Source organism: Stegodyphus dumicola, chromosome 3, assembly GCF_044657685.1.
Source record: "Stegodyphus dumicola isolate Sdum_Otavi_A_Nest chromosome 3, ASM4465768v1".
Lineage (NCBI taxonomy): Eukaryota > Metazoa > Arthropoda > Arachnida > Araneae > Eresidae > Stegodyphus > Stegodyphus dumicola.
The window spans coordinates 229932644-230004732 of record NC_140770.1 but is presented as its reverse complement, the minus strand read 5'-3'; the positions used below and the strand labels follow the sequence as shown (position 1 = coordinate 230004732).

At 31.5% G+C, this 72089-nt stretch overlaps 1 protein-coding gene across 1 annotated transcript; it reads right to left on the bottom strand.

Moving 5' to 3' along the window:
* Positions 1-25257: 25257 nt before the first annotated feature.
* On the bottom strand, positions 25258-31110 carry LOC118193003 (uncharacterized). Its single transcript, XM_035364035.2, has 4 exons — positions 30954-31110; positions 28521-28664; positions 27440-27818; positions 25258-25523 (listed from the first exon to the last, which is right to left on the bottom strand). The coding sequence occupies exons 1-3, from the start codon at positions 31038-31040 to the stop codon at positions 27480-27482; spliced, it is 570 nt and encodes a 189-aa protein (XP_035219926.1). The 5' UTR covers positions 31041-31110; the 3' UTR covers positions 25258-25523; positions 27440-27479.
* Positions 31111-72089: the final 40979 nt, after the last annotated feature.

The window sequence follows — 72089 nt, the reverse complement described above, 5'->3', positions numbered from 1 at the left end:
CAACGGTATCACCACAGCAGAAAAGATGTGAGTGAGGAAATAAATACATAAGTAGATAGAAAATGGGGGTTCACCCACACGCGGTGTGGGGTGTGGGCGTGGCCAATGACGTCACACAGAGGGCGGGGCCAAAGGCAACGTCATCACACTAGGAGGCGTGGTTTCGAGTGGAGTTGAGGTGTTGGTAGATTGCTGATTGAGTTGTAGACCTCCTGCTTTTCATTTAAAGTTAGTTTTTTTTTAAATTGGCAACGGGGTCATGGCGTCCTCTAGGGATGAAAAATGAAAATAATCTGTTTAGGAATTGCTCATGGCGTCCTCTACGGACGAAAAAAGAAAATAATTTATTTTAGAAATCTCTATTTTTTTTTAATACTCTATTATTCAAAATATAGAACTGAACTCTCAAACAAAATATCTCACCAGCTCAGTAGTTTGAAGATTTTAACCACTAAGCTGATGTGATACATTCAGATTCAGGTAAAAAAGCCTATTTAAGAAAATGGAATTTGAATCGACTCATCAATTTATTCTGATACTTTTATCCTTTCTAGTTTTTCATGAAACTTTAACTTATTTCTCAGGTTTTCTGTTTCATAATAACATATTCATTTACTGTCATATTTTTTTAATACTTAACGTTTCTAATTTATTTGTAATATTTTATTTAATTTCCACATACTATTTTTTTCATACCTTTCATAAATTTCAGAATACCTGATTTTTAACTTATACGTTATATTTCACAAACGTTCCCGCACGTGCTGTTTATTTGCTACATTACTTAATTTTAGATGCAATTTCACACTTTTTTTAACGTTATAATGTTCAATATATTCTGAATTTTAACTTCATATACTTTTTTTAAACCATTCTAGTATTCTATACACACTTTAACTTAGTGGTATGAAATTGTATTTAAAAAGAAACGTTTATTTTTCATGATCTTAGTTCTTTTACTAAATTTTCTACAGAATTTCTAATTTCTTTCACGTGTTTAACAATATCTTCCTTACATTACCGAATATTTTTTAAAAAAAAACTTAAGTCTATAACTGTTAATTGCTTTTCTTACGTTCATGATTTCCCTTCTGTGTTTATATTTCTTAATTCTAGCTTAACTTATTTATTATAATGTTTTTATTTCTGTCTCATCACTCGTAATTCCAACATTTTATCCCTTTTTATTCATTTTAACGATATGGATTGTTTTCATTTACTCCATATTCAAATATTTCCTTACAGTTTTTATAATACTTGTTTTATTCCTAGATCATAATAGATCATCTACAGGTTTTACTCAGAAATTTCCATTCACAACTTTACAGTTTAATACCATTTATATCTAAATGCATTTCTTTCTCATATAGTTTTATGGTCTTCAAAGTTTCTAACATCATATTTAGTTTTAAATCCCGATTACCTTTAAGTGTGTTGATAATTTTCATTTCTAATTTTACAACCACGTTCAGTGTTTCATCCACACATACCAAAATATTTCTTACATTTTCTGATATTTATTCTATGTCATATTTCAATACATCAAATGAATTTACACTGCTCACAATATTATTTTTTCATGTTTTAGAGACACTAACTATATTAATTTTACTATTTTTCCTGCACTAATTGCATCTATGTCAGCACTCATGATAAACTAGCAATTGTTTTGCATCACATGCATAAAGAAATTCTTAAAACCAACTTTTTCAATATCGTACTCAAATTACTGTTTTCCAGATAGGAATTACCAGTATTTTTTGGTTTTACTCTGTTACATCTTTTTAAATTTTAACATCTTACATTTAATTCTAACATACATCTTTTAAACAGTTTTTTCTTTTAATGATAGCCTTACCTTATTTGTTCAAATTAATTCTTTCATTCACCTTCTTTACTACCTTTCAGTACCTTCATAATTCACTATGCAAACGCAATGTCTTTCACTGACATTCTGTTTAATAATACCACAAGTTTCCTTAATTGACAAAAAGCGAATTATTTCTCATTTCAAAATAGAACTACTATATTTTTGCACAAACATTTCCTTTATCCATTCAAGCCACCCCTTAACCTGTAACTGATGTAGCGATAGGAAAGGAGATTCTTATCATATGCTCTTTCGACATTTGAGGTTTCTAGAACTTCTTTGACAAGTATATCAATACCATCAGAAAATATACTTAACACTTTTACCCAGTTTAAAGGCAACATACTGTTATAAGAATGGTTTCAGTTAAATTTATAACACAAATAAACGCATTTTGTGCTAAATAGGCATAAACATTTAGATTCAGAGTATTTCTTTTTAATCCGATGTAAGACTTGAATTTCATCCATGATACGGATTTTCTCTTGATTTTCTTTTTGTTTACCTTACACTAATAGAAAATTTTTATTTTACAAGTTCAGCTTTTAATGAAATAGAAATAAAAACTACGATACACCTGCTGATTTTAAGAAAAGGAACTTTGATATATTTCTGGAAATGTAAATGCTTTTAGAGTTTTCTTTCAATAACGTTGATTTTCATTACTTTACTAATTTCAATAATTCTCTTATTAGCTAATATGAATGAAAGAAGATTGTCAAAAATGTGACACAGTATATTTCTTACGAACCTATGTACCTTTACCAGCATACAGATATTACCGATTGAAATGAAGAAAGATACAGATATTTTACTCCAATCTACATTAAATTAAAAAAAATATTTAAACTTTCATACATTCCAAAGAATAAACGAAAACTCAATAGATATTGTCATGTTTGTATATATGAGATAAAAGTTTTATGAATGGTATTTAAAGTAATGCTTAGAACTTCATAAAAGCGAACATTCACTATGTTAATACACATATCATCAGTTATTTACATTAATCAATGTAATATTAATCATTACATGTACTATATGCATATATATTTAAAGTTTAATTGTCTTACAATTGAATAATTAACTATTGAGAGAAAGAGGTTCATATCTTAACTATTTAGTTCACATGGAACTATTTAATTCACATGGAACAAATTTTTCCATCAACCACATTGAACCAAGTTTATTAAATTCGCCAAAGCTCTTTTATTTCTGCATTTTCACACTCACGACACATTTTAAATGTAACTATTGATTACCATTTCAAACACCGATATCATAACTCAGTGTAAAACTACATCATAACTCATTTTTTCCCTACTAACTACAATTTTATATATTCAAGAAGTACATCTAAGACATGATCATTTTCTATGTTCTAGCAAATCGATTCAATTGCGAACATACTATTAAGACTTGCGATTTTAGAAGACTTGCATGTATTAACGATGTCAACGTTTCTTCGTTTTTATAAGATTCACATCAAATCATGTCGCATTCGAATGTGGTGTAAGAGATCACTTTTTCTTTTAAACACTTGTAAACAATGGATGCAATTTATAAGAAGAGAAGTATCATGCTGTTTCAAAACATCATCATCAGCATATTTCTGTTTCTTTTGACACCGGCAAAATTAAAAAAAAAAAAAAAAATAAGGTTCGTGAGATTTTCTTGAAATTCTGTTTTACTTGAAAAATGTCCGAACATTCAATACGATGTAAAGATTCATATTGTTTTAAATTCTTATGCTCACTAAATATTTTTTATCACGATTTACTCTTAAAAGTAACTTTATAAGTTTTCATATCCTTTTTACATGAAAAGAACTTGTGATTACTCACTACAAAATTCTAAGACGAGAAGCTTCGCGAGTTTTCAAACTACAAACTTAAATTTCTTAGGAAATACACTACATCTGATGTTTCTTTCATGAGATTTCAAATATCTCTTCAGATTACTCGTATTCAAGAAACCTTACAAATATATCACATAAGTTCAGCGAATAATCGCTTCATAAACTCTTAAATTTTCAACACGAGTGAATCACTTGAAGCATATACTGCACTGTAAACATACAATACTTAAAAAAATTGTTATAAAAAATAAAAATACATTCATTTCACCAAGAAGCTTTTCTATTTAGGTACATTTATTTATTTCCAAAGAACAAGTTTCTGTATTATACATAAAATATACTTAGAATTTTCTTTCATTAGTTAATATCAAATTAACAACAATATCCATTTACTGATATTTGATATACATGTTTGCTTTAAAATTAAAACTAAAATTTCAATATATTTCTATTAAAAAAACATAAGGAAAAAAAATACTCATAACATCAACCAAAGACAGAAATTTAAATAGAATAGCTGTACTTATATTAGTGCATTTTTATAATCTTCATAACATTTCGATTCAAAAAGCCTATTACAAAATAAATGAAACATTTTTTTCTGCCTTAAAGAATCTCTTATATTTTTAAAATTAATACATAAAAATATATCTTCCCCAATATATTTAATTCTATCCTCAACACTTATTATAATGCAATCATGTCTTGTTTGTGAAGGATGATTTACAATACAACCTTCGCATTTAAATAGTTTTTTAATCACTGAATTTAATTCAGTTTTGATAGAGTTTATGAGTTCTTTAAAAAGTTCATCATCATCACTTACCATATCCGAACAATTGTTTTTACATTTGATTTGCAACGGTAAAAAAATTTCAAAAATACTTTTATATAAAGTATTAGATACATCAGGAATAATTTCTTTCAATTTTTTTGAAATATCACAGTTTACTTTTAGGTATGTAGGTTTTAGTTTAAAAGAATTTTCATCTTGTTTAAAAACTTGTTGAAAAATACACTCACCTTCTTTGTTGAAAACTACCAACTCATTATTGCAAATGATGCTGGCAGTCGTATATACAAGATTAAATTCATATATTTTTGAGGAAAATTCTTGCCATGTTGCAGGAGTTATAACAACACCGCGTGTAGTAGGGTATAATATTTTATTTTGTTCCACACATTCACGTAGATGAATGTTCATTCTGTTTTCAAACTGATTTATGGACACAAAATATCCCCAACCAAGAGTCCACTGTGCAATCAACTTCGAACTTTCTTTTTTCTGTTCTCGATTATTCGGCATGAAGATATTTTCAGGAACAGACTTCATATAGTGGGCAAACCAGTCATCCTCTGGAAGTTCATCCTCATTATCTTCCAAGCGTCGTTTTTTAATTTTCGAAATTTTTATGTTTCGGAATGTGATACTAATTCTAGGATCTTTAACGTCAGGTTGAGAGGGTATTCCGTGCATCCAAAATTGATTCGTTGGGGGTTTCATTACAAGGAGAGTTCCATGAGTTAAGTCCACGCTTCGAGATGTGAAATTTCGCCTGGTAAATACCATTTCACGTTTTGCACCTAAACTGATGATAGGTATATCATTTTCAGGTTCGAGACAAGTTTCATTGTCTTTATGCGTTGAAATTTTCGCCACTCCGTCAGGATAATAGTTCAATAAAGCAAAATTATATTTTTTGCCAGTTATCGTTTCAACATAATCTTTTACATTTAGAAGAGTTTGAGTCCATGGTTCTGCACAAATGCTCGTTCCAGAGAATTCGTAACTAAGTCCTTCATCACCAAAACCGAGTAATTTTCTTCGTGCAACATACTGAGTCCCATTAATTTCAAAACTAATATTTTGAAAATCATAATTTGATAGTTCATCTAGCAAAATATCAGCTTCATTTCGTGAATAAAATTCTTCGTATAATTCCACATTTAACTCTGTATCACATATATTCCTCATATTCGCTTCTGAATCTAACGACAATTCTGAATGATATAGAAATACGTAGCATTCTTAAATAGCAAAAATTATCTAAAACATACATTAACGAAATGATTTCATCAACACTTATCGTAATACATTCTTGTCATGTCTTGTTTGTGAAGCCAGTCTTTCCGGCGTCATATGTGTAAAAATAATCATGATAGGATAGTGGGAAAGAGTTATAGTGTCCTAATGTTGTTATTCTGAACCTCGATATTACATATATGCATAAGGTGAATCTTAAAAGCATCATCCGCTTATCATGATAGAGTAATGGAAAATTTCTAAAACTCTGATAATCATACGCGAAAGAATGTATTATCTTAAGGTTATTGTTGCTATTCCAAATTTGACAACACATACAGAAGTGAAGGAAGACCCTTGATGAGTGCTGCACGTTATCATGATAACGTGAAGTCTACAGCGCTTATCAAGGATCTTCCTTCACTTCTGTATGTACTGTCAAATTTGGAATAGCAACAACAACCTTAAGATAATACATTCTTTCGCGTATGATTATCAGAGTTTTAGAAATTTTCCATTACTCTATCATGATAAGTGGACGATGCTTTTAAGATTCACCTTATGCATATATGTAATATCGAGGTTCAGAATAACAACATTAGGACACTATAACTCTTTCCCACTATCCTATCATGATTATTTTTACACATATGACGCCGGAAAGACTGGCTTCACAAACAAGAGATGACAAGAATGTATTACGATAAGTGTTGATGAAATCATTTCGTTAATGTATGTTTTAGATAATTTTTGCTATTTAAGAATGCTACGTATTTCTATATCATTCAGAATTGTCGTTAGATTCAGAAGCGAATATGAGGAATATATGTGATACAGAGTTAAATGCGGAATTATACGAAGAATTTTATTCACGAAATGAAGCTGATATTTTGCTAGATGAACTATCAAATTATGATTTTAAAAATATTAGTTTTGAAATTAATGGGACTCAGTATGTTCCACGAAGAAAAGTACTCGGTTTTGGTGATGAAGGACTTAGTTACGAATTCTCTGGAACGAGCATTTGTGCAGAACCATGGACTCAAACTCTTCTAAATGTAAAAGATTATGTTGAAACGATAACTGGCAAAAAATATAATTTTGCTTTATTGAACTATTATCCTGACGGAGTGGCGAAATTTTCAACGCATAAAGACAATGAAACTTGTCTCGAACCTGAAAGTGATATACCTATCATCAGTTTAGGTGCAAAACGTGAAATGGTATTTACCAGGCGAAATTTCACATCTCGAAGCGTGGACTTAACTCATGGAACTCTCCTTGTAATGAAACCCCCAACGAATCAATTTTGGATGCACGGAATACCCTCTCAACCTGACGTTAAAGATCCTAGAATTAGTATCACATTCCGAAACATAAAAATTTCGAAAATTAAAAAACGACGCTTGGAAGATAATGAGGATGAACTTCCAGAGGATGACTGGTTTGCCCACTATATGAAGTCTGTTCCTGAAAATATCTTCATGCCGAATAATCGAGAACAGAAAAAAGAAAGTTCGAAGTTGATTGCACAGTGGACTCTTGGTTGGGGATATTTTGTGTCCATAAATCAGTTTGAAAACAGAATGAACATTCATCTACGTGAATGTGTGGAACAAAATAAAATATTATACCCTACTACACGCGGTGTTGTTATAACTCCTGCAACATGGCAAGAATTTTCCTCAAAAATATATGAATTTAATCTTGTATATACGACTGCCAGCATCATTTGCAATAATGAGTTGGTAGTTTTCAACAAAGAAGGTGAGTGTATTTTTCAACAAGTTTTTAAACAAGATGAAAATTCTTTTAAACTAAAACCTACATACCTAAAAGTAAACTGTGATATTTCAAAAAAATTGAAAGAAATTATTCCTGATGTATCTAATACTTTATATAAAAGTATTTTTGAAATTTTTTTACCGTTGCAAATCAAATGTAAAAACAATTGTTCGGATATGGTAAGTGATGATGATGAACTTTTTAAAGAACTCATAAACTCTATCAAAACTGAATTAAATTCAGTGATTAAAAAACTATTTAAATGCGAAGGTTGTATTGTAAATCATCCTTCACAAACAAGACATGATTGCATTATAATAAGTGTTGAGGATAGAATTAAATATATTGGGGAAGATATATTTTTATGTATTAATTTTAAAAATATAAGAGATTCTTTAAGGCAGAAAAAAATGTTTCATTTATTTTGTAATAGGCTTTTTGAATCGAAATGTTATGAAGATTATAAAAATGCACTAATATAAGTACAGCTATTCTATTTAAATTTCTGTCTTTGGTTGATGTTATGAGTATTTTTTTTCCTTATGTTTTTTTAATAGAAATATATTGAAATTTTAGTTTTAATTTTAAAGCAAACATGTATATCAAATATCAGTAAATGGATATTGTTGTTAATTTGATATTAACTAATGAAAGAAAATTCTAAGTATATTTTATGTATAATACAGAAACTTGTTCTTTGGAAATAAATAAATGTACCTAAATAGAAAAGCTTCTTGGTGAAATGAATGTATTTTTATTTTTTATAACAATTTTTTTAAGTATTGTATGTTTACAGTGCAGTATATGCTTCAAGTGATTCACTCGTGTTGAAAATTTAAGAGTTTATGAAGCGATTATTCGCTGAACTTATGTGATATATTTGTAAGGTTTCTTGAATACGAGTAATCTGAAGAGATATTTGAAATCTCATGAAAGAAACATCAGATGTAGTGTATGTCCTAAGAAATTTAAGTTTGTAGTTTGAAAACTCGCGAAGCTTCTCGTCTTAGAATTTTGTAGTGAGTAATCACAAGTTCTTTTCATGTAAAAAGGATATGAAAACTTATAAAGTTACTTTTAAGAGTAAATCGTGATAAAAAATATTTAGTGAGCATAAGAATTTAAAACAATATGAATCTTTACATCGTATTGAATGTTCGGACATTTTTCAAGTAAAACAGAATTTCAAGAAAATCTCACGAACCTTATTTTTTTTTTTTTTTTTAATTTTGCCGGTGTCAAAAGAAACAGAAATATGCTGATGATGATGTTTTGAAACAGCATGATACTTCTCTTCTTATAAATTGCATCCATTGTTTACAAGTGTTTAAAAGAAAAAGTGATCTCTTACACCACATTCGAATGCGACATGATTTGATGTGAATCTTATAAAAACGAAGAAACGTTGACATCGTTAATACATGCAAGTCTTCTAAAATCGCAAGTCTTAATAGTATGTTCGCAATTGAATCGATTTGCTAGAACATAGAAAATGATCATGTCTTAGATGTACTTCTTGAATATATAAAATTGTAGTTAGTAGGGAAAAAATGAGTTATGATGTAGTTTTACACTGAGTTATGATATCGGTGTTTGAAATGGTAATCAATAGTTACATTTAAAATGTGTCGTGAGTGTGAAAATGCAGAAATAAAAGAGCTTTGGCGAATTTAATAAACTTGGTTCAATGTGGTTGATGGAAAAATTTGTTCCATGTGAATTAAATAGTTCCATGTGAATTAAATAGTTAAGATATGAACCTCTTTCTCTCAATAGTTAATTATTCAATTGTAAGACAATTAAACTTTAAATATATATGCATATAGTACATGTAATGATTAATATTACATTGATTAATGTAAATAACTGATGATATGTGTATTAACATAGTGAATGTTCGCTTTTATGAAGTTCTAAGCATTACTTTAAATACCATTCATAAAACTTTTATCTCATATATACAAACATGACAATATCTATTGAGTTTTCGTTTATTCTTTGGAATGTATGAAAGTTTAAATATTTTTTTTAATTTAATGTAGATTGGAGTAAAATATCTGTATCTTTCTTCATTTCAATCGGTAATATCTGTATGCTGGTAAAGGTACATAGGTTCGTAAGAAATATACTGTGTCACATTTTTGACAATCTTCTTTCATTCATATTAGCTAATAAGAGAATTATTGAAATTAGTAAAGTAATGAAAATCAACGTTATTGAAAGAAAACTCTAAAAGCATTTACATTTCCAGAAATATATCAAAGTTCCTTTTCTTAAAATCAGCAGGTGTATCGTAGTTTTTATTTCTATTTCATTAAAAGCTGAACTTGTAAAATAAAAATTTTCTATTAGTGTAAGGTAAACAAAAAGAAAATCAAGAGAAAATCCGTATCATGGATGAAATTCAAGTCTTACATCGGATTAAAAAGAAATACTCTGAATCTAAATGTTTATGCCTATTTAGCACAAAATGCGTTTATTTGTGTTATAAATTTAACTGAAACCATTCTTATAACAGTATGTTGCCTTTAAACTGGGTAAAAGTGTTAAGTATATTTTCTGATGGTATTGATATACTTGTCAAAGAAGTTCTAGAAACCTCAAATGTCGAAAGAGCATATGATAAGAATCTCCTTTCCTATCGCTACATCAGTTACAGGTTAAGGGGTGGCTTGAATGGATAAAGGAAATGTTTGTGCAAAAATATAGTAGTTCTATTTTGAAATGAGAAATAATTCGCTTTTTGTCAATTAAGGAAACTTGTGGTATTATTAAACAGAATGTCAGTGAAAGACATTGCGTTTGCATAGTGAATTATGAAGGTACTGAAAGGTAGTAAAGAAGGTGAATGAAAGAATTAATTTGAACAAATAAGGTAAGGCTATCATTAAAAGAAAAAACTGTTTAAAAGATGTATGTTAGAATTAAATGTAAGATGTTAAAATTTAAAAAGATGTAACAGAGTAAAACCAAAAAATACTGGTAATTCCTATCTGGAAAACAGTAATTTGAGTACGATATTGAAAAAGTTGGTTTTAAGAATTTCTTTATGCATGTGATGCAAAACAATTGCTAGTTTATCATGAGTGCTGACATAGATGCAATTAGTGCAGGAAAAATAGTAAAATTAATATAGTTAGTGTCTCTAAAACATGAAAAAATAATATTGTGAGCAGTGTAAATTCATTTGATGTATTGAAATATGACATAGAATAAATATCAGAAAATGTAAGAAATATTTTGGTATGTGTGGATGAAACACTGAACGTGGTTGTAAAATTAGAAATGAAAATTATCAACACACTTAAAGGTAATCGGGATTTAAAACTAAATATGATGTTAGAAACTTTGAAGACCATAAAACTATATGAGAAAGAAATGCATTTAGATATAAATGGTATTAAACTGTAAAGTTGTGAATGGAAATTTCTGAGTAAAACCTGTAGATGATCTATTATGATCTAGGAATAAAACAAGTATTATAAAAACTGTAAGGAAATATTTGAATATGGAGTAAATGAAAACAATCCATATCGTTAAAATGAATAAAAAGGGATAAAATGTTGGAATTACGAGTGATGAGACAGAAATAAAAACATTATAATAAATAAGTTAAGCTAGAATTAAGAAATATAAACACAGAAGGGAAATCATGAACGTAAGAAAAGCAATTAACAGTTATAGACTTAAGTTTTTTTTTAAAAAATATTCGGTAATGTAAGGAAGATATTGTTAAACACGTGAAAGAAATTAGAAATTCTGTAGAAAATTTAGTAAAAGAACTAAGATCATGAAAAATAAACGTTTCTTTTTAAATACAATTTCATACCACTAAGTTAAAGTGTGTATAGAATACTAGAATGGTTTAAAAAAAGTATATGAAGTTAAAATTCAGAATATATTGAACATTATAACGTTAAAAAAAGTGTGAAATTGCATCTAAAATTAAGTAATGTAGCAAATAAACAGCACGTGCGGGAACGTTTGTGAAATATAACGTATAAGTTAAAAATCAGGTATTCTGAAATTTATGAAAGGTATGAAAAAAATAGTATGTGGAAATTAAATAAAATATTACAAATAAATTAGAAACGTTAAGTATTAAAAAAATATGACAGTAAATGAATATGTTATTATGAAACAGAAAACCTGAGAAATAAGTTAAAGTTTCATGAAAAACTAGAAAGGATAAAAGTATCAGAATAAATTGATGAGTCGATTCAAATTCCATTTTCTTAAATAGGCTTTTTTACCTGAATCTGAATGTATCACATCAGCTTAGTGGTTAAAATCTTCAAACTACTGAGCTGGTGAGATATTTTGTTTGAGAGTTCAGTTCTATATTTTGAATAATAGAGTATTAAAAAAAAATAGAGATTTCTAAAATAAATTATTTTCTTTTTTCGTCCGTAGAGGACGCCATGAGCAATTCCTAAATAGATTATTTTCATTTTTCATCCCTAGAGGACGCCATGACCCCGTTGCCAATTTAAAAAAAACTAACGTTAAATGAAAAGCAGGAGGTCTACAACTCAATCAGCAATCTACCAACACCTCAACTCCACTCGAAACCACGCCTCCTAGTGTGATGACGTTGCCTTTGGCCCCGCCCTCTGTGTGACGTCATTGGCCACGCCCACACCCCATACCGCGTGTGGGTGAACCCCCATTTTCTATCTACTTACATAGCTTAAACGCTTCTGAGAAAATGGATGAAAATTAAAATCTTGAATTATAAGTAACAGTTTTCTTTCTATAGAATAAAATTTATATTTTTATACAATTATGAACTCTAATAAAGGTAATTTTTTTCATCAAAATGGAAGAAAATCTGTGTCAATGCATACATAATGATTAATTTCTATTTATGCAAAGAAAATTGTACTTGAAGAAGTAATCTTATGTGATTAGAATTAATTGCTATTACTATTTCGTCATTACGTAGATAATGATGAATTCTCTCCATTCATGTAACATACACAAAGTTAAACTGGTATACTAGTTACAGAATGATATCACTGATGTTAAGTATAGTAGCAATAAAATTTACTGTATTCTTGCATATTTTCTTTGTCTCTCAAGGTAAGGGATTTTGATGCACAGGCCAGTCATTAAGGATTTAACAATTCGCCGAAAATCCCTTGCCAATATATATATATATAGAGAGAGAGAGAGAGAGAGCTTTGGTAGTATTATTTTTGTTCATTTTTGTGTCTAGTTTTAGTTATAATTATTATTCGTAATACTTAGGCATTTGACCCTGATTATTCGTACGAGTGAATATTTGTTTTCTGAGAGTATGAAGGCATGTAGGGGAAGCTCTAAATTCATTTGGGGCTCGTTTTAATATTAAGTATTATTATGGCTATTTGTGCAAAACGAGTTTATCTCACAAATTTTCCAGAAGAACGAAACATGTATTCGAAACTCATTAATCGCCTAGGTTTAAAGTTTCAAACTCTCTGTTTTGGCACTTTCTGTTTGAAACGGTAAATAAGGGAGACTAACATTATGTTTTTCTTCTGTCTACTTTTCAAAAAAATTTTTCATGTATACCCTTCACGGTTGCTTTGATGAATTTTCCTTTTAATTTTAGTACACCTTTGTTTCGGTTAAAATAGCCTTATTAATAATTACTTCACCACATTTTTACTCTCCCTTTTACCCTTGATCTCGAAACTTATTACATTTACCTTCGCGCCCTTGACATCAAAATTAAAAACATGCATACATATTTGTATATTATTATATAATACTAAAACGTGTGGGATTTCATTTTAGATTCACAACAATTTTTTCCATCGCTCATTAATTAACGAACCAAGAGGTACGAAAGTTTCAAATGGTATTATTTCGACTTTCTAATAAAGGAGTTTCCCTCCTAAGTGTCTACTACGCCACCTATAACCTAAAGATAAGGGGGAAAAAAAGAATCCTTTTAGGAAAAGACTGTCTACAGTATAGATGACCTGATACAATGTAGTTGGGAAAACTGCACCTTAGATATTGTGCACTTTAGGGGGAGCTAATGGATGGGAGTTCTGACAGTGATGACGAGTCGTATACTGAATCAACATTGATTTCAATAATTTTAAGTAATACTGTCTTCTTATTAAATTGTAATCCAGTAGTCTAATAAAACCCAGTCCGTCAACCAAATGATTCTTTACTTGTTTCAATTCGGGGGTCCCATAATTAAGCTGTGTCTTATGCAAGGGGAAACATGGTATAATATTACACAGATATTTTTATCTTATAACCAAAGTATTATCGGAATACATTTTAAACAGATGGCTAGTCTCTTGTGAAAATGAACAAATCATTCCTAAGCCATTTAACTTGGAAACTCTTTCTTCTACAAAAACTAGTAATTTGATCTATGGTATAAGTGAAAATGTAAGAAATGACATTACATTCTCAGTATTAACTGTAGCTAACAAATTTTGTATACTGTAGCTTATAACTATACAGGGTTACTGTAGTTTACGAATTTTGTAAATGTTAAATATAGATGTATCGACTAATACGTTTATAATTGTACAGAGAATTTTGAAGATTCACTGAAATAATCAACATACCTAACAAAGCCAGAATTTACACTGGTTATCATAAATTAAGGAAAAATCACAAAAATCACGATTACTGAAAAAGTTACATGTAGAACTTTATGAAACTTACCCACAATATACAATGCATAGTAAGGTATCAAATAACATAAAAAGAATTTACCAGACAATTATGGTAGTATAGAAATTAGCAAATGTATACAATGAACAAATCGAAGATGTCAGTTTGCTATAATAAAAGTACCTTCAATACGGAATATAATTGCCTCTAGAAGCAATACAGCACATTCAGCGATGTGTGATGCTTTCAATTATGCGGTCTATCAGTTCCACAGGAAGCGAGAGCCATTGCTCTTGCAAAGCAGTTGCAAGCGCGGCAAGGGTCTAAGGGGGCAGATTGAGAGCAGCTAAACGTCCCCCTAAAGCATCCCAATGTGCTCGATAGAATTCAAGTCCGCGGATCGAGCTGGCCACTCCATGCGCATAATTGTTTCTTGTTGAAGATAATCATATACGATGCTAGCCCTGTGTGGTCTTGCATTGTCGTCCTGTAACAGGAAAGCATTTGTATTGCCCCGGCATATGGGCGCACATAAGCATCAAGGATATCATCTCTATAAACATGAGCATTCACGGTTCTCCTTGGAAAACCATGTAGGTCTGTGCGTTCACCCAAAGAGATACCACCCCAAACACAGACACTGCCTCTTCTGTATGCATCTCTTTCACGGATGTTTGACGGATGAAACGGGTTCCAGGTTCTCTCCATATCAAATAATGCCTACTATCGCGTTCTAGACTAAACCTGGACTCATCCGTAAAGTGAATAGCCCTCCATTGCTCAGGCGTCCAGTGAACATGTTGTCGTGCGCACTGCAAACGGTCCCTCCTATGGCGTGACTTGAGCAGCACGCAAATGGTTGTTCGCCTCGCATACAGTCCACCTTCGTGGAGCCTTCGACGTACAGTTGGCGTTGACACCAACCTTCCGGTGGCTGCAGCAAGGGAGGATCTAAGAAGACTCGGAGTAGCGGTTCTATTCCTGAGTGCACATAATGTCAAATATCGGTCATCGGCGCTCGTCTTAGCAGTTGGCCGTCCTTGGCTGAACCTCCTAGGTGCCGAATCTGTGATTTTAAATTTCTTCCAAAGTCTATGAACCACAGAAGGACTCACATTTAGCCATCTGGCCACTTCTGTTTGACTTTGTCCTGCCTTTCGTCTCCCAATGGCTTTCTGTCGTAGTTCTGCAGGCAAATGATGCCTAGAATTCGCTGTTACGAATTGGCTATTTCAGATTTCTGATGTCACTATCACAGTGAAATAGGTGGGTTTGCTCTCAGACATGGACTTTTATGCTCATCGCAGATGACGTATTACGAGTGCAGCGCCACTAATTTGCATATTGGAGTTTTACTCAGCTACTAGTACTTGGCAACATATTCAAATTTTACATTATTTTTTAGGGAGTTATCGCTATTTTTGTGATTTTTTCTTAATTTATGATAACCAGTGTAGTAAGCAGAATTCTTTTTTACATATTAATCCATTTAATAACAAACCGCACGATCATAAAAATTTCAATATATATATATATATATATATATATATATATGCTTTGCTCCTTATTATGTGACGTCGAATAAACAAGTAAAGTCTTTTCAAATATGATTCTGAGTCATTAATTACTGCATCGTTTTCACGTTATGTGAGACAATACGTAGCTTCATAATGAAATCTAAGATTTCTCAAAATACTCCGGTGGTAAATAAAATAAAATATATTATTTATGTATATTTCTAGACATCTGTTTCGTTCAAAACTTTTTCTCGTCTAAATGATAATTTACATTGGATGTCTCAAAAACCGTTCATTTTGATGCTTGCTATGCATTGGTAATAAATTGCAGAAGAAAGAAAAATGAGATAACGACTAAATTCTATGTACAGTCCACCTAGTACGACTAAATTCTATAATAGAACTTTAAATCTCTGTACTTCAGATATCCGGATAGTAGGGAAATAAAATTAAATTTACTTTTTTATGTATGATTTTAACGTTTTGTCGATTTAAATAATATCAAAATGTGGTAGAATACAGAGCGTATTTTTAAGGCGGTTATTAAGTAAATTTAAATGAATATATTTACAATTTGTGGATTAAACTACGCTCTTCAGTAACTTGGTAAGTAATTTATAACTAATAATAGAATACAAATCGTAGAATGCTGATAGGCTTACGATTTTGCATTGTTTCAGAGCTCGGATAAATAAAAATTAATTTCTCCTTCACTTTAGTACCCTACTACTTAAAAACCCTCCTACTTGCATTATAGTAAATAGAAATCCTGAACACAGAAAAAAAAGGCACTACCTAATTATCTGAATCTTTTCAGTAGTCTCAGTCCGCATATTTGGAAAGCTTCATCAGCAAGGTATTTAATAGACAGAATGCAATTTAAATAACTTTAGGGATACATGTTCAGTGAGTGAACCTGCCCTGGTTGCAGTATATTAAATGCTACAGAAATTACGGTTGGTGCTGCCATCTGGCGCCGGAGAAGCAAATTTTCTTATTGAATGAAATTAATTTTCTTATCAAATTAATATTGGTTTATGCAAATACTTTGAATAATTCTTAATGAGTAGTTATAGTAATGCGAAAGAAAGGGTTTGACATTTGAAAGCGTTTGAATATCATGTTTTACTGAAGCATGTTTTTAAATTGCTCTTATTTAAGATAAAATATTTAAGCCAAATGTATTTATTTTACCACAAATTATTCCTAATTCTTAGTTTATTGTTTATTATAAGGAATATTTTATAATATCCTGATGTATAACGATTATAAAGGGTATGATGCTCAGAATGCAATAATTCCATGTAAGTAAGTACAGCAAATTTCTTTTCTTGTTCTTTTTGACTGAAATATAAACTACTTTGTACATTCATTTAATTCCAGATTAATGATCGTTTTATATACATATTTATATTTACTATTGCTACCTTGAATAAAATTTAAATACACACTGTTGCTAAGCTTCAAAGCCATATGATATACCTTCAGTTCGATTTAACCATTTTTTCTATAATTTATCTGGTACGTTTTGCATAAACTGCTGAAGAAAAAATTACATTCTTGCTGCAAAACCCTAAGTTGCTGAAAGCATTCTTCTTTTAATTCATGAATCTTAGCTATGCAACAGATGAAGATTACTAAGTAAATTGAAGTCGCCATATTATTGAAAATAAAAAGTTAGTTTCCTGCATAATTTAGTTAATATTGGTGAATTTTAGCGATTAAACAAATGTATTAAATATTCCCGGGATGCTTACTAGCGCAAAGGGCATTTGCTCAGAAGGGCTATTTTCGTTTTGGCATACTAATTTCGTTTTGGCATTTTGCGTTGAAAATTTTTAATGTCGGATCACTTTTCGAATTGTTGACACCAAATATTATCGCTCTGTGTTATATTTAAAGAAATTAAATAATTAAGAATCTGCATAAATGTATGTATGTTTCTCGCATTGTGATAATGCAGCGGTACCTAGAGCCATCAAATTTTGAATAATGTAATCTTCCACCGAATACGGGCATCTAGAAGTCTTAATTTGGAATTTGAAATTTATTTTATTACCTGTTTCATATTTTGTAACACTTCAAGGAATCTTTGACTAATAAACTCAACGATTTCAAAGCTAGCAATGGCAAAACTGTACGGACAAAAAATAATAATAATAATAATAATAATAATTAAAAAAAAATCTCCAGCGTATGAGACTGTGTATCGAAAATTCTAAACATATGCTTATTTTAAAATTATTTTGCGATATTACTGTTGAATTAAATTTTATTGTTTAAGTACGAAAAACATTTAATAAATAAAGGTGACGCACAAAAGATTAAAAATCTGAAAGCTTTCAGATTTTTATTTCTTATTTTAAAAATTTATTTTGGTTTTTATGTTCATTAAAGTGTACAAAATTTCCAAAGTGCCTGATCATTTTTGTGAGCCACGTTTAAAGTTCAGTTGACAATGAATGGGGATACCACGTATTTGCTTGTGCTTAAAGGGAGTCGAAATGTTTTCGCAGATTCAAAAAATTGAATATTACAATCTAAATTACTTAATTTTAAGGACATTGTTGATAAAGTTATTGCACAAAATTTGAAAAATTAGTTTCCAAATGAAAGGTGAGAACTAACGAATTTGCAGTCGCAAAATGCTAATATATTTAGTTCTCAGCAGAGCCGGATAAAGGGTGAGGCAAGTTAGGCACTTGCTTCGAGTGAACAACTAGGAAGGACAAGAAGTTGGCTATGACAAGTTAAAATTTCATTTAAAAAAATAAATTCCGAGTATTAACTTCCGACTTCGAAGAATACTTAAAAGCATTATATTCTTGATTTTGTTTTCATTCCCACGTATGTTGAACAGTCTCTCTTTCACTTGAATTAGAGCTCTTACATCATAAGACTTCATCAGGCAAAACTTCTCAGTCTCCCATAATATGGAAAGAGCTACGTTTGCCTATAGTTTGTTTCAGCGGAGCTAAATCGAAGCAACGTGTTGAATAATATCAAGAGATTAAATAGTGATGCTTGAATTGGAAATATACTTATCTTCAAGTTCTCGATTCGTTTTTTATGCAAAGTCGGTCTTTTTTCGGTATACATTTTATCGCTGAATGGAACTCATAGTTCAAGGTTTGTCCTGTTTTACATATGTTTCAGTTTTCTCAGAACGGTGTATTTGGTTTTCTTTACCGTTACTCATTGAAAAATTGCAAATCTTGCTAGACGGATCAAGCAAATTAGCATCTTAGTTTAATTTCTACCGATACTGTAAAGAAACGGAACAACATAAAATACATCTTTTTTTGAGTTTTCTTGATTTATTTATTATCAAATAATTAAATAAGCTTTACAGTTGGCTTTTGCTTTCGAAGAAAACGCTTGTATTAGTGACAAAGTATCAGATTACCAAATAAAACGTACGAAAATATTTTTGTAAACACCATCGTAGATGTTTATGATAATTGTATTTCAGATTATGCAAGTGGTGCCAATAAATATTTCCTTCAGTAAAGATCGAAAACCGCTATCAAATGTCTAAAGTTGCCTCAAGAGCAGGATACATTCTTATACCAGAAATTCAGTTTAAAAGATAGGATCTCATGAAACAGTTTAAGCTACCAAGCATTATGTTTAGATCATACACTGAGCCTTTGGGAGAAGCTCGAGTGAAGTTTAAATACAAAGAGTGGATGTTCCATGAAGATTTGTATATCATTCCTGATGAATATGATGATGATGAACGTATGGGTTAAACTATAGAGTATTAGGTAATTTTGTAGCAGAAATCATGAAAAATTAGCAATGCCCTCACCGGGACTCGAATCTGGACCTCTCGAATACGAGCCGAGAGTGCTACCTTTACAACACGAAGGCATGCAAAAGTAAGGGAGAAAATATTCAGTTTTCAGTATAATGTTTATCGCTCTGAATGGAATTCATAGTTCAAGTTTCGTCCAATTCTACATATGTTTCAATTTTCTCAAAACCTTATATACTGCCCCTTTTAAAGGGCGACTGAGGATAAAGAGGCCCAGCCGCCAAATCCTGGTAGTGAAGAATCATCATCCACCACCTTTTAATTCGAGGGTCACTGTACAATCATTAGGTTATTTTGAAAGAAGACATGAAATATGAACAATGCCCTCATCGGGACTCGAACCTCGAGCTCACGAATACGCGCAGAATACCTTACACTAACGAAGGAGGAAAGGATTGAATTAGATTATTTAATTATGGCAAAGCGCACGAGGGCTATTTGCTTAAAGGGAAGGATGCCTTCGTGGAGGACTTTCTAAGGAAAACTGGCTCGTATACACGTTACACATGGGGAAAACCACGAAAACGCCATACAGCCAACCCGTTCGTGGGATTCGAACCTCGGACCGAACTACCAGTGCTCAGCGTCTTTACCGCTTGGCCGCTGGTGGGCACCGAAGGAGAAAAGAAAAGTGAAAATGCCTTATAAAACCATTCAAAATAAATACAGATGGGATCGATCAAAATACAGAAAATACAGGTGAAAACAAAGATATCATCAATCAAAGACAAAACTAAATCGTTCAATCAATATGTCTGAAACTGATTGAACAAAATCTCGATTATATACTGCATTTGATAGTTAAACTGAGATTGTATGGAGTTAAGCTCAGTTAAACTCCAGAGCAAAATGCACCCGACGCTTTACGAGAAAATATGCGATGAAATAATTCGAGTTTGTGTAGATTCCAAATATGTATTAATCTATTAAGAAAGTAAATTATCAGATAAAAAAAAAATCTGCGCTGTATTAAATAGTCTTAAAAATTCGAAATATTTCAGCAAATTGGATTTTGGGTGGCATATTTTGGTATAGAAGAAAACTATATTATCCACGTTATTTCGACACGTTATTCGACATAAAAGACGAAGAAGTTGAGTTTTGGAACTGAAACTGCCCCAGATGGATTTAACTGGATAATTGATCAAATTAAGAAAGGTTAACCGAAAACTATAATTTTTTTCGAAGATATTGTAATCCATGTCTTGCTTAAGTCTTGTCAAGACTACTTTACAGTGAAATACTGTCATGCGAAGGCATCTGTTCACCAAATATACAAATTAACAGTTGGGATTGAGTTCATACCGATTACGCAGGATCTCTTCAAAGATTTTATAACTACTCGTTAAAGATGCAAAATTATTAATTCAGAAGTCAAACATCAAAAATCAGCGTTATATTTTAAATCATTGCAAAAGGCATCTAGTTCAGAAAATATCATAAAATTACTTTACAGCATTTTTACAATTTATTTATATCCTCTAGTTACTTCTGATGATGCTTCAATTTTTATTAACGAAGCTATGAAATATTTCTGTTGAATGACTGGAATGAGACAAAATTTACCCAACCAGGACATCCAGCAACCAATCCTAATGTAATTAATCCAATTAATGATTTCTGAAAATTTTTCCGTTTGCTTGAAAATTCAAAGGACATTCCTTTTCTGTTGAGCAAGTGCTTTAGCAAATGGGAAGTATTTTGCAGATATGTACTTAATTCTTTAACTTTGCATTGAAAAAACAATGTTTCTATACTATGAAATGAAAGTTAAACAAAAGATCAAACCTCACACTCGAAACATTCAAGTCGGAGAAAGAGTAAGAAAGAAAGTTTTTGTAAACAATAAACAGAATTGAAAATTTAGAGTTATAACTAAAAAACGCGGGCTTCATCATTACACTGTAAAATTAGATGTAGAAAGAGAAGTTGTAAGATTTTTTCTCCCTTCGTACAGAGTGCTCTCGTGATATAATTGTAAATTACGCCCTGCTAACATCGGAAGGTTAGGAGTACGAGTCTCCATGCAGCTGTTTTCCTGTTTCTCAACTAAAATGTATATAAATAAAATAAAAACTCCTACAAGACTCGCCCTTGGTGCTTAGACTAAACATGTGGTGGATGATAATTCGTCACTACTAAGATTTGGCGACAGGTCTTTAGTCTCATCAAGCACCCTTTAAAAGGGGAATTCGAGTCCCGGTGAAGGCATAGTTCATTTTTCATACTTACTTTCAAAAAATTCTAATGACTCTAAGCATTACCTCAATAAAATTAAAAATAGGAAAGGGAAAGTAAAATTCAATGAATCTCTTTCGGACTCGAGACTCTTCCAGAATGAAAATTACAATTCTCATTATCAACTCTCTTGTTACTCAAAGACGCGAGTTCAGTAATATGAGAACACAACAACCAACAGAAGATTGTTTTCTCACTAAGCCGGAGATTTGAAAGAATACGATATCCACATGCATTATTACAGGAGTATGTCCTATCTTCATATTTTTACTTTGAGTTAACTAATTTTGTTAAGCGGGAGAAAATGTAACATACTTTACAACATCTACACCATTTTGAACATTTAATTTTCTATTAAAAGCAAATTCTGTTTTTTTTTTAATTGCTTGAATTCTTTTGAATTGTCATTAGTTTTATTTTTGGTTTAAGATATTTGTTATCTATAATCTAATAAAGTATGAGTGTTAAATGTAAAATACTAGATGTTTATGAAGGAATTTGACCATTCATCAATCCACATAAATGGACAGTTGCCAGTCACAACATTTTCTCAAATACTGACAAGGTTATGTCTTTTAAGATTGCAAGTTAAGTTTTAATTTATTGTATAATGACTTTCTATTCAATTTTATTACACCTTTAAAGATAGGATGGAAGTGAACAGGAAAGGCGTTATTTTATTTTTCTCAGGATTTTCAGAAAACGTAAATGGAGATAGGCTTTTAAAGAAGAAGAGAAAAAACTGAAATATATACCTAATTAAGTACTTTCTCTAACCAACTTTACTTTGGAAATTTCTCAATTTTAACTAATTTTCCATTTTCGGCTGCACATTCTTTTACTGAAGCTTAGTACATGCTTAGCATAACACTTCCCTGACGGAGGTGTGTGCAATACTACACCGTGCAAAATTAAGAGAATTAGCACATTAGTGTCGAATTTCCAAAAACCTAATAGACAGATTTTAATGAAATTTCGTATGAATATACATTTATAACAGATAAAGAGATGTATCATATAAAAGTCATTTTATTTTTGCATGATGCAGGAATGAAGGAATATCAAAAATCCATGTTGTAATATCGAACTGAAATTTAGTCTAATATGCCGTATGATTTCCTCTACAGTCATACAGGTCGCCCAGCGTAATAAAATACTGGACAAGAGGAAATTGAGGAGTCCATGTGGCTGCTCCCACTCGTGAAACGAGACAGTATCCAACTCTGGGATGGTTCTTGGAGGAGATGACATTACCTTCTAAGAGCGTCCCAAATATGTTGTATGGGAGATCAGACTGTCAATCCAAGCAGGATTGATTCATGATCTATCAGGAGATCTAACTTGCAATCCAATCAGCAAATATCCTCACTTTCGAGATAATAGTCGACCAGCTAAACCCACTGTGTACCACCAACTACACCCCAGAAACGTCGAACATGGGGCTCTAAGATCTCCTATCTGTACCTCATAGCACTCAGGAAGTCTGTGAAACGCATGCAGGAATGTGCGGTCGTCCAGCATAAAGCCTGCCCAAACCATTACATCTCCACCCGAAAAGGAAGGGATGATTCCAGACTCTCTCCAGGCACAGGTACGCCTAGGATAAGTTTCCAAGCTGAATGTCGACTCATATTTGAAAACCACGTTACTCCACTAAGTCTGGTCAAGGCGCATGATTTCTGTACCACACTGAACGCGCTCTTTTGTGTACTACAGTGAACGGAATGCAAACAGCTGGTCTTTTAGCATACAGCTCTATTTCATGAAGCCTTTGGGCAATTTTAAACCATGAAACTCGGGTTCCGGTGGCAGTATACAGCTCGCACAAGAATTGTGAAGCTGTAGCATTCTTGTGTCGCTGCTTTGAAAGTGCCAAGTAATGTCCCTCATTCGCCTTTATGGATCTTAATTGACCTTTTGCAATTATTCGCGAAATGGATCCAGTGTCCTGAAACTATTTTCACAAATTACAATGACACTGGGCGTTACATTGAACTCTGTAACACCTGCACTTGTGATTGGCCTACCTCTAATCTACTGACAATTCTTTATTTCATACCGTCATCCATATGTTCATGGCTACTCATTTTACCTGATACCTTATAAAATTTATCCAACTCTTGAGAATCTCGCGTAAGATTACGAGCACACTAGTATTATCCGAAAACCTTCGGGCATTTATATCCTCTTTACGATCACAGCTGATCAGACACGCTCGTGTATTCGTGCATTCGACTTTGAATATTCGCAGAATTTTTTGTGAGCATAATTAGTACCTTTGGTTCAGAATAATTCGTATAAATAGACATAATTTGCAGATTTCCTTTAACTTTGCACAAGAGTGTATTTCATGCCTTAATGTTTAAAGCCTACACAGTGCTGGTACTGACACTTTAAAGAAAAAATACGAACTAATTACTGCTGATTACGTATAGTGTTAGAATGATTCAGTTTCGTTATTTTCTTTTGAAAAGCTTCTTTTTCGTATATATTAACATCTTTATTGAGATTTTGTTTACTTATTTAAGAAGCGAGATATTTCATACATTCATATATACATTTATGTTAAAATATTGTTTGTTGCAATGCAGTCTTTTAGAAATTTTAGAACACGTGTATATCATAAGCATAGATTGCAATCTTTCTTTATAGTTATCATTGTGTTATGCAAACTATTCTGTACTGTAACCCCCCCCCCTCTAAAAGAATGCATCCAACGTTTGCCTGTTCTTGCTCAATCTTTACACTCACGAAAACCTTTTCTGTGTATCAAACAAAACTATTTTTTATGCAATATGATAACATTTTGTAGTTTTACAGATTCCTTCCGTTAGTAAAACCTATACGCTTTTTTAATTAAAAGATTTTCCCATTTTATCCATATAAAAGGATTTTTTGGGCATTTGTTGGTAGTTTTGGCATCATACCTTTTATTAAAATCACCAATTAATTTTGATGCTACGATTGATGTAAAACATAGGATACTGTGTCAAGTTTGTTTAAAATTAATAATTACATAAAAGTTGAATTCAAAACTTTGACTTTATTTAATCACATAATAAATATGTAATAAATAATCAACAATATTTTTGTGACATAGTGTTGCTTCTAAAACTGCAAGAATTTCTGAGAGAATTAACAGCAAGCTAAAACAATTCTTTCTTTGTTGTCTCTCATATCAACTTATATACATCTCTTTGCTCTTTAATTATAAAGCAGAGAACGAATCTTTGTTGCACTTAGTTCTTGCTGTAAATTCCTACTAATCTGGTAATATTACTTAAAGTAAGAAACAGTACTAGTATAAGTTGGGATTATTTCAACTGATTTTTATTTCTAACAGTTTATGACATACAAAGCTTATGGATAATCTATATGTATTGATTCTCTTTTGTACTACTTTAAGAATTAGGATAAATTCAGTCATTGGGGAATTTTGTATAAATGAGAAGAATATGCAAATAATGTAGTTAATATCTGATGAATTTAAAAATAAGTGAAAATAAAAACACCAAAACTGTATCTATACAAATCAGCATTTTATTTTGTGCGTCAGACTGTACATAACACAAATGCATAAATAACACACTGAGAGAGGAGCCAGAGCAGCCGTTAGTAATTCAGAAAGGAGGTGCTGCTGCATCTGTGCTGTCCTCTCTGCATTATTTGGCATAACGAACATTCCAAGAATGAAGACCTATATCCTTTAGCATTGTTAGAAACACGTAGGACCAAGGTTGTATTGCTAGAAAGAGTTGTACCAATGTCCTTGAGCAATGTGAAAGAACCTAGAATGTGTAAAATGAAGAAATGAGTGTATTTGAAAAAATATGCTGTAACGGGTAGTAAATACAGAAGATTACATTCGCATCTGCTGAATATGTCGTATAATTAAAATTGCTTAAATTAATAATTTAAAATAAATGAACTAAGTGATGTAGAAAACCAAATATTGTACGCAGTTTCCTCGAGTACATTTCTCATAACTGCTCTACGTCGTCGGAATTCTGCGACAATCTCTTTTCGCGAATTCTGAACTGATTTTCCGACATTTGTAAAGCAATTTTCGAATCTTTGTAAATCAGATTTGAAAACTCATTAAAAATTAATTAAAAAATAATAAAAGTTTGAATTCAAAAATAATGAGCAGACGTGAGAAATTTTTTCAATATACAAATACTATAAGAAGATTACTACTTAACATATTATTCATAAAAACATAATTTTAATGCAAAATAATAAAATAATTTTAATTCAAGTAAAATATACTGAGTTTAAAGTCATCTAAGGGCGAATTTTCGTATAAATGTTCAAAAAGGCTGCTGACAAATTTTGTTTTAAAAAATAAAGATAACCTTGTTAGTCTATAACTCTAAAACTTCCATTCTTTAATAGATGCGACACTAAAGCAAATATGGCAGTCTGTCTACCAAAATTTATTCTTAAGCGTATAAAGTATATATTTCTAATTTTTAAATGTAATGTAACTTTTCTTACAATGAGAAACACTAACAGGCGAATTAATATACCAGGGAAAATATGAATGATTAAGTTCGTAACTGAAGTCCGAAAACTCCTCCTAAAATAATATCTACTCGAAAGAAAATCGCTTATGCTGTCACACGTAGCTAACTTTAAACAAGAAGGAAAAGGAAACAAAAATCTTCGAAGGTCAAAACAAAAGAAGACCAAGGTGATGGAAATGACCTTGCCACAACTAGCTTAATTAAAAGTTTCAGGTAGAAGTCTGACGGGTCGAATTTAAATTAAATCGCTCCTCTTCATTGAAACTTGTTCTGCTTTTTCTCTTTTCTATGCCCTGCTTTATTGGACTATGGTCAGTTGTTAAATATGAAAAGACCGAAACAAATTTAGCTAAGTGTATAATTCTCGCTTTTTTAACCGAACGACTCTTGATATCTAAAATGCTTTTCGTTGTCTTTTCCCTTAATAAATGTTTCGTAAAGATTAAATGGACGCATAGGATAAATTTCCTTATGCTTCCAGATGTTTGCGGATAAGGGTTGATATTTTATGACTTAAACTGCTAAGTATTTTAACTTCCAATAAAAACAGCATTTTGCAAAATAATCGAATTGGCTAATGCTATTAACAAATTGAATGAACGATAAACATTTCTTTATAACCGAGGTCAACCACTCAAACTAAACGTCTTTTGATGGATTATGTTATGTATGGGAGCAGTACCAGAATTGGCACATGATAATAACTAGAATTATTATACGTATTAAAAACAGGCATATTTATTTTTTCAGCACTTTTTCACTCAGTTCCTGTCTGGATAATTTGAGGGCTTGCATTAACTTGCATTCGATTATTTAGGTCTAAAATGCTTTCGAATTAAAATTTTCGCTATTTGATTAAAAATTATTATAATTAATACTATTAGCTATAATAACGAATAACTGCAGCTAATAAAAGAAGGATGTTCGTTTTCTGTTTTATATTCAAGCTAATCTTTCTTATTCCATAAAATAAAACAATGGAGTGTTTGTATTATTATACTACCTCTGATATATTTCTGATCGTTTTTCTTATTAAAATTTTTAGTTTAATTTTTCAAATGATTTATATACAATATTACTTACACATTTAGAATGAAACGGTTTAACATTTTAATTTGTAAATATTGTTTAATTCATATATATCATAATCTTGATCAACACAACTATTACTATCTTACCTAAGACAATTAATAAATATACAATTTCTAAATTAAACATCTAGTAGTGGCCGTAAGAGGGAGCTCCATAAGCGGCACCACCTCCATAACCGGCACCTCCACCATAACCATGATGTTGAGGGGGTTGAGCATGGAGCTCAACATCAGCAGGGCTCTGGCTTTCAGTTCCGGGCTCGTTTGTCTTAACTGAAGCACGGAAACCATGATGATCAGCTACATAGTCAACCTGTCTGTAATTGCCGTGAGCATCAGTGTAACCGTAACTTCCTTGGACATTGCCATGTCCGTCTCCTTTCTCTTGACGAGTCTGCTTGAAGTCTCCGCTGTGGTGGTCGCCTCCAACAATGTCGTATCCGTAGTGGTAAGGGATGGGTTGGGCCTGGAAGTAAAATAGTATTAAATGTACCAACTGTGTAGCAATGAATACTAACTATTACTGTGGTTTGAATGTTTCTAAAATTGCATATTTTTTATGCCTTTTAATCCAAAATTATTTTCGCATCATGGGCTTAAGCATCTTGAATGGATTATTTATAAACTGGTCTCTCTTTTTCTAGAAGAAAGCAGTCTGATGTAAAGCTTGTTGTTGGCTCATTAGAGTAAGGATTTTATTGCAAACAGTATTCAGTAGTTTACCGATTGCTGGGCGAAAAGTAAATTACTGATTGTTGTTTCTACATTTAACTAAACTCCTGATTAAAGTTTTAAAGCTCCTTGGCAATTGACTCATCATAATTTTTAGAGCAAAAACTATGACAAGAAACTATGATCAAAAACTATGACAAGACCTGAAATCAATGGTTGCAATTTTTATTCTAAATTTAACTAGAATTTATATTATTAATTAGTAACTGATGTACAATTTTTTTTATAAAATAAAACATTCATTATATCTGATTCGCTTTTTGGAGCCAGTTCTAAGGCCATGTCAAAATACATAAGGAATCAAACTATCAATAAAACCTCTGTGGCTGTTTTCCGAAATTTTTAACACTATTTTCAGAAACAATCACAAAACTGCATGACTATATTATCTGTGTTATTAAATAGAATATTTGAAATAAATGCGTTGATAACTTACATAGTCATCTTGATGTCCATAGCCTCCTTGTTCACCACCATAGCCACCCTGGCCACCTCCATATCCACCTCCGTAGCCACCACCATAACCTTGGTGACCATACTGGGCCATGGCAACAGCCATCAAAGTTGCGATCAAAGCAATCTGCATAAAATTGTATAGAAGACATTTTGAGTAAACGTGAAATACGAAATCATCAAACGGACCATTAATACGACATCAGCATGAAAATTGTTTAATTTACATGTAACTAAATTAGCAAAATTCAGACTAACACAACAGAAACAATAACTACTTCTTTTTAGAACGAAACCTGATATTTATTACTCATTTATTCTGAATAATTTATAGGAAAAACTTCATTATTCAAAGATTAATTATAAGCATTAAGAAGCTTTCATCTGCCAAAACTCGCATGTGTTTAAACACAGAAATTAAGCTATTCAGTTGTGATTTCTGTCGGCCACGAAACGAAAATTCATTCTTAAATTATTATTAAATTATCATTTATTCATAAAAACCTCTGCTGTAGAAGAAAAGCTTTACTTTATTCTCATATGTTCATGTTTATTCGGGAATAAAGATTATTAAGATATATTATTTTTTGTTATCATATGATTGCTTCACAAGGAAATATTAGATATAGTTTTGTCTTAACAGAAACGAAGCGGTTAGATATACCGGTATACCGAAGCGGTATTTATTTGAATTTTAACTAATGATACTGACATGTAGAATGTGAAATATACTTTAAGAATATTTAAACTTGTTTGAAAAAAGTTAAAACTTAAAAAGCAAGTATTTAAAATTACAATGATTTAAAAGAAATTACGTGTTCTGATGTACGCATTTTTCTCTGAAATATTTCAAACCCGAAACATAAACATTGAAATATTTAAAATATAATTAGTTTAAATTTCTATTTTACTTGATAAATTATTTTATATTCTAGTTTTTTAAAATTATGCATCAAATTTAAATTAATTATAAGTTTTGCTAATTACTAGGACTTTCGGTACATTTGATGTACATAATCACACAGGCAAAACCTTTAGCATGAAAGATCTACTTCATTTTTCAATCCGAAATTTAAATGTTTCTCTCAGTTCCCGATTTACAGATTTTGACACTATAAGACTGTTACAGCGTTAAGTATACTATCATATTCTAATTATTTTTGAGATAAATCAGTAAAATAATATGAGTATTGTTAGGCTTGGTTAAATTCAAGATATTAAAAAGTTGCATATATTTCTCTGATAAAATAAAAATGCGTTTATATAACTTTGATCTTCATCTTTATTTGGGATAATAAGCGAAAAGCAGATGTTAACTGTAAGTGTTGAGGGATTTCTTGACTATGGCAGTTTCATTAAAGATAAAATAGATTCATTATCTAACAGGAAAACTACTTATCTATTTGTTATTACGCCCTCATTTGTAGTTATTTAATTAATGTACTGAATTATTAACCATTTTCAGGATTAAAATAGCAGCATACTCATTTCCATCAAAACTAAAACTCAGTTAGTTCATATTTTGCAGAATTCGTTTCATTATTATTTTAAATTTTATGCTAGTTTTATAAACAATTCTAAAGAAATTAGCAGCGCTTATTTTCGATTTACAAATGCTCAAAGAATTAATATCTAATTTAAAATTATTGATGTTTAGATTTATCTTTCTAAATAATACAAGATGGTGATGTGAAACTCTGTTCGCATAACTACAATGGATCTTTACGGGTTGTGGCAGTTTTAAGTTTCAGATTTAGGAGGCTATTCAAAGTTCGTGCTCCACTGAATGTCTTTCTCGCTATTTTAATATAATTTAAACTTCCTTTATATTTTTAAGAAACTTTCTTGCATTATGAAATATATATCATTATATTAAAGACAAATTTGACTAAACAATATTAACGCTATTACTTTTATTCGTCAATTGGCTCATGATCCAGATTATAAAACATTAAATACGAGCACTCGTAAAAGATAATTTTCTCTCGTAATCGTATAACCGCAGGTGGGCTTTTATGGTTTCCAGTATGTAATATTAATTTCATATGAGATTCCCCATCAAAATTACCCCATGGAAGTACTTTTCTACTCTAGAAAGTTATCTGGCGAGAAGACAAGAAATTATCCAATATTAACTGTTTTGTCGTTCCTACAACGAAGTACAAATTTTTATATCTAATACAAACAAAACAAAACAACAACAACAAAAAAAATTTTGTTTATCTTTACTCTGTTATATATTTTCTAAATACTTCAAAATAATAATTTTAGAAAATAAAGTTATCATTAATTTTACAAATCATTATAATCCTATCCTTAGCAGTTTATATCTTATACTGTTTTCTTTTCTAAATTTGCTTTCAAAAATCTTTAGAAAATTCAACTATCGATTTAGAAAGAGCTGTACTTAACTTACCTTAAGCATCTTGCTAATAGAAATTCGTTGACTCGAAAGTCTAAAACTGTTGTAACGGTGAAAGCTGTTGGAAATACACCTGACCATGTGCCACCGCTCTTTTATACCATTCCAATAAATGACAAAAAATATTCTCCTATTTTTCTACGTTCTGGACGCCCTCAATTAGAAACCCAAAGCACTTTCTCTCACGCGGCGAACTAGATCTCGGCCAACAGGGTGGGGTTGGGACGCTTGAAATCGAGAGTGATCGGGGCTACCTCCAACTTCCTGGCGGGCACATGTGTGTTCGCTATCGACACGCCCTGCAGAGAGCATCTTGAAATTTATTGAACACTATTTGCTTTAGAAGGAAGATTTACGCTATTTTCCGCAACCAATTTATTGTTTATTTCAGTAAGCTTAAGATACTATTACCAGAACATCCTTAGATCCAGAAGGAAAGGAATTAAAGCAATTTGGAAACGCTTGACTTACATTCACATCTTGAGTACATTTAGTTTGTTTACTCAAAGATCACTCTAGACAAAGAATGCACTAGGCAGTTGTAAGATCTCATGTTTTACTAGAAGTTTACTTATCTACATGGAGAATAAAAATAAATCTTCGTTCTTGATTTAGAAATAACTCACAATGTCTTAATGCGTTTATTTCACTGATGAAACATTGAAATAGTGAAGAGTATTTTGCTTCATTTTCATTAAATAAGTTGGCATTTAAAGTTAATTAATTTAAAACCTGTGTTTAGAAAGCAATGCAATTATTTCTATCAGAATAAAAAGGTATTTGCTACCTGTAGGCATAAAAATTAAGTTTTTGAAGATGAAGTTTAAAATATCATAATAAAGTGAGTTTTAACTTAAATTTTGGATTTACGTAACAATAAATTTTTATGAATGTTTTCCATATTTATGTTACTCACTGTTAATATTTAAGTTAAAACAGCTTTTTTATATCTCTATGAATAGAAGCACAGCACATGTTTCATAACTTTACTTTCTGACAATAAAATTTTATGGCTTTCTTGTGTTCGCAAGTCATTTAATAGTTCCTTGCAATTAGCAACGATAGTCATTTTAGCATTTTCTTGCAACTACCAAAAACAAGATATTTTCAAATTTTTTAAACATTACACAATTCTATAAGTTTAACAATATGCACCACTCTGAAGAAAAAAGCATTTAATATCTAAGAATATGTTTTAAAATTTTTTTGTTAAAGAATTAACATACCTGCAATTAAATTTTCGGTTTCAATCTGCAGAGTACTTTCTATTTCCATCAAATATAAAAAATTTCGCAGCATATCTGTAATTCGTGGACCCACCAGCTGCCGAGCGGTAAAGTCCCTGAACACTGGAAATTCGGTTCGAATATCGCGAATTTGCTGGCTGCATGGGGTTTTTCATAGTTTTACCCACGTGTAACGTGTTAATACGAGCCAGTTTCTCTTAAAAAGTCCTTCACGAAGGCATCCCTCCCTTTTGTATAGTGTCTTTCGATGTATAAAATCTGCCAATGGAATTCTTGCTCATTTACCTTGCACAGAAAATATGAGTCTTCCTGTCGATTCAAATACTGAGTTTATAAAACATATTGCAAACTATTTTAAAGGTAGGCCAATAAATGCCGTTGCTATAAGGCACAATGCATTTTAAATTTATTTTCCGATGAATTAAAATTGTTTACTTTTGCTCAAAGTTTGAGTTAATGAGACATACTATGTAGATCGTTTTCAAATATTAGTTTCATTGATATTTGGAAATTTGTTGAAGAAAATACTGAAAATCCCAAATTTGATTTGTTTTCAATAGGACAGAGTTTAGACTGAGTTTTATACGCAGTAAACACGAATAATTACGCGTTTCTAAAATTTTATTTCTTCAGTTCTGAAATGATTGCAAAGTCATCAATGCAAAAGTTCCAATTAGTGCAGAAGAAAGCTTTGTAGCCTAATAATTCTTTTCATTACTCTAGAAAACAAAATGTACTAATCTGTAGTTTAACAGCTAAAAGTTTTTTATCACTGGAAATGCCGAAATTGCAGATACTGTATACAATATTTGCCCCAATCGTTTTGCATTTCATTGCGTTTTTTCCTTGAAACCTAATAACTGTTATAATATTTGAATACAAATTTCAGATTAATATTTAAATAATCATTAAAGGATCCATATTACGGTGGCTCGCATTTTATTTATACCTTCGCAATTATACAATCATATTCAAGAAAATTTCAAATTTACTTTGATCTTGTAAATACAACTTCAGCTTCTTTAGTAAGAACATTTCATGACTGTTTCTTATCAATAAGGTTAATTACTAAGCATAAGAATTTGAAACTTAAACACTCCTTATAAGATTTCCCTGTTACTTTGTGTTATTTAGCATACCTTATAAAAATACATGGTATAATTATCAGATGCCTTCCTTGGACTTTGTAGTTCCAGATGTTAATCTCAAGCTGTGCAAACACTGAAGTCACTCAGTGGGCTTCATGAGAAGAATGAGGTACAAAGTTAAAAATTGTTAAAAGTCGCTGTTTTCTTTCATTGAGAGTTATAATAATTAATGACAATGGAATCATAAAAATTCATTTGCATAGTAAATTCTTCCGAGTCGTGAAAACTACTAGACACAACGTAGCATGTATAAAGAAAACCTCCGATCAAGTTCTTTTAAGCTCTAATGCAGAATTGATATCAGATATTTAGAACGCAGAATGAGAATCAAATTTTCACACAAGAAAAAGTTTGAATAATAGTTTTACAATCACGAAAGAACCACGATGAAAGATTTCACTACTTTCAGTCTGTGAGCTGTTTTATATACATATGCAAAGATGATGCAATCATTAAGCCGATATGCTCATGCGATTTCATCATATTGAGAAGTCATTTACTTGAGATTGCATCAGCTTCCAATCTCGCCCCTTCTTTCTCCTTAAATAATAATGTCAAACGTCAGAACTATTAGGTTTGTTTTCCCCAGTACATTTAGTCTTCTTACTGATAAATTAAAAAGTAGATTTTTTTTTTAATTTTAAAAGAAGTAGCTTAAATAGATTAAAGCTGCGATGTCAAACTAATTTTATAATGAATTTCTTTTGGTTTATGATTAATTTTGGTGGCTCCTTCAGGAAGAAGAAATTCCTGGCCCCACCAGGAAGAAGAAAAAACGAAATTAAAATCGAAATATTTTGAAATTTCAATTTTGTAATTTCAATATTTTTAGTAAATCTTTTCTTTTGAACATTTAAAGGAATTTTGATTGATGATATTGTAGAAAATTATTAATTGTTATATCTATTATTATAAATGTTTGTTTTCAATATAAAAAGTATTCTCTTAAAGAAATATAATAAAATGATATAACATCCCTATATTAAAGAATATATATAGTACTTCACATAAACTTTAACTCATTTCCATAATGATACTTTTAAGTATATTTACTAGTTACAGCATATATAAAGTTAATAAGTAAGTGAAACTACTGTGGCCAACTGAAAGTTTGGCTCTTTAATGCATTATTTCTGCACTTCTGTCTGAAGGGCCGTATATATATCAGTTGAGAAACATTGCATTAAAGTAATCTATGTACTCATTTATGATTATGCAATTTATTAAGCATAAAGATAAAGAACTGGCTGCTCAAAATTATGCTTTTCTAATCACAAATCTGTGCATCGAAACCATATTCACAAGAACAAAATATACAACCTATCTGTATGAAGGCTAAATGCGGAAGGACATCTACTGTACTGCTAATCAAAATTATATACAAATATTTTCTTCCTATAAAATTACAAAATAATTTGCTAAATTTTCAGAATTAATAAATTATTTAAATGAATTAATGCTTGAAATAAGCTAAATTAATCCATTTATTCAGCAGTTTGCTGAAAAAACTAGCTTCACCCCAATTTTATAAGATTTCGATAACTACGCTGATAATAACAGAAGCAAAATTTTGCTTACAGCAAATTTATATTACGTAAGTGTTTTGAAGAAATCATACATCCTTCCTTCTTCATAATAAATATGTCTATATAATACATAAATGTTTGTTAAACTGGTTTAAAAAAGTAATTTATTCAAAAATCGTTTCATAAAAAATAGCTTTGTTTATTGCTTCTCTAGATTTTAGTTTTCTCCATTTATTCACGTGTAGATTTATTTAACTGGTTAATTATATATTTGTTACATTTTGTAGTGAAACACGGGAAATAATTCATAGATAAAATGAAAATACATAACGATATACGGTATACATAACAATCTACACAATTTAGTTACTCTTAAAAGTGAAATAACCACAAAAAGATGAGTATCAAGCACTATATTAAACTACTTTTACAAATTTTTAACTATGTATAACGCAGGTAGAACTTCGCTTTGTCGAAAGCAATGAGGAATATTCGGATTAATATTGATTTGTGCTATGTATATTATTGAAATGTTATACAGTACGTATCATTATATGCTAGAAATTCGACTTAAAATCTTGAGTCAAGAGTCTGATGGAAGCAAAGCATTTCCTGCAATGTGAAAGCGGGAGGGATTAAATGAATACAGTCAATAAAGAAGAGTAAAATATAACTTTGGTATCACTAAAGATATCGCAGAAAAGAGTTCAATAAATATTATCTAATTCTTTTTGCTTAGTTTCCAACTTGAGAAACACCAGCATTGAGGATCAATCGAGGAACATGTTCTCAGAAATCCACGTTAGACTTGATGTCGTCAAATACTATTTAGAGGAATAAGATGCATTCGTTTGACGTCCATATTGTAGATTCTAAAAGGAAGCATAAATTACAACCATATCCCTAGAAGTTTAATTCAATACTAGTCCCATCTATTAAAGAGAACAAAGATAGATTTTGGCCCTAATCATGTGGAATACAAAACTTAGAGAGAATTGAATTCAATAGTACTTCGAACTGAAAAATCACGTTTCTTGATTTGAACCGAACATTTAAAGCTTCTTGACTTAACGTTTCGGATACTTTCTGAAATAACTTCTGGAAATAAAGATGTAATTGCTACGTTTACTTATTTTATGTAATGGTTCGAAGTCTTCTAAAACAATCCAAATGTGTAGAGCAGTAACGTTATTCGTGTATGAACTCGGAGCTTATTTTGCGATCCATACGTCTCTGAAGACGTGCCCTCTTCTCTTCATACACTTTGCCATACCTCACAAAAAACGGTGCTCAAACTAATATCGTCGCTAACCAAAAAGCCAATTATAGTCAAATTTTAAAAAAAACATTAGAGATCAGAGAAATTGGTAACATTAGTTGTCATGCGAAGCCTTTTCCATAGTTTTTGTTAGTAAAAACATGGTATAGGGAGCCCAATAAAGCTCAATGCCTAACTGCTGCCAGACTAAAAATAGGCATCACTTGCAAGCTAAATGTTTTCCCCTGGTTGCTGTATTAATTCAATTAACGGCATCATGATTGATTGAATTTGCAACTTAGACCTTCAGCAATTTCCTACTGCGCCAAGAATCTGCTTCTAATGGAATGGAAATAGTAGCATTTTTTTATTGCAAGAACTCTGTAGGTCTGCTTAGGTTGCAAATAATATATGCTTTTATTTCGCAGCGTCTCATTCTCATTACAAAATTCTCATCCCTTTCAACCTTACACATTTGTGTCATATTTGCAGTGGGACTTTGAGGATTTTTCTTTCCTTCTTCACGAAGCTGGACACCTAGTCCAATAATCATTTATGTCGTAGTTCCAATACTTTATCTGGAAGGAATGATCCGTAATGAAACTGGAATCCTGTAATCAAATCATAGGTTAACGATAACACTACATATTAGAATAGATTTCATAATCTTTCCCTATTTGCAACCCAATTTTCAATCATAATTTTCATCGCACACCACACCATACAATAACAATTGCATGCAATAATAATGTGGTTTGAGAATTTTCTCGCTAAAGCTACACTACAATCTTCATTGGAGAATAAGTAAATTGATAACATTTGCCAAAAGGATCACTGACAAAATCAGAATCAATGCCTGGATATTGCACACTGTCTTATGTCCATTGTAACGGACATTCTCTGGGCTTCGCCAGAAGTTCCAATTTGTCTGGTACGATCTAGAACGTCTGTGCGATGCAAAGCTGTATAAATGCTGCAACTCGGTGAATTCTAGCCAATTTCAGTTGAGCTGATTCTTCTGTCCTTATCGAATCTATCCTGGATGTGTATGTTATAACTTCCATGTTGATTTTAATTCACGGTATTAAATATTCACAGCAGTAGTTTTATTTGTACTTGGCTTGTTTTTACATATTGCACTTGTATTTTAATTGTTTTTAGCTGTGATCAAAACACTTTTAATCTAACTGAAGATTATTATGTTTCATTTTAGAAAATTAATTACAGTACGCCATATACATCTAAGCATATATTATCAGCTTCATTATGTTTTTGTTTTTTTATTTTTTTTCCTTTCAACTTGTTGTCCTTACATAAAATGTTTTTCATGAATAAAAAATTATTTGTTTCTTAAAATATTTCTTTCTCCAAGATTTAAACTATTACATCCGATTGTCATCTGATTGTGTCTTGTATTCTAGAGAAGAAAATTACCATTGCTGGTTTCGTAAGTTTTTTGCTTAGTTTGGATTTGCATTTGCAGTATTAAAACTGTTCCTTTTGAACATTTATTGATTCTTTTAGATAATTTTTATTTGATATTTTATATTTTGCTGTGTTTACTGATAAATTTTAGTGAAGTTTTAGCTTTTTCACTCGTAGCCTACCGTAACTGAATAATTAAGGAAGAGTTTAAGATTTTTAATTAAATTTGATTATTTAAAATTATTTTGACCTCACAAAGGTTTTGGTTGTGTAGATCAAGTGGCTATGAATTTTGCTTTTCTAGGTACTTTTCATGATGAATCTCTGTATTTTATTCTTGCTGTTTCAAAAAAAATATGAATTTAAAAATTAAGAGTAAATTTTTTTAATTTTTAATCAAAAAACTCTTGTCGTACATACATATATATATATTTGTGTGTGTGATAATTTAGAATTTAAACATTAGAAATAGTACCTTCCTCTTCTGGGTACTCATTATTCGGAGTTTCCTTTTCTTGTAGAAGTAATGGCTGATGGTTTTTCCTTTCTAATTAGTAAATGTTGATCATTTTGAACTTAAAAATTTTAATCCATGCATTCCACAGCATTTTTGATTAATGGAATAGGAATATTTATCTTTCGAAAGTGCAAAACATGTCCTTCAATCGAAACCTTGTTTACATGCAACATTTTAAAAGAAGAATAAATTTAAGGGTAGGAAACAACATTTCTCCTTTCAAATAAATTTTGTTTGTGAGAAATTTTTATTAAAAATGTCTAAAATTGTATAAACGCCCTCTGTATCATTTCTTTAAATTGAGCCATTGTATTGAATAAAGATTCGACTAGTAGCTAAACAGGAAGACTGTGGAATACTGATAGTTGAACGTGGATTCATGTCTATGCAAATGAGCCGGTTATAGGAAGTTTTTGGCGTTTCCCCTACATGTAGCATGAATACAAGGAATTTCTCTTAAAACGTTTTTGTCCGGAATTATCTTGCCCTTGGCAAATAACCTTAGGATACATTGCCGTAACCTTAATAATCTAATCCATATCGAATTCATCTTTATTTATTTCTCCTAATAGCCGAATCTCCCGATGTTTCTTCATAGTCTTCCAGGTGATTACTGAACTCCCGGCTTTTAAATTTTAGATGCTGGCCAGATGGTATAGTGGTTTGTGCTCCGACTCAAAAAAGACAATAAGTTTGTGGGATATGACTTGTGTATACTGGCTATGAACAAAGCATTCCCCAGCCACTTTGCCACACGGCTGTTTTCAACACGGCCACACGGCTGTTCGCCGACGCGGTTCAAAGCCATTGAAATCTGCACCGATGGGTTCAAAGAAGAATGTCGTACCGGTAACGGATATTGCGTTCTACATGGAAACCAGATCTTAAAGAACTGGGGAAGAAATCTCAGGCAGCACAACTCAGTTTTTCAGGCTGAATTGATTGCATTAAAAGTTGCATTTGTCCATCCCCTGGAAAATAATTATTCCAATGTTTTTACAGAATGGACCCCTAGGCTTTAAGCAATCCAAGGCACATGCTGCAAAAATCCCGTCGGAACCATACGAAACCTCTTAATAAATACATAAAACTACTGTAGGTCCAAACTCAACTCCAGTGGGTACCTGTGCACACCGGAATACTGGGTAACGAATTTACGTATGCAACAGCCAAAAGAGCAGCGATTGACCTCCCCACCCCCAACATTCGCACATTTGATGGGCCTCTCCCGAGCTCGTTCTTAAAAGTCGAGCTCAAGAGAGAATTACTGAAGAGTTGATAATATCTGTGGAATGTAGCGAATACTTACTGGCAGAAGAGTCTACAGGTGTTTCTCCAAAATCCGTCAGCTTCTGAGAAGTGACTCGCCTTACTTTACTCAGTTCCTAACAGTACATGGGCCGTTCATGACTCACCCTCTATCGCTCTAGATGACGGGAAAAAGACCAGTGCTCGTGCAGAATGGTAGGAGATCCGGATCACTTTCGTTTGCACAGAGACTGCATAACATCACATTAGACTGCACGTAGCAAATTTCTTTCAGATTTAAAATCGATTTTTCCGTAAGTTTAAAAGCAAGATTGTTTATTTAGAGATATGTGACTTTCTACACTGATCTGTGACATACAATTTGATTTCAAATAGCAACTGAAATACGCATTTTTAATAATGCTATTTTCAATTATGAATGTGATTTTCTAGTTTAAAAATACTTGAATTAATTGAGAATGAAAAGTTTCTTTTTTTAATATATTAAGCGAAATTTCTTCGTCTTGTAAAGAGCTTTGTAATTCAAATATTTAAATCTTCTTCTAGAGAAGCACTTAGTAGACAATTAATTATAACTAACAGATAAGCCTAGTTTAAACACTACAGTTTATCATCATTCTTTATTAAAGACTCTGCTCCGTGTATATAATTTAGGCTTTAATGGAATTTCAAAGTTATTTCATGCATATTTCTCGAATTCTTCGCATGACCTATCAGATACTGAATAGTTAAAATTTGCATAGAATTTTATGTTAACTTTTAACGGATTTTTCAAATGGGAATTTAACACAAAATAAAACGCCTCCAAATCGTAGCTCATGGTATCACAGAAATGGAGTATAAAATTGGTTAATAGCTGAGAAAAATATTATTATCTACTATATCTTGTCGAAAGTATTATTTAAAGTTTCTAATTTTGTTCTAATAAAGACAGCTATTATCTATTAAATTTGCTTCACTTCGAGTTTTGTTAATAAATGTGAATTTGAAATGTAAACATAAATTAAGTTTTGTGTAATTTAATTGGAAATAAAATTATGATCTAAAATGAGAAGTGATAATATTATGTAAATCTAACAATCTTCATTTTAATTGATCAGATTCGTTTACTTGTATACATTTTGCGGAAGACCAATATTAAAAGCTGCAGAAGATATGCTTGCTTATTTCTACATTAATATATTAGATGAGAATTCTTTCTTATTTTTTTAAATAATTCTGGACACATTTTACTAATCAATAAAAACACTGAACAAAAGCAAAAAACACATGAATAGAGATTATGTTAAACACCTGTAAAGAAATCTTTCAGAGATTGCTTTTAAAACCAAATTTCTACTCCTGCTAACATGGAAAATATTACCACGTAAAGGAAATGTTTGTTGCAAGTTTTGTGCGCGAGTATTCTAACGAAATAAATGACTAGCTGCGTCTTACATAACTTACTCAGTTATTTATTAAATAAGCTACAATTCAATGTCCGCTACATTGCAATGAAATACTATCATAGGATTAATTTTCAGCATTTGATCTTCCAATCTGAACAGCCCACTCTAAATTTAAAATTATGCATTTTACATCTTTATCTGTAGAGGACTAATTTATTAGTCCTTAACTTTGGCCTATCTTAATTGCTTAGCTTAAAATATTTTAGAGTTTTAAATTGAAATATGCCTATTAAGATCAAACTTCAATTTCCTTTTAAACTTATAATCTCCAAAAGGTTTATATTTTAATTAATATTTTAATGCTTTCATAGCCAACTCTTCGAGATGATAAATAGTCATCTGAAATTTCAAAATTGCATTTTCTTTTTCTTATTTTCGCTCACTCTTTTTGACCTGCTTGCTAGTCCTGCATGAAAAAACGAGCAAAAAGGAATTTTATTATTCGCAGCATACTGGTATTTGTTGCAGTATGCATTTTAGCATCTTAGAATGCTTTAAATATGAGGTCAGTATCTTCAACTATTTGATTTAGAGGCTACAAATGTAAAATTTAGCTGCCACTATATTCCCCAATTTTCAAGTATTTTTGTTCGAACTGATTATGTAAATTTCTTTATCCTCCTTAACTATTAAAACCAATGTTCGAATTCATTAATAATAGTCCATAGATTCGAAGAAAAGATTATGATGTACCTGCATGAATATGGGGCGTAAACTAGTTTTTGCTGTGTACATAAGCATCTGATAACACCAATATATACGAGTTCCTTGAATCTTCCCTCTGGCATTCAAGTAGTAGTCCTACCGCATTGCTTATCTTTTGCCGAAAACAAAATGAATTTGCCTGTTTGATAAAACTGAGATAACTACTATTCTACTTAGATCTTATCAATGTATCTTAATTATACAATAGCTAATTAGCTATTATATAATTAAGATACACTGATTACATTTTCAAAGAAAACTTTAAAATTTCCTGTTGAATATATTAGAGAGAGAGTATAATAGACTCTAAAATAGATGACGATCCAATTGTTTATGGAGAAATAAAATCAATGTGATATAGTTTATGCGATACATAGCAAGATATATACTTTGTATGTAGTTTGTATTCATTTGAAAATTTCAAATACGCTGCGAGTTGGGATATACTATTTAGCATTAGTTTAAGATTTTTTATGCAACTTACTTCAAAAGAGATTAACACGTGAGAAATTATAATAATTGTAAAAAGGGAGTAAGATTAAGACACAATAACTAACACAATAATTAAGATTAAGACACAATAACACGCCGAATAAATGCTAATTCAGAAGTCAAACAACAAAAATCAGCGTTATATTTTCAAAATTTTCGCAGGACTAGTTTCGATGGTTTTTACCGAACCACCATCCTCAGCTGCAAAACCTCAAAAGTTTTGCGGATAGGGATTTAGGGAGTAAGATATTTGATTAAAGCTTAAATATCAGTTTGCTAATCAAAAAATTCAGTGTATATAAAGCACGGGGAATTAAATGTTTTATTACCCATTTGCAAAACATTTTTTCACCCCTTTATTAACTTTAAGATTATTATTTAAGCTTATCTGCAAACTGTTTGTATTATTTTCATACAAATGAAATATTTTAAATGATAACATCTGGAATTTGTGAAAATGTTTAAAATTCTTGATTTAACTTTTCTTTTGCTCCAGAAACAAGTAATAATATTGAAATATTTCCTCTTGAATATCTAACTGTTAAGATTTGTTTTGGTTTGTTGTTACTTGTCTCCATACCTGTCTGTATGGCTATTGGAACACTGCCATGTATAACTATTTTTCCTGAATATACAAGTATCTAACTGTTAAGATTTCTATTGGCTTCTTGTTATTTATCTGCATATCTGTCTGGATAGCAATCGGAACGGTACCATGTATAACATTTCGGCCTGAATAATCTAACTGTTATGATTTCTTTTGGCTTGTTGCCTCCGTATCCATTCAATTTTGTAGTCTGTGGCGTGATTGCTTTAGAGAACGTTACTTTGAAGGTCTTGACATCTGTTAAAGCAAAATGCAAAATACTGAGTTAAAGTGCAGCTTATCAGTTTATTAATAACTTAAATTAACAAAATTACGATTTGATTAAAATGATAAAGAAACGTTCGATAATATGAAAATAAGAGAAAAATTAAAAAGGTCTTATCATACTTTGAAATATTGTTAAATGAATTAAAGGTTACAACAACTAATCTGATGTTACGAAAGCATTATATTGTGAATTAAAAAGCTTTGTTCATAAACTTCAAACGTGTTTCTTGTTTATTAAAACAATATTTGCTTCCTTAATTTTATTTTCTTAAGAACTCTTTTTCTAAAATATTTTGAACATTTTACATACATTACACTTTGATCTAGTTCTTTTAACTTGTTTACGTAATTTAGAATTTCATTTAAAATAGCAACTGGTATTTCTTCATTTTTTTTACCATAATTTCTTCCGCTTATTTTATAAAGAATATTTTTAAAATATCACGAAAACCTTACACTGACCGCATGCATTTCAAAAGTGTTTTTCTCCGTTCATCTTCGACACGAAGCTCTTCGTCTGCTTCGATATTCGTGTCAATGCTAATAAATAACTTTTGATCTAGCTCTACCACTTTGGTTTTTTTTTAGCTATGCTTCCCTCATTTGCAATTTTTTAAAGCAACCCGGAAGTAATACTTATCATTAATAATTTCTTTATCTTATTCTTATCCCCTATATCCTAAGATTTTTACATATAGTCGACTACATCTCCAAGGAAATTCTTTTAATTTTTTCATCTATATTTAATACTGAATTAACTAATGTTACTGTGGTTTTCATTATGCATCTTTCATACAGAAGTTTATAGATTTGATTTTACTAAGGTTGAAATTTCGTAATTTATTAGTTGATTTAACAAGTAAAATATTACTTAATATTATCTCCAGATGGAAAGTATAAAATTAGCAGCCTATTCCCGCATCTGTTTATTTATTTGATTTTCTGAATGAATTTTAAATTAAAGTTAGCAAACAATACCGCCCTTCGCACTGAGCTCTTGATTTGATCCCCATTTCATCTTGAGTGTCATTTTTAAATACAAGTTGCTCATAAAAAACTTCTCCAATGTATGAATCCCTATTGGAATTTCCGCTCAACCAAACGAAATGAAATTTCAATTATTAATATTTGAAGATATGTGTTCGAGATTGCGATGATTTAAAACAATAAAGCTTTCCCAATTCTGATTACAGTGAAAACGTTTCGAAATTCCCTAACAGCAACGCCTTTTTTCTCTGCGCAAATCGATCAGCGCATAGAAAAAACATAAATGGCGTTTGAACGATATACGTATGTAAAGAACAGCATTTTGAAGGATCAGTGACAACACAAGTGAGGGGAGAATTTGCTTTTATTGGGATTACAAGTCTTCAAAGGCGCCCATCTTCGCAAACGATAAAGCTTTGCTTGCGGGAGATAGTTGGCAATAATGATGAACGTAACTTCGCAAAAGGAATCTATATAACTTCAAGTTTTATGGCAACTTTCATTCTGACAAATCTCGTGGAACTGATGAACGAGTTAATTTAAATAACTCCAGAAGCATAAATCCATTGGAGTGAGATCGAGGGATCGCGTTTGCTACGAAACTGGGAAGTGATGAGAAATGATTCTATCTTGAAACTTTATACATGTTGAAAACTTGTAATTCCAATAAAATTATTTTCTCTCTTCTCTCTTGTGACCAGTAATAACACAACCAGTTATTACTGGTCCAGTAATAACATACAACTCTCTTCTTTGCAAATGTTTCCCGCCGATAATTTTCGGCATACAGTGTGTAGGGTTTATATTTATTTTAACTAACATTTATTTTAAGTTTAAACTATCTTTCCTGTCAAGCCTTACTTTCCCCTGGAATTGCCAATGCCAGAGTATGTAAATTTTAGTAGAACGCGCAAGGATTCAAATTGTCAGCGGAAGTAATCTGAGTTAAATAGAAGGGTTCGAAGGTGTGCTTTTCTTGCTTCACGAGCGTGGAGGTGGCTAGTTAGAAATTGAAGAACCACGCGTTTCGGCCTGTGTGCTTGCCTCGGCAGATTGTTAATCTTTCAACGTAATATTCAGAAGTTTGCTGAATTATCAGCGGTATCTTAGAACGCGGTGAGGTTAGTTACGTTTAGAGAGCCTCGTAGTTAGTCACTTGTTATTATCTCTTTTCAGTTTCTTATTTTTATTTTACCGCCGGGTTGGCTTAGTTTGTGAGCATCAAGAGCACGCATTTGTAATTTCTCAAGTTCAATAAAAAGGGATTTAAACCCTTCTCAAGACTTTGTCTACTTTCCAGTTCTCAGCAGTCACCACTATTATTGCGTGCAGGTTGGAAGCGCGCAACATTACAAGTGTAGCGTTCCAGCGCCATTTATGGTTTTTCAGTGTGCTGATCAGTTTTGCACAGGAAAAAAAGTAGGTGCTGCCATTAGACAATTTCAAAATGTTTTCAATGTAATCCTAACTGTTAGAGCTCTATTGTTTTAAATCATCACTATCTCGAGCGCATACCTTCAAATAGCGATATCTGAAATTCATTTCGACCGATTGAGTGAATAGGTCGCTAGGGTTTCATAAACATAATGTTTTTTTATGATCATCCCTTATATTTCGGTCGCAAGGAATTGTGTATTATTAAAAGTGGGTTCTTTTTCCCTTAAAGTATTGATAAACTGTATCATCATTATCTTTGTTTTTAGTGCCGTACGTGTAAGAATCTTTTGAATGTCAGTGATTTATTTCAAGAAAATTTTAAAATGCCACGTTATCAGCATTAAAAAAATTCTTAAAATCTCAGTCATTATTTACTAACGGTAACAATTCTTAGAAAGAGCCGTCCATAGCATTTTCTCTGTGGAATTCACTTACTAACATACATTTACAGAAGCAGTGGTTTTCGCTTATGTGATGTTTCTGCTTACCGAATATTAAAAAAATATTAAAAAAACCGAATATTAAAAAAAGCATTTTATAAAAATACAAGAAATTGAAAAAAAAATTATCTGTATCGGTGATATCACTACATAACCGAAGGTATAAATAAGTGAAATGACGGTAAATATAAACTGTATAAAATTCATTAGTACTCAAACACCATGTGTGGTTCCCGCGTGTGATGATTGGCTATTGTCGTTTGTGTACTCAAAAATATATTAAAAACAAACAAATTCTATAGTATATTAAAATCGAGCATACAAATAAGCAGAAAATATTTTTTACTTTCATTTGTTACCATTTTCGGCCACTTTTCTTTTATTTCTTTCACTGCTTAAAATGCTTTTGTTATACATACAAACAGCTCTTTGCTGCCCGTCACCAGCTACATTTGAATAGCATATATTTTCGTGTCTCTAAATTTAACCCTAACATTTTGTATTTTAAATTACAGGAGATAAAACTTGAAAAGGATAGATAAAACTGGAAATTATGCAATGCACGCTTACAAAAATTCAATCGTAAAATTAAAAATAAAGGCGAACATTTCCAGAAACACCAAAAGCGTGAATGAATTCTTCTGGTGCTGCACTAATTCTCTTACATGATGCGCAAGCAAAAAATGAGAAGTTTTTGGCGAGGAATAAACTATATTGGTATATGATGAAATATTTATAGAATACTGCTTTATAAACATCTAGTTAGGAGACGCAAAAATTTTCTCTGCAACTATTATCAGCATAAACTACTTATACATAACTGAACATGCATTATATTATAGTATATTCATTCAATTAAAAAGCATGTTTATAAACCAGTCTGTTCAACGCCATTAGGGATTCCAAATGTTATTAAAATGTATGTTTTTATGCATCATATTGTTGCGTGCGTACGGGTTCGTTAGGAAATGAATGCACAAGTCTGCTGAAAAATGAAGAAAATTTATTATTATCACAACAAATATGATTAAATGTCCTCAAATAATCGTGCAGTATCACAATATACGAGTATCACAGTAGTTGTCTTCTAACTACTCAAATGTTCAATGGAACTTAATTCAAAACAGCTAAAGAAAGCTAATCCGCGAATTTGCTACAGTCAACAAGAGCAGTTTTCTAAACAAGCTCTTAAAACAACAACAAACAAAATAAAATCACTGACTAACTGAATTGAGAGGTTTCCCTCCTTTTTATCAGATTTTTAGATTACGCGCGAGAACTTTCTGGAACTTTCTCGAAATAAAAAAGAGATATTTATTTATTTAATGTTAAATACACGCGCTCTTCTATTTTTAATCTTCCGGCTTAGCTTTCCTTTAATATTCGTCACGCGCTGCACTGCGCGGGAAATAAAACCATTTAATTTATAATTCAACTAACATTAGCTATTCAAATACCAAATTCGTAACAATATTGCGCACGTAAAGATTTTTATAGTTAAGTAAACTATTTTTACATTTATCAGAATGATTACTCGGCGTTAAAAGTCTTTATCAGCATCGACATACAACGAAGTATAAGTTAGTTTATAGAGTTTGGTATTCTTTGGTTTCATATACTAAGCCTAAGCTCTGTGCAGACATACAGCGGATTACTGTTGTGTCTGAAAAGTACTTATAAGGTATTTCTCCCGCTTTCTTAGCGTGCCTTCGTGGTATAGTGGTTCTGCATGCTTTGCCGGTATTCCAGACGTCCGTGGTTCGATTCCCGGCGAAGGCGGTTGGTCATTTTTTATCTCTACTGCTTCCAAAAAGTTATAATATCTCTACAGTGGCGTCCGAACTAAACGGGTGTTGGATGAGGATTCTCCACATCCAGGATTTGGCGACTGGATCCACTAAAAACTCCAGTTGCCCTTTAAAAGGGGGAGTATATAAGGTATTCCTCCCGCCTTCCTAGCGTGCCTTCGTGGTGTAGTGGTCAGCACACTGAGCCGGTATTTCAGAGGTCTGTGGTTCGATTCCCGGCTCGGGTTGCTAATTTTTCATTTCTCCTGCTTTTCCAATTAACCTAATGTCTCTACAAACTAATCAGATCTAGAACATGAATGTGCGTCTCGCGCTTCACAAAAACAGTGAATCACTTTTTGTTATGCAACTTATAGTAACAGTCAGTTTCTAGATTTAAAACAAAGCCTAATAGCTTGTAGAGACATTAGGAGTTTTTGAAAGCAAGAGAGATTGAAAAATTAGCAACGTCTTCGCCGTGAATCGAACCACGGATTTCTGGAATACCGGCCCAGTGTGCAGACCACCACACCACGAAGGCTCGCCAAGAAGGCGGGAGAAATACCTTATAAGCTAAACGCTACGAAATTGATTTAAAACGCGAAGTTGACTCAAACTTCCCTCTTGTTTGATAATTTAAATATCGGCAATTATAATTCAAAGCCGAAGAATGCAATCTTATCTGCGCTAGCAGAAACCTAATAAGTGACCTCAAGAGGCAAAAACACGCTCAGTGTTACAATTAAAAAAACTCAGCTTAAATACTCTTAACCTGAATTTGCATTGTGGTAGGGAAAAGGAAAGTATAATCCATAAGCAAAATCTAAATTGTAAAATAACTGTTTATGTAAATTTATAATAACCCTGCCTGTTAGCTTCGGGAATCGAGTATTTTTGGTACTTAAAGAGTCTAGCCAAATTGAGAAGTATTCAAATTTCAAAATTCTGGTTTCGACTTTGGAATAAAATAATTTAATATCGTGTTTTCAGAGTAATTTCTGCAAAAACAATAGTATTAAACCTATTTAGGTATAAAAAAAAAATCAGAAAGCAGAAAATTAAAAATGATAATAGAAATCATAAAAAAATGAAACCGATAATAGAAATTAAAATTAATGGAATGCACGAATTCGCAAATTTATTCAACAGGTTCGAAATTTTACGAAATTTCTTAAAATTCGCGAAAATGATTTTTAGAAATTAACTTAATTGTAATCAATAACGTTTTTAGCCGTGTTATTATTATAATGGAAATAGATTAATGCTACGATTTTACATAATATGCCTCATCTAGGATAAATCAACTTTTAAGTACAACAGAAAGTAGCCTTTACTGAATTTTTCTTATAATGAGCGTTTCCTAAATTTCACTTATTTGAAAGGCTACCAAATGCTTTAAAAAAAAAAAAAGAAATCATGAGGGCTATTTGTATTGATGATAAAATTCGTTGACTATCTACTGATTAATTTATAAATACAGAGGCTGTTCGCACATGTTTTAGACGATTTTGGTAAGCGGTAATAAAAAATCGTTTGCTGCAAAAGAAGTAATTGCAATTGGACTATGTTTTGAAAAGTCAAAATTGTCGTCTGTAGCTTGAAAGTTTTGTTTTTATTCAAAATGGCGAATTTAACAAAGCAGTGGTTCGAAGGCTACATTTACGCTCTTTCCGAAGAGAAATATGCATATTCCGTTATCCAAAAACGAAGTGAGAATCATGGTTTTGTGATATATAAAGAGTAGATAGATAATATCATCAACAAGAAAGGGAAAAAAAAAAAAAAAAAAAAAAAAAAAAAAAAACGTCAAATTGGAGCCTCAAGTGGGAAAAAAATTCCAAACAAGTATCCAAGGAAAAAACGGACATCTTCGACTATTGCAAAGGTACGTTGTTTACCCCCTTGTCAAAGGACAGTTGCAAATTCATTAAAATGCTCGGTGTCAACTGTAAACAAAATGATAAACGTTGATTTAAATCTTAAAGAAAGCGAAAAAACGCAATGTACATCGTCTTCTTCCAAAGCATATCGCTCAACGCAGGACACGCTGCAGAATTCTATATGAGAAACACTTATCCAAAGAAAAATGGAAAACAATTGTCGCAATAGATGAAGAATGGGTGTATTTAAATGATTCTAACAAAAAAGAGCCATTCATTATCATAAAAGAGGGGAAAAAATTTAAGTACATGGTTCAAAGAATCGAAAGAAAGTTTTTCTAAGCGATTCATGATTGTTGCTGGTTTTTTTATAATGGCAAGTTAAAAATAAAGAGAGTGTAAAAAAATGTCAAGATTCCCTTCATTGATATTCCTTCACCCTTCACTGATATCCCTACTAAATCTTCTGATGTGTCACCTATGGATTTTTGTGCTTTCGGACTTTTAAAAACTGCGTTATCCAAACGTTGTCCCAAAACCCTAACAAGACTCTGGAAATGGGATAGAATATCTCTTCTGCCACTTCAAAAGGCATTATTATCCTGGAAATTGCGGTGTCGAAAGATAGTTCAGAATAAGGGATGTCAAACAGAACATTTAAAACACAAGAATTTTATGTAATTTAGTTTTATGAATACAATATACATCGTCTAAAAAATGTGTGAACAGCCTCTGTATATTTGCATCATTATACTTTGTATATGTAACCTTAAATTTACTAGTTTTAGAAACTTATCGAATGATTGCCGAAATTGTTTTCTTGCTACATTTGAAATTCAAATTAGCTTTTTACTATCAATCTATTATTTAAACGTTTTCTAAACAAATGAACATGTAAATAATTTATTAACGTTATGCAACGGCAGCCTTTTTGCGCAGAAGAAATATTTTAATTCTCGATTTTTACTAGCAAACAAAATGAAGGATTTCAAAGAAGAAAGGATTTGAGTTAAATGCTGTGTAAAACTGAACAAATGTGGAAAATAAACTCAGGATTAATAAAGCTTTTGAGAACAAAATTTACGTGACTATCAAAAACCTTTTAAGTAGCATAAATGTTCTAAAGAGAGCGGAACTTCAGCAGAAGATGGCGCCTACATAGGATAGTCATCAACGTTAGTAACTGCTGTTAAAATGAGAGATTCTTATCCAAGAAAATCAAAGAAAAGTTCTGAGAGAGATATGAGACGTGAAATGCGAAAATACAGGCATGGAATATGTGTGTGTTTAAAATAACCTAACGCTTCATCACGATAATGAGAAGCTACACTCCTATTATAGTACGCTAACTCTTCGCTGCTCATGACGAAATGGTAACTCTTCCGCATCCTCCATATTCACAGAAATTGAGTATTGCAGATGCTTACCATTTTCCTAAACTGGCAACTTAAATCGTCAACAAAACAAAGATTACAAGCGAAAGAAGGAATTACTGAAAAATCACAAACTGCACAAAAAGATAGAAAGATCAAATGGAAAAAAATGTGTCAAACAACTTTCAATAGTTATAAAAAGGAAGGTAACATTTCATCAGTGTAGAAGGATAAAATTTAAGATGAATAAGACTGAAATTTGGTAAGTCTGTTTCTATTAAAATGAAAATTTAGTGCTGTAAATTTTTGATCAGACAATTTCACAGAACGACAGACCCTTCACTTCGAGAGAAGTGACTTTATTTGTATATAACCTTTTCGGTTACTTTGGATTTTAAATAATAGAAGGTTGGTGCAACGGTTTCTGGCCATGAAATAACAAATCATTGTATTACTTCATGCTGCAGCTTGATTTTCTGGAAAGCTTAACACCATGGGAAATATAAAGCATTTGTAATAAATATGAAAAGTGCAATCTGCATCTGCTTTTGCTATTGAAAATTCATCATGTTTGTAATAACGTTTTTTTTTTCAGATATTCACAAGTAACCATAATATGTTGAAAACTTGTGAATTCTTTCCAAATTAATAATATTTCTCTTTAGTAATGGCATACGAAGGGAAAATGGCATAAAGCGAACTTTTATAAAAACACCCAATCCAAGACAAAACAATCCTTGCGACTTAAAACATTATTTGGTACCTAAATCTTATTATTTCTTAATGTTCTTTCAGTTGCTCGCATGTGTACCTTGAAATAGACCTCACGGTTCCAAATGGTTTTTATTGGTCTCTTGATTGCGAACACGTTAGGAAATGTGACTGTAAGTGTTGTTCACTAGCAGTTTCATTTATCTTCTCAAATGCTGGTTACATTTAGTAAGATCGCCAGTAGTTAATATCAAAGGATACCCTGTATTGCTACAATTAATCCCAGTTTATATATTAATGTTACAGATTTGAAAAAAATAATGTTCTGATAGCAGTAAAACCGAGCTCCTTTAATTATTTTTTATTTCATATCTAACTGAATATTTCATTGACTAATTTGTTATCAGATTATTAGTCAAAATAAGTTGTTTTCATTTAAGGAAGAAACCGCAAGGATTAAAGTGAGCTTTCTTCCCCGTATTAATACGCTGCAATATTTTTAAAAGCTAATTTTTTTCATTGTGCAGTTTCCAAGTATGACAAACAACTGGGTTAGTCTTTTTATTTAAAATGAATGCCAAGAAAACGAGATTATTTGAACAAGAAAACTTGATTGATTTTTGAATATATATTTCAGTTCCCACAAAATCTTCTTCTTGGCCATATGGAGCAACTTTAACGAAATTCATGTCAACTATATTTGAAAATGCGGGACGTTTAAGAAATGCGTAAGTTTTCACAAATACTATTTTTTTAGACATATCTAAAATCTGAGAATTGCATTTAAATGTAGAATTATCTCCAAAAATCATAGAAGATTGGTCACTTTACTCTGTCCAGGCTGTTTCTGATTACAGTTAACCGAGAAGAAAAGAATTCTATTCTATCAATAGAAATTTGTTTAATAGCAGGCATTAATATCGGACAGCAGATAAAATCTTCTCATTCGTTTCTAAAACTGCAAATATTATGCTACATATTGCCAAATGCTCTCCACAATCTCATTATTTCTTTGCAGTTTTATATAATTTTTTAACTTCATAAGAAACTATAAAGGGCATATAATTTTTTAAATAGTTTACTACAAATTCATCATTTCTTTATGTAAATCAATTAAATTCTGTCTCTAAGATTGTAGAGACATTAGGATTTTTTTGGAAGCAGGCAAGATGAAAAATTAGTAAACGCCCGAGGAATACAACCACGAACCTTTGGAATATCGACCCAGCTGCAGAACCACTACACCACGAAGGCACACTAGGAAATTGGAATAAATACCTTATACGATCACTGAAAAGGGCGAGTAAGAATTGCTATAAAAATATCTCCCATTTTGTGTCTATTCTTGTAATAACAGAACTATTTATACACAACTGTGTTTATATACACAGTCAAAAGAGGACAAATAAATGCTCAGTCGTCTTAATTCATAGAATCAAAAAATGACAAACGAACACACAGTTATATTTTTTATACAAACAAAAGACGGTCAAAGGATTGTGCGCATAACGTCCCCATTTTCCTTGCAAAATATGGAATTTTAAAATAAGAGCAATTTTGTTTGTGCAGATCATAGTATGCTACATACCAAAATTCAAGCAGTGCGAAGGAAACCTTTCTTTCAGGCTATTGGAATCTGTTATTTTATTTCGAGGATGACAGCTTAATGCATGTACGTGTGTTTTTTGCATTTTAATTTAATAATCTTAGGTATTTAATAATTTTAGATCAAGCTAGAAGAAAAATAAAAAATAAATGCATTAGTTTTAAAAATATCAGTTTAAAGTTACTGATCATGCTGCTGGCTTTCTTTCGCAAAGGAAATAGACAGAAAAGTATGAGAGTATAGGTAAGTATTTTAAAAATCATTAAAAAGAAATTATAATATACGGTTTCTTTCTGCTAATTTGTATGAACTGTTAAGTTCATTAGTTAAATATTAGAATTAGAATCTAAAATCAAGTTAAAACAAGTACTTTAGTCTAGTAACGAAAACAAGTTAAGAAGTATTAATTTCTAATTTAGAAATTTAATAAACATTAAATTGTTGATTCATTTTTGAATTTCAAATTGTTTTTGGAAAGGATGTGATCACGCAGTGATGAAAATAGTAGATTTTGTTAGCTAACATTGCTTAATGTTATCTTCAAATTTGTCCCGAGGGACTATTGTTTTCGTTTCGGCATTTTGCATTGAAATCTTTAAAAGGCTTTATCATTTTTCAAACTGTTGCTACCAAATATTATAGCCCTATATTATATTTGAAGAAATTAAATAATAAAGAATTTGCATAAATATATGTATGTTTCTCGCATTGTGATAAAACAACGGTACCTACAGCCATCCAATTTTGAATGACGTAATCCTACTGCGAATATGGACATCTGAAAGCCCAAATTTGAAATCTGGAATTAATTTTATTATTGACTTCCTACTTTGTAAAACTTTAACGAATTTTTGATTAACAAACTCAACGATTTTAAAGCAAGGAATGGCAACACTCTATGAGGGAAAAAACTTTTTATCTCCAACGCGCGGAACTGTGTATCGGAAAAATTATTTTGCGACATTGCTGTTGAACTGAAATTTATGGTTTAAGTGCAAAGAACATGATATTAAAAAATAAAGGTAGCACAAAAAATGTTAAAAAATTCCCTTTGGACGTGGTTTAAAATCTGAAACCTTTCAAATTCTTTTTTATTAAATTTTAACTTTATGTTTTTGTTTTTATTATTAATTATTTTTTCAGGAGTTCTATGTACCCCTGAAAAGCAAATGTATAAAAATATTTCAATATGAATGAAATCAGTTCATTCTTTCCAAGCAAAAATCAATTCGTAAATATTTTTTATTGCCAAATCAGGAAACAAAAACTTTTGACACTTTAAGTTAATACGTATGACGTCATGATTTAAATTCAATATAATATAACAATATTTTCTCAATATCAATAAAAGAAATAACTCGGCATTACAATATCGTGTCAATTATACTAACCTGAAACAAAAAAAGTTGCCAACAGCAGCTATCTATCTAAAACTGCTGATATTAAACATTTTCGACATACAATGCCATCACATACAATCGCGTAGTTTCTTTAACGTCAGAATATGATCTTATCTAATAATAATATGTTTAAGGTTTGGCAATGCTACTTTTATTTCGTATTTTGTATAACTTGGAAATTTTGTTAAAGAAACTCTACGATTAGAAAGCAAGCCGTGGCAACACTTCCGGAAATAAAGCAGGCTTTTATCTCTAGCGTGCAAGACTGTTGCCACTCGGAAAAATGAGGGCGAAAATTAGCGTTATCAGAGTTTTTAATTAATATCTCGGCTAATTAAAGTGGCAGGAAGATGAGGATGGTCGAAATGGCTTCCCAAAAATAACAAAAAAAAAAAAAATTTTCGTTTTTTTTTTAAATACTTAACAGGGTTTAAGAAAAGTATAATAAATTCCTTTTTTTAAAATACTTAACAGGGTTTAAGAAAAATATATTGTACTAAATTGCCTGCTTAGTAGACCAATCTATAATGGAAATCAATAAAATCTGTACCAAAGTCACATATATTTACTGTTGACCGTCTTAAGGATGATGTTGATCGTCTTAAGTGGGTTTCAGGCGATTTAATGTTGGTCGTCTTATAGAGTGTTTATTTCTTTCATTTTGTAAAAACATTTTCCTTCAGGCTATGTGAATATTAAATGCATGTATAAATGATTCATAAAACTGAAGATCAATGATGTACGGCATTAAATAAAAAATACATTAATTTGCGCCAAAAGATATTTAATTCAGATAGATATGTCGAACTACAGAAAGTGATTAAAATTGCTTGTAGAAAATTATTTAGCGTTTATCATAACCTGTCGGAGTAATGAAGGCATTCAGATCCTTATTAGAGTGAAAAAGCCCCTTACTTTAAGTGGAAATAGTATTCGCGTGTCTCTTATTCAATAAAGTCTTGACACCGCCTCAGATTTGACACTCGATGTCCGAGAAAAACGACCCAAATGAACATTTCGCACAGATAAGCTCGGTCAGAACTGTCAAAGCGTTTTACCAAGTTCTTTCATTAACCGGTTCCAATAAATAAAACAAGAGCAAAGATAAACTGGGCTGAAAATCGGAAAAAAAGTTCAAAGCAATTTTTGTTCTTTTTCCCCCCAAGAAACTAATTCGCGAAAGAATAAATTGATCTGCGAGTGAACTGGTACTTAAACCTATTTTTTATATATATTTTGCCTTCCTTTTTCTAAATTGAATAAATATGTAAAACGTGTGATCAAAGTAATTACACTAATAATATAATCGAATAATTCAAAAGTACTAATCCATACAAATTTATATAAAAGTATTAATTTTTTATATGAATTTAGTTAGAAGGTCATCGTTTGTATAAAAGTAACCTAAACCATTATTCAATCAATATTTGCTTGAAGGAATAAACTTTAGTTTCGGGTTTTACTGGAAATATTTAGTCTATTCTTTTTCGAATCACATAGTTTCATCCCAAACATGAAACTTTTATAACTACATAAGGATAGTAGTATTTCAGGTGTTATGAATAATTTTTCGCGTAGTTATAATAATTGCCTTTCGTGTAACTACATTATACCCATACTAATGTGCTTTTTGTCTGGCATAATGATCTTAGACATATTATAATGACTGATGGTATTATGACTTCAATAATACCATAAGAGAAATTCATTCTTTAATTTACCGTGGTTTATTAACCGTGGTTTATAGAATTCTGAATTAAAAAATTCTAATCATTTTGATGCTTTCTGGCATGGATCCTTTGAAAGAGTTAGGCTAAGCCTGAAATTCTTCTTATGTATTCCCGTCTTATTTGCAGCCAAACATCAGGACTACAGAGCAAGTGCATTTAACATTGAATAAATGCATATCGCGATAATTTGGCGATATATCACCAAGCTGACAACAGTGTGGGTGACATTTTGGTTCGGACCCTTTATCATTGCAATATATATTGAAATTGAATAAATGTAATTGACTGCTATACTAACTATATGTAACAGTAATCCCACACACTTATTGCTTTCCAGTAAGTTCGAGAAGCAAAGAGCACGAGAGATATTTCGCGGTCGGTTGAAAACTATTTTAGGCCTAAAAGCGAATATCAGTTCTGAATTGCTTAGTTATTATTGTTGCGAGCTGTTTAATTCTGCGTGAACTGGGATAACCGAATTAGTTTTCTCTTTAGACGCGCTTTACGTTGCGTTGTGGTTAACGTTCTTAATATTTTTAAACGTAGCTACTGATTATACTGCGTTGTACAGTGAACATTTGTACGAATAATTCTGCGGAAAATTCTAGAGTTCTGAAATATTTCTTTGGATGAAAATAAATTTTATTAACCTATTATGAGACCTGATCATTCAATCTATTATGAACCTGTACTCACGCAACACATTTTGGTGTCAGCAGTGAGGCTTAATGCCTCTGACAAGAGAGATGGATGAGCAACTAAGACAGTTGATGACCGCATTTGCTGAATTCCAAGAAATGATGGAAGGCACCGTCAACTCCGTTAAAGAAGAGATGAAAGGTGATGAAAGTGGAGTTCCCTGCAATATGACGATCGATACAGAAGCCAACGTTACCATCATCCAAAAAGATCTGAATAACTGGAAGGTAAACTTATCTGGACGCCGCGCTGCGTTTCCCTACAGACTGTGTCCGGCGAGATGTTCGACATTGAGGGAAAATTAAATTTTAATATCCCGTTTGGAAGTGCCGCCTACCATCACACTGCATATGTGGCAGGGATTACAGATCCTTGCATACTCGGATTGGACTGTCTAAGAAATGCAATTTTTCCTTGGACATTAGACATAACGAAATGCATTCGGCTTTTGAGGACATATCCCTATTTAGAAATAATGATGAAAGCGTTAAATCTGTCCATAAAATCATAGCTCAAGACGATATCAAAATTTCACCAAGTACAGAATTTCTGCTTCCTGGATCTATAGCTGTAAACACAAATTTTTTGTACTGTGTAATGGAATATCCCAAGAACTGTAACACCCGAAAAGAAGTACTAGTAATCTCAGCACTCATCGACCTGTCGAGGACATTTATCCCAGTGAGATTTGCCAATGTAACTGACAAGGCGAGATTTATTAAGAAGAGTGAAGTGATTGCAGAATGTATTCCAGTGACCAGCGTTAAACGAAACAGTAATCCTCCAAAATCCGTGTCTTCAGAGAGGATTGCATCGGAGTTACTGGAGTATGTACAATTAAGCGATGAAAATTGGATTTCTGCCGTACGTGCCCATAGAAGAATTTCATGGTGTTGTCTCCCGCTGATCTTCTGACGTGGGTCGAACCAGTTTGATATAGCATAGAATCGATACCGGAGTTCATTCACTAATTAAGCAACATCCAAGACGTCTACCGACTGCTAAACAGGAAGATGTGAGAACACGTTTAAAGGACATGACAGAAAGAGATGTTATCTAGCCTTCAGCAAGCCCGTGGGCATCTTCCATCGTCCTGGTCATAAAGCAAGGCGGTTCAACTAGATTTTGCGTTAATTATGGTGGGTTGAAACGAGGTTACGAAGAAAGATAGCTACCCTCTTCCTAGAACTGAAGACATTATGGACGCACTTTCTGGAAGCAAGTGGTTTTCGACTCTTGATTTAAAGAGTTCGTATTGGCAGGTAGAGATACATCCTGATGACCGAAAAAAGACAGCATTTACTACTGGAGAAGGACTTTGGCAGTTCAAGGTGATGCCGTTTGGACTCTGTAATTTGCCGGCAACATTCGAACGCCTAATGGAGACTTTTGAAAGGTCTTTCCTACGAAGCCTCTCTGATATACCTGAAAGACATTATTATCGTCAGGAAGAGTTTTGAAGAACATCTAGAAAATCTTAGGAAGGTGCTTGAGAAACTGAAAGAAACCAATCTAAAGCCGAGTCTCGCTAAATGGAAATTATTCCGACAGGAAGTGACTTACCTCGGACATGTCATCTTTGCTGAAGGTGTATGCACGGATCCCGAAAAGGTGCCAGCCGTTAAAGCCTGGAAACATCCCGAAAATTTACATCTGCTGAGAAACTTCCTAGGGCTTTGCACCTAATACAGGAGATTCATAAAAGAGTTTTCTTCCATCGCAAGACCCCTTAACGAGCTGACAGAGACCAAGCAAAAGTTTCTGCGGACAAAAGAATGTGAGGATGCATTTAACAATCTGAAGAAAACTGCAGCATCTGCTCCAATCCTGACATATCCTCAGCTCGACCGACCATTTATTCTCTACACGGATGAGAGCAATGAAAGTGTCTGTGCCATTTTGTCGCAAGAAATAAACGGCCAGGAAAGTATACGAGTCATGGCTTACTGGAGTAAGTGCCTATTTAACCGGAGAGAAATTACTGTGTCACCAGGAAAGAGTTGCTCGCTATAGCCAAATTCAATTAATGAAATTTTCTGCATATAAATTAAGAATTCTTTGAATAATAATTAATAATAACAAATCGTTTTTTAACGTCAAAACAATAATAATTTAAATCTAACATGTATAATCCCTGAAGAAGTTATTTGTAACGGTAGAAACATGTCAATAACTAGCAAATATAACTTTAATATTACACAATAAGAAATAAATGGGATTAAAACTACTGTAAATAGAAAGAGTAAGGTGAAAATAACTTTTACCTTAAAATTTAGAGCAACCTTTTCCCTAACCATTCCCTCGCAAATCATACTGAAGCGTTTTTAAGCGTTTTTTAAGGGATAAAAAAAGGAGCTTAAAACTTAAGTTTAGCTGTTACAGATTACTTAATTCCTTCATGAGGCTTCTAATGAGACTTAAAAACGAAAGTAGTTAGTAAACGAATCTTAAGAAAATATACTCATTTTGTGCAGAAATATTATGAAATATAAGATTTTTGAAAAATTAATCTCTAATTCAACTGAGATAACTCAAAATAACTAATTCTTTTAAATTTTAATGGAAATTAGTAGGTAAACAGTCATTCTTCAAGAGATTTCTTTGCTGTTGGTAAAGAGGGACCTGTACATGTTTGCCCTTGAAATTGATAGTCTTAATTACAATCTACCCCAAACAAAAGGTTGTTGCTTTCCTAATTTTGTAAATAACTGACATTTAAGCATTATAATATATTGTTGAAATCCAATACAATTCAAAACAAAAGTCTATCTAAAGCCTTGAAGCATCTAAAGCCAAATTACAAAAACTCTGAAAAGAATTATGCATTTAAAAATTAAATCAATAAAATAGCTGTCACTAAATCAGATTTTGCATTTATTGCTTTCAATCTAAACTTTTTGCTAAGGGTTTCACTTGGCAGACGCGTTCCTGATAAAAGATCGATTTGCATTCATTAAGGAGACGTTTTAAAACATTGTTATAAAAGATACGATTGTGATAAAACTTCACTCTTCTAAAATGCCATGGTTAAAAATAAGACACCTACTGAGTATCAAATTATGAAAATATCGCATATATGTTTTTTCTGATTTTGAATGTTTCAAATGTATATTCATTATTACAATAAGCAATAATTTCAGGGCATAAGAAGGAACAAGAAATGGATTGAAACATTTTAATCTAATAATTTGCAACTGAAAATTCAACAAAACAACAAATAAGATTATCAACAGAAATTAACAGAATTTTAAATTTAGAGAATTTAAAAAGAATTTTAAATGAAAAAAAATCACAGTAAAAAATTAGAAATCCTATTTTATATGTGGAAAAACTCACAAACAATGAACCCTTTCACAAGCCGAAATTGGAAATATTAATGTTTCGTGTCTTTACTTGGTTTCAAAATCATTTCATCTGTACTTGGTTTAGGGTCATACTTGATCTGGTAATGATAATTAAGTCCTATAACTCTAGAAGAAGTGAAATGAGTTATCGCTACATCATCGATAAAAGACATGGTCAAGAAGTTTATAATAACCATTTTGTTTAAATAGAACTTAGAACAAAATGGTGCCTTGTGCTATAATAACCACAACTCGTGGTAATGCAAATCAGATTTAAATTAACCGTTGAACAGTAGTGAAAAACTACGTAATTTAAATACTAACCTAAAAGGCTCATTAATTCTACTAGCTCGTCAGACTTAAAGTATCGGCTTCAAGAGGACTTCAAATCCGAATAATTGCAACTGTGAGAGTTGGCAACCACACAGCTCGCAGATGTCAAAAGCGTTCTGTCTCACATCTAAAAATCTCAGCTTAAATACTCAACAACTAAATTGCATTCTGGTGACGAATAGGAAAGAAGAAATTACAGTAAAGACTGAAATTATAATAACTGGTTAATTAATACAAGGTACCCTACAATGATTAAAATGAATCTAATTAAAGTAAGAAATGAGTAGTAAAATAACATGAACTATTTTAAAAGAGTTTTTTTGAATAAATTGAATAATAATTTATTGTGTTACACAAACTATACTGAATACTAAACTTTATAAATTATATTTATGAAAGGTTTACGCTTCAATTTCAAAGAAATAAGTTTATATTTCAGTCTTCACTAAATATGAAAAATTTCTATTTCCCCCTTTTTCTCTAACTAGAAGAGTTTTAATTTAATTTAATTAAAATGTTTGTAATGTTACATTGGAAAGAAATGTTAAATATTTAGCTCGATTTAAATACTAGTAATTCTCTACATCATGAACACTTGTTAGGATTAAATTATTTTAGTTTTTTCGTATTATTATTTTATTATTAAACTTAAATTTAAACTTTTTTGATCTCTTAATATGCACATTTTTTGCTTTTTTTATTTTTTGACTGTGTTCAACTATCTAGTATTGTTTGTATTATTCTATATTGCAGGTTTTGATTGCAAGTACTATTCAACATTATTGAAAGTTTTAGTATTAACCTTCGTGATACATTTTCTTTTTCTGTTTTTGACATTACTTTCGTTTAATGATTTTCTGTTCTTTAAGGCTAGTGCTGTTTTTGACACCGGCATATAAGGGTTGGGCTTTTAATTGTGCAATTTTTGACTCTGAAACAAGCTTTTTTTCTACATCTCTCTAAAAACCAGCTTAATGATGAAGACATCGCGAAAAATGCAAAATGTAATTGTTTTCATTCTTTAAATGTAAAAAAGTTTATTCGAAATCCTCTATTTTTAAGTAATTATTTGTTTCAGTTTCATTTCTGCACATTTTTTGTTTATCTACAGTGCTTTTTGGTTTGCTCTCGTTTTGATTTTGTTTAATTTAAATTTATAATGTGAATATTTAATTTTAAAAATTATCACTTACATCATTTTTTGTAGTTATTGTTGTGTCATTGCATTTCTTTCATGCTTGCTCATTTTGAAATACCTTGCCATAACTGAATATGAAATTTGAATTTGCTGTTGGTGTAATTTTAAATTATACACTTACATAAAGTACGGTATGCATGTATGTGTGAGCAATATGATATATTTGAGGGTTTGTGAGTGGCGTATTTTGGCTTAGTTTGAGCTTACAGATATGGCACAATAATACCATCTTTGGTGATACGTAACCTTTTTAACTATGGACATCATCAAATCTCCGTCTTTTTCTAGATATATACATGATACACGACTCTTATACAGATGTTCTGTTCTAATGAGGTCTTTTGTTGCCGTTGTTCAAAAACCTGTATTGTGGCCGTCCACAAAGGCTTCTTTGAAGCTGCTTCCACTGCACTTTTATCATTGAAATTTTCTCGATTTAATAGTTCCTACACCTTTGAGAAAAGTTAATATGTGAGAAATCTGAAAAAATAGCAGTTTCCGGAGACACCGCTTTATACATTACAATCAGGTTATTGCAATCCACAGAGTGCGCTAAAACACAGACATGAAACATATATCCGCCGTTTAATCTACTCAAGGTTTTGACAAATTTATTTTTTCGTTACAATTTTTTCGCTCTACAGATAATTTGTTTTACCCCAAGATGGCCAGCAGTCGGAGCGTCATGAAATTCTTGGAAAATGCTTATCCATAGTGCGGCTGGGATGACTGGCCTACATTCGAAGTTTTCATTTGTCGACTTAAGTATAAAACAGAAAATTGTCTACAATCTCGTAATTTTGGGCTCTATTTCTAATTGCGGCAAGATCTGGATGTTCGAAATTATATGGATCCTTTAATAAGCATAGATATTCCCGAATTCTGAATACTTTATCAATTCAGAAATAATAGAATCTAAAACTTTAGACGTCAAAATAGCACGTTTTACTTTATCTTTGTTTTCGTCAATCTTGATTCTTGATAACGCGTCGTCCACGGAGGCTGGAGGATGTTTAATTATTAAATTATACTCTTGTAACTTTAAGGTCCATCTAGTTGGTCCAGGATTTAAATTCCTTCCTGAATATAGTCTATCTACGGCCGCATGCTCTGAATATAGAGTGACGTGTGCTTTACCGAAATATACTCGGAACTTCTGAACTGCCATTAACACGGCTAATGTTTCTCTTTAGGTAGGTGTGTAATTACGTTGTGTGGTGCTTAAAGTTTTACTAAAAAATGCCAGGGGATGCCGATTTTGCATTAACAACCCACGCACGGCATAATCTAGGAGTCAGCCGCAATCTCCAAATTCCCATCTCCCTCCGGAAACTTAAATACCGGTGCGTTAATTAAAGCTGATTTCAATTGTTCAAAGTCTGTGTTTGCATCAACTGTCCACTCAAACTTTGATTTCTTCCGTTTTAACACTAGCAAAGATTCAACAATATTAGCGAAGTTTTGAATAAACGAGCAATAGTAAAAGCATAATCGAAGGAAAGATGACAGCTTCTTTGCCGCATTTGAAGGAGGATAATTTTTAGTGGCTTTAATTTTAGAATCCTCAATTTCGATGCCTTTATCTGAAATTTTGTACCTAAGATATCGTGATTCTTTGGTTGCAAACTTATATTTTGATGCATTTACGGTTAATTCTGCTTCCTTCAATAAGGAAAAAACTTCGTGGAGGTCTTTTAAATGTTCGTCAATTGTATCGTTTGTTATTATGATATCATCTAAATAAATTAAAGTGGATTTCCTGAGGACAGGACGTAAAATAATATCCATGGCCCGTTGAAAAGTTGAGGGTGCCCCGCAAAGTCAGAAAGGCATACATAAAAACGCATAAGTGCCTGTTTTTGTGATGAAGGCAGTTTTATTTACGTCCTCAGGTTTCATGGCTATTTGAAAATAGCCTGAAGTAAGATCAAGAGTGGTTATAAATTTTATAGACCTCATTTTCCTAATTCTCTCCTCAATCACCGGTAAAGGGTAAACCGAAAATTTAGTTAAACCATTGAGTTTTCTATAATCTTAGCAAAGCGATATGCTTTGAGATCCGTAGAGGAAAGATTATTTTTTTTTCTGCAGAGCACAACAGTTCTAGCATATTTTCTATTTATGGTAGTTGCAATTTTATTTTTTAACATTTCTTGTACATGGTATTCAATGATGGCCTCTTTCTCCTTATCGTACCTGTAAGGTTTCGCTTTACAAAGTTCAGTTGATTTTAATTCAATAGAATGAGTTACTATCTGGGTATTCCCAGGCTTATCAGATAATAATGAAGAAAATTTACTTACAATTTTATGTAGTTTGGCTCTTTCATCTTGCTTTAAATGCTGGAGGTCGATTTCTGGAATTTTCTCAGCAGCTTCCATCACCCTTGATTCCATGTCCAACGTAATAGAATTGCTTGAAAAATCAATTCTGGCTTTTGCCGCCCTAAAGTATTGAGTTCCCAGAATTACTTTATTCTGTAAATTTTTCACCACAAAAAATAGTATTTTGAGATTTTTATCTTTAACCTGCACATTAAGTGATAGTTTATTTATGCATTCTCACAATTTCCCTTGAGCGGCTATTATTTCCGTCGTATTATTTTTGAAAAATCTTACTTTTCTAAAATATCTGTAATAAAAATTTAAGTTTAGTTAGTTCCCTTCGTTATATTTATTTCTTTCCGCGGCTGTCTGTCTGGAGAACTGCTGATTAAATTTGTGGGTCGGAAATCTTGATTCTTCTGCTATCCGCAGACTCCGAAACTTTACGGCTAATTCGACTAATTCCTGCAGCGTTCGAGGATTTCGGAATTCCACGAAGTCCTGAACGGAGGATAATAATCTTGGAAATATGATTTCGATAATTTCACTGTCGGATTTCCTACCGTACAGCATGTTGTTCACTAGCTTGACTTTTCGTAGGATAAATTCGGTTAATTCTTCAACCTTCCGTTGATAAAAGCTGTATAATTCGGCTTCAAACTTGGCACGATCTTTAACTATCTGGAACGCTTTTAGGAGTGCCTCTTTGAAATTCTCGAATGTATAGGTGAGCGAACCAACTTCGCCAAGTGCGAAAATCCCAACTCCTTCCACCAAGCCTCCGCCTGTCCACGAAGGGCACTCTAGGCAATAGGCACTTTCTGCCTTTCCGGTACCGGATACAATCGGAAGTGCGTCTCAAGGGCTTCCAGAAATGAGGTGACGGAATTTTTTTCCATCGAATACCACTGTTGGTTTAATTGCTGCCCTCATAGTCTGTATTAGGAAACTAAATCCGTCTAGAGTGTTGGTCACAATTAGGTCTGCCACTTCTGAACCTTGTAGAGATACTTCTTCGTTGGCCATCAGATTCGCGTATTAATTCGGGCGCCAATGTAGAGTCCAGGCGGGTGAACTTCTATCTGAAACTGTCGCCTCTGCTTGGTCGGTAACTGAAAATCACGTAATTGAAAGTTGAATTATTAACAAGTTATAGAACTAGCCTACAGGGCTCAATAAGATTCCGTAACTTAAACCCCCTTCGAAGATAGTGGCAGCAGATAAATGCAATTAAGCCACTTGAACCAACAGTAAGCAAACGTACCTACGGCAGAGACGGCGGCTAGAGCCTAACTGTCTTTTTCTTCCACCGAAACTCGGCTTTTAACTACTTCCTTCAAAGTAGAAAATTTGCGTTCGATCACGCGCGCTACAACATTTACCTATTCTGGCACTGAAAATTAGGGGAATAAAGGCTTATAGGAAAGTTAAAAATAAAATTTTAAATTAGTTAAAATAAATATAAATCTCTACAAAGTAATATGAATAGTTTTGTGCACTACTAGTTTTCAAATAAATGAGACAGTAATTTTTAGTTTACGTATTATCACCGGAAAAAGTATCAGCATATAGTGCAGCACGAAAATAATTTAACATACAATTTAGAAATTATATAATAAATCAATGTTTTCCTTTGAAAAATGGCTCAAAGCGGTAGCTTCTCAGCTTTGTAATGTTGTTTGACTTCCTTTGTGGCTTCTGGAAAATTTTATGTATAATACTTAATCATTTTTGTAAATGTTTCCTCCATTTTAAAGTAGGTATAATACAAAATTTGTATTTAAAAATTAACACTTTTGTCCATTTCTCCTTACAGAGAAGAAAAGCATATGAAGACGAAACCTGCACTGAATGAAGGTTTCGTATAATTTACAATTACGAGTTACGAATAGCTTCAGAATACGAGATCATCATATATCTACCAGCATAAGTTTGAAAAAGAAGGAAGAGACATCTTTTTATTCTCAGTTTAGATTATTGAGTTCTCTTTATTTAAAATTTTTATTTTATTTATTTATTTATTTTTTTTTTTTTTAATTTTTTCCCTTTGCAGCGCTGTATTTTTTGGTGCTGTAATTTACTTGTTTAAACCTCGTGCTATGCTTTGTGGAGAACAAGGGGATAGAATTAGAGTTAAAAAAATCTGATATCTCAAACCCTTCAGATTTTATATTACGTCCATATATTTTTTTTATTTACAAACCCATACATGTTTCGAGAGAATTTGGCCTAACACCAGTTTTGGCTAAAAATATTTAAAAATAGCGTATCTTTAGAATTTCCGATAGACAGTCGGAAACTGTTATTCGAAATGTGATGTCTCTAGTTACCTCTGTTTTTCGCAGTGCCAGAAGCATGCATACATTCATGCAGATTTTCATTATTTACTTTCTTTAAATAGATATATATATATATATTTGGTGATATATATATATTTGGTGACAACAATCTGAAAAGTGATGCATCGCGTTTAAGTGATTCAACGCACAAGGCAGTTTCTAAACTAATAGCCCTTCTGGGCTAAGGCTCCTTTGGGCTACAAAAAAGATAGTTTTTCTATTCTTGTTTCTTTCCTGCATTTAAGCGTAAAATATAGTAATTGAGAAATGCATTTAATTTGTTTTGAACAAATAATATTCTTTGGCCGTAATAGTTTTAAATTAGTATACTAAGCAAAAAAACTTTAACTTCTATTACTTTGACCATATGCTGCTAGATGAATTCATGAAATAGAAACTCTGAAGAAATCTTAGCTACAGCAGCTGAAAGCTAAAGCAGAAAATGGCCAATAGCTTCGTCCCAGTTTCTTATCTTGATGATTTAGTTGGTTGACTGCATTTATTGCTCTTCATTCGTTTAAAATTTGAGGTAAGTCTCCTTATAAAGTTTTCAACGAAGACATCTTTCCTTAAGAAAACAGCCTTTAGGTTTTTTTATGATCGTACAACAATTTGTCAAAACCTGGACTCTGTATATCAACTTTACATTTAAGGGATTGATTCTAATTTTACATTTAAGGGAAATAAAGTTAGGTTTCAAAATTCTTGAATTTTTGTCATGTGACACATTTTATTAAAAACATGCGATGTTTAGATCTTTTATATGGCTTTCTACAATTAAAATTCGAATTAGTAATAATTCAGTTAATAATTCTGAAGCGCATTGTACTAAAGGTCTTTAACAAAAACACCGATACTAAAAAAGCTTTCAAACTTATAGGATTTAAACTAGTTTCAGTTAATAAAACTGCGTCTATCTTGAAAATTGTACAAGAACTGAATTTTTTTATCAAAATTTTGCATTTTATCATTTTGCAAACATCAATTTGAAACAAATGAGGTTATAATATTATTTCCTAATGTGAAAGGCGTATTTTAAAATTTTGTATGTAAGCATTTACGTTACATTAAAGCTATCTTTAATAGTATTTATATGTTGTCGCCAATCATTTTAATCCATAATATCGTGTAAAGAAATAATCTTTTTTGTTAATTAGTATTTCAAACAAAGCATTGTTTTTTTTTTCATACAAGAACCATTTAAAACAATTAAGGATTCTTATAATTCTTTAATACGATAATATGTGGCTAAATGGTTTTAGTTTAAAGCTTTACTTGTAGCTTGCCTTGTTTGATTCGTTTCTTAAATTTGAATTATTTGTGTTTAACAAATCATTCAAGAGATATATAGAAGTGAAGTTTCAGAACACGATACATATGCCATGAATATTATTCAAGTTTAGTCGATGTCCTTGCGTTTAACTGTGTATTCCTAATATTGAGAAATACAATGCCTGATGATGTTTCAGAGACCCTATATGTTGTAGACGCAGTATAATTTTGCAAAAGATGTTTGTAAAAGTACCTGTAATGAAGAAAAAAGAGGTTTAGAAAGATTAATCATTTATAGAATGTAAATTTTAAGCTGTAACATTATTAGTATTGTTAAAGTTTTTGTATTTGTTAGCTACTTTTAGTAGAATTTGTAATTAAAACTGTTTTATATTCGCTTGCTACGCAGCACGAGACTTATTAGAAGAGAAACCTACGCTGGAATATTTAAAATACAGGAGCACGCGCATTTAACATTTTGATAAATATCTCGTAATTGTACTCTTGCTATCGAGAAAATACGAGAATGTTCTCGTACATCTAAAAAGCTTATAAAATCTGAAGGAATACATCTCAATTCAGTTGTTTAGAAAACTGTTGTTATTTACTGTAGCGAATTCGCGGCGATATCGGATTAGATTTCTCTACGTTTCTCTGTTTTGAATTGTGTTCTGTAAAACATTTTAGTAGTTTAAAATATAACTACGGTGAGATATTACGATACTGTGCGATTATCTCTGAGGAATTAAGCATTTTGTATTTATTCTTGGGATAAGAATAAATTTTATTCACTTTTCATCGGACATGCGCATATCAACTATATATATTATTAAAATGAAGCAAATATTTAAATTATTATTAAAAGTTGCGTTTATTGCTTTTAAATTTCTCAATCAGTTTTTTTTCATGAGAAAGACTGATTAAATTAAACCTGAAGGATACTGGAAGATCTTATTTATGGCTAATAACTGATCTGAAAGAGAGAGTGAAGTATGAATTAAGTATTTTATGTTTCGCTCAAAGGAAATATTTGCTAAATAGGTAAGATGGATAAATGGCAGCATAATGTAAAAGAAATATAACGGACGAAATATTTTGGAAAAAATCAGCTAAACGTGTTTTCAACATGAATGCCCTTTCCTTATCATATCATGAAGATATGCCTAGCTTTTACTCTAAAAAGAAGTATTTGAAATTTATCATGAAATTTCAACAATTCGAATATCAGAATTTGGTTAAAGCAAATAATACTAATAATTTTGCTTTTTTCATTAACGATTACGAAAACCAATATTGAATCAGTAATAAAAAATAAATTGAAAAGACGAATTCTTACGAATATGTTTATTATAATATGCAAGTCAAGAATAGGACATCAAATGACTTTGTGGTATGAGGTACCTGATAATGCTTATAAGCAGAAAAATACCCTAAGCATTGAAAATATATTACATTAATGTTGTTATGGGTAAATTATGGGTAACAGCAAACATTCCTAACTGTTTTCTAGTAATGAAACACATATATGTTCACGCTGTTGTTAAGAGACTGAGTTAACCGTCAATCAGATTATTGTACGTATCATGGCAGCCAATCGCTGTCATTCAGCGTTGTCATTTCAACGAGCCAGTTACTTACCTTTATGTAAATGCTGAGAATTCAGGATTTCCAAGTAAAAGAAAGATAAATATTTAAAATCTATTAGAAATACAATAAAGCTTCCAAATAAGACACGTGGGCGTATGACATGATTTTTTTTTACTGTCGAGTTGGGCCAGGTTAGTTCACAATAAAATTTAAATAGGTTTCATCTTGAATCGATATCAAAGATATTGCTCAATTTATTTTTAATTGCTCCACAAATGAAAGCGATTATTTTTTTATCACAGGTTTAAGCAAGAACAACAACCATTGGACTAACCTGTTGTCGGTTAGCAGTAGATATTTAAAAATATTTCTTCTTATATGAAAGGAATCATTCTTCAGGATTGATACGAATATCAATCCTAAAGAATCATCAATGACTTTCACCTGCCAGATGACAGTTTCATTATAAATATGAATCGGAAGCTGTGTTGAAAATAGTGAAATCGTGTTTTCAAAACCATCACGCAATTATTTTAATTTCCTAGCGAAAAACAGCTGTTGTTCATATTTCTGTTTTCTTCAGCTATCTCAATAATTAATTATGCTTGTCATTTCAGCGAGATTTTATCCTCAAAGTTTTGATCTTGTAAGTGAGATAGATATATAAGGAAGAGGATTTTCAATGTGTACATATTTCAAAGCATGTACCACGTATCATATTGCTATGTACATTTAAGCTCAGTGATACGTAAAAAACCACAACAGATAAAATTTTTTAAAAGTGCCAATTTTATTAGCAACAAAAAATAATAAGCCGATTTTTTGTTTGAGAAATACTGAAAAAAAATGTTGAAATATTACCCCGAAAGATCATCAGTCTTTAATATAAACAATAAAAGATGAAGCTCGTTGATACAAGCTGTATGTGAATTCCTTGCCTATGATCTACATACCCACACAAAAGTTTTCGTTCCTCAAAATGACACAAATATTTTACTGAAAGGTTACAGATTGCATTATTCCGTATTAACAACCAAATTAGTTAAGAATTTGCTTGAGTTACCAGCCGAGGATCACGTGCTCATAAACGAAATGAGATTTCATGAGATGAAGTCAAGAGATAATTTGAGATCGCAAACCTCAATCAAGATATGTATACGATACAAGCACAGGTTTATATACAGTAGTATACAATAGGCATGTTACACTGTGTCAATACCATAACGTTTGTCCGCTCTTGTTAGCGAGCAAAGCCTACAGGTGATTTTAGGTAAATGTCTGCGATTGCTGTATTATTTGAATGAGCTATGAAGCACTAATGCCTAAAATTGAAGTTATAACCTATCAGAATTGTCTCCATTTGCTTTCCTAAATGTTAGTTAAAACTCCGGATATTCATTTAAAATTTTTATATAATTTCGAAAAACATATACCCTAAGTAACATGGAAAAAAGCAGTTGCAAATCTTTACCATTCATAAAGAAAGAAACGTAATTTGCTATTATTTGTCGGCTTATAACAAGAAAATTCTGCTAACCCAACGAACTACAAGTTTTGCAACGTAAAACAGCTATGCCATTCGAACTGTTTTTGTCTGCTTTGAAAGATATACCGTCTTAACGTTCATGTTTGCTAAATTCGGCAGCACAAATTGTTGCATTCCCAAGATATTCCTGATATTGTGCAGTTATCCATCTATCTATCTATATTTTAACTCCCACTTCCTTCGTTTTCAATAATATATTTCATGTTTCTTGAAGCGCCAGACACACACTTTGTATCGTAGAATAAATCTTTCGCTGGAATTTTTGTTTCAAATCCTTTGTAAATGCTTTGCCCTAATAATTGAATGTAATGGACATCGTCATATATAATGTTTAGCATCTGCTACATATGCTGGTCCACACCCACATCTTGCATACCTTCCTAAGAATCGCTGGAAATAAGATGAAATTGTACAACAGTTAAGGGAACTTATTAAGTTTAGTTCCCAGCTCAATATTTTTTTTTCTGTATAACACGACGTTGCAAACTGTTCAAGAGGTTGCAAAGTGGTCGTGGTTTTACGATGTCTTTACAATGTTACAATATTTTCCGTTGCATCTTGGCAATTTGTCGACATCGCTGAAACGTCATGATATGACCGCTTTTAGATGTGGTTGTTTTAGCATTTTCTCATAGTTCATCAGCATTACTTTTAGAATGAAAAGAGACTAAATCTGCCCTTTCAAGAATCTGAAGTCCGCACACTTTATTTCATCTAAATATATTAATCTAAGGTAGATTCATCTAATGAAATATAAATTTAATATAAATACTTTTGAATTATTAAATTGAATTAGTACTAAAAATAAGTGCTAAATTATTATTTAAAATTTTGTTAAAATAGATAATACTTAAAATATTTTTATAAATATAGTAGCAAAATATTTAAAAATGAAACTAATCTATATAGTAAGTTAAGTTATGCATTTTATATATTTTAAAAAATCATATTTCCGAAATCAATGAAAATCACATGTTAGCAATATTTTCACTGCTGGAATATGACTTATTTTTGAAGTAAGGACGAATTAATTTGAATTAATATAGTGACATAATATGAAACGTTTTACCGCATAGTACAATTTTCGCGAAGATATGATTGTGCGTGAAGATGTATTCACGGTTAAAAATGGGGCGATTTTAAGAGTTCAAAGAAAATGTCCAATGTTAAAAGACAATGCATATCCATGCATAGTTAACAGCTGTCCAATATATATGACGGAAAACTC

Coding starts and splice junctions, on each gene's coding strand:
- LOC118193003 (XM_035364035.2), bottom strand. CDS start 31,040: ATGGTCAGGTGTATTTCCAACAGCTTTCACCGTTACAACAGTTTTAGA. Junction 28,665..30,953: donor CTATTAGCAAGATGCTTAAG/GTAAGTTAAGTA, acceptor AATTTTATGCAG/ATTGCTTTGATCGCAACTTT. Junction 27,819..28,520: donor ATGGACATCAAGATGACTAT/GTAAGTTATCAA, acceptor TTTTACTTCCAG/GCCCAACCCATCCCTTACCA.